Raw genomic sequence first — 72,089 nt, 5'->3', positions numbered from 1 at the left:
TAAAAGCACCTATAGAGCTCTAACAATTATAGAGATGGCTTCTTAATATCTAGAAGTTGCAGATAAAGTTCCAAAGTCAACACCTCACTCAACTTCTAAGCTAGGCTCGTTACGGTTTTCTATAAATTGGATAGAAAATGAATATGGTGTCGAATATTGACCGATTAATAACAGTGTGGATGAAGTGCTTCACCTTGTAATTGAAGGGCTCGCACCATGCATAGACCACCGGTGAGTTCATCCCCTGTGTTCGATGTCTTTTGATTTCCAAGATGTAGGCAATGTTCACTAGGCATGCAGATGTGTAGCTATTTGTGACCATCTTTTGTTGTGATAAGAAATGATATTATTGGTGATATTTTAAATGTAAATAATTCTTATCTTCGTATTTCCAAATATGTTTGAAACTAGGCATATATGCGTAAGTGTGGAAGAAATATGTTCTGCAAAAGGAAGCTTTGAATGTGCATATCACCCATCTTAGCACAAAAATCTTATATTTCTAATGGTTGAGTATTAAATAATGAATATTTGCTCAATAATATTTTCTATGCTTAGATCATTGATAATATTTTACTTGAAAATAATGAATACTATTGTTATTCAATTGATTATATATATTAGTATTAAAAATGCATACTTTATGCTTATACTATTAATAATTTGTGTGGAACCTATCTCATTTTGTAGAACTATTTATTTTATTTTATTATTAGAAACTAAATACGCCTTTACCATTATTATTAGAAGATTAATACATCATTACCAAGAAAACAACTAATAAATTTTGTGTGATACTTAACCCATTGTGTGAAACCAAGAAACTTAATCTATTATGTGGAACTTAGCTCATTGTGTGGAGCTTATAGCTTATTGTGTGGAACTTGGCTCATTACGCATAGCTTATATCATATTTTCCAGAACTTAGATCACTCTGCAGAGCCACTTATTTTATTTTATTATTGGAAAACAAACACATCATTAAAGGGAAAGCTTTCAATGTGTAGTTTGCCGCAGTTGGCACTAAAGGCTTTTATTGCTAATAATTTGGTATTAAACAATGCATATTTTATGTTTACAATAGCACCAAAACAAACGGTGGACTTATACTATAATGTTGCTAATATTTTAGTAAAGGATTTTATTGCTAAAATTTTAGTACTAAATAATGCATATTTGTTGTTTGCACTAGCATCAGAGTAAATGCTATACTAATACAATATTTTGCTAATATTTTAATGGAATCTATATTTTGTCCACTTTTCTTCCACACACGCTATATCTGGACACGCTTGGCCAACTTCTTTCCCACACATAGTTCATACTCATAGTAAAATCTCTCCACAATGAAACAACATCATATTCTTCATTCTCCAGCACATACCTCATCCTTTGTAAACATTTATATGATATATGATATAGGAATTGAAAAATTGTATTTACACAACGAAATATTAAGTAAAGATTTGTTCAGTAAATCAACAAACATATTCCAGGTTCTTCACAGTCAAAGCTCTGCACAATGAGACATAATGATAATACTAAAATAACATTAATAGTTTATCATTAAATTCCCTATCCATCCATCATTTAAAATCCACATTGATGTGTATGATATTATTAGTGATATTCACATTTATGAATATCATTTTTAATTTATTCAGAGAGGTCCATATTTCATCCACACAATGATTCATCCACACAATAATGACTACACAACTTTTTCCGCATGCCCTATATCTAGACGCGTAACTCTATTGTGCAGAGATGTTCACATTTCATCTACTAAAGGATTTTATTTTAGTAAGAAATTGATGTATATGATATTATTGGTGATATTCGTATTTCTAAATATCTTTTTGTATTTGTGTGGAGAGGATTGTATTTCGTCCACATTGCTTGTTTCACACGGTTTTCTCCGCACAACAATGACTACAAAATTTTTTCCATATGTGCTATATTTGGATACATAATTGTGTTTCGCAGAGAGGTCCACATTTCGTCCACTAAAGGATTTTATTGCTAATATTTTACCAAGCAATTTATGTATATGATAATATTGGTGATATTTGTATTTTCGAATATGTTTTTGTATTTGTGCAGAGAGGTTTGTATTTCAACAACATTTGTGTCTCAACCCATGATTGGTCAGCACAATGTCGACTACACAACTTATTTTGTACACATTATATCTGGATACATAAGTCTATTGTGTGGAGAGGTTCATATTTCTTTCACATTTCTGTCTCATCTATTTCATCCACTAAAGGTCCTTATTGCTATATTTTAGTAAGTAATTAACATAGATGATATTATTGGTGATATTCATATTTCCAAATATATTTTTCTATTTTTGCAGAGAGGTATGTATTTCATCCACATTGCCTGTTACTTTGCACAATGACAATTGCATAGCTTCTCCTGTACGTGTTATATCTAGACACATAACTCTTTTGTACCGAGAGGTCTGCATTTCGTTCACTAACATGAAACTTATCTCCCACACATACTACGTACTTCACACAATAAAATATCTACCTAACTAAACATTATAATATTCTCTGTTCTCCTACACATATATGGTTGTCTGTAAACATTTATACGACATATGATCTGGAAATTTATAAAAGCATTTCCACATTTGTTCTCTACATAGGTTGTGCATGTGCACAACCACCTCTACATAATTACTTTTTTACTCAATAAGGACATTCGATGTGTAATTTATATTTGAAACCGTTATTAATTAATATATTTTTCCTAACTACACACACTTTATTGATCACTTAGTAGGAATGTATGTATTGCTACATTTCTACTTCCTTACATCCATCCCCGCCACAAGTTTCATACATTTTCTATTCGCACAAGAATTTATGTGTAAACTTCTTTTTTCTCTTCAACAAACTTGATAATTATGATAAAGGTACTAAAATTTTGTTTTTTAATTATGAAATTAGCAATGGCATTCACACTGTCAACAAGGTTTCATTGGAAATTCGATTCAGTATATATGAATTATCACTTCGCAATGTTATCTGAATTTACATTAATTCAAATCATTTAAATATTAAACATAAAATCATGATTTTGAAAGCATTGAAATATTAAAATTAATGTGTATTCTCAAAATTAATACAAAATATAAAGCTTTGAAGATTTGGTTATGATTTTGAAAGCATTAAAATATTAACCTTAACATATAAATTGTTACTAGTTGAGTTATCAAACAAAATGAGAAGGTCTATTTATCATTAATAAGAAACACATATGATTCCAATATAACCCAATTATCCTGTCAGTGTAGAAAATTCCCACCAAATTAACATCAATAGTTTAAAATTTTCCTATGCACCACCCCACACAATGGAAATTGACAATATTAATCATTTTGCAAAGATTCATAGCTAGAATATCAAAATCTCCACGCAACTGCTCTACCATACATATATACAATTTGTAAATTTGTAAAAGTATCTCTACTCAATGTAACATCAATAGCTAAACAATTCCATATGCACATACTTTGTACTCCTTATTAATAGTCTAATGTTCACATTTGTTTTCCAATAGTCTAATGTCAATACGATTCCTATGGATCTTAATAAGTGAAGCTTGTAAGTGGTGGTTGTGCAGAAGAAGGATGTGGTTGTTTGAAGGTGGTTCTACGAAGGAAGCATGTACATAAGAAGTGCTTGTGGAGGAAGTTGTGCAGAGACTGGGGTTAATCAATTAATTCAGTATTGTAAATGTATTTTATGAAAAAATATGAAGTCTTTCGTTATTCCATAGAACAACCTCTGAGCATAAGCACAAATTTCACTAAAAACATTTTGCAGACCAACTACGGTTTCCACACTTCAACAAAATCAATTTATTTTGCAAAAAAAACTTTGCTAATGAAATAATTAAAGGTTATGCTCTTGAAAGAGTTGAAGCCTTGTTTATAGTTATCTTTGCATAAATAGAAATGTAGGTCAAATTGTGGATTAAGTACCCTTTGCGGAGGAATATTTGAATCTTTCATTGTTAGAATCTCTGTACTCTACACAAAAAGTTGTTTGTAAAAAGATTTTCCCCTACTCCGAACAAGTTTAAAAATGTAATGACATTGAACATTATTTATGTTTCATAGAAAAACAAACTATTTTCATGTTTCATATTATTAGCATAGATGTATCAATATCATGATACAAATGCTTAAATAATAAGTCTGTAACATTAAGGAATACAATCATAGTAACAATAACAATATCAATTTTCAAATTTCAATAATCATAACTATAATTTAAATAAATAAACATAATACAAATGCATAGAACATCAAATTCTAGGCATTAAGAACTTTGATTCTTAGTGTGAATTGCTTGTATCATTAATGAAAATTCTCAATGGATCTGTTCATTAGCTCATTCACTACACTACTGTGACATATTCTCTTTAAGTAGTTAGTTCTACATCTGCTAAAAGTAAATACATGAATTGAAATATGGAAAAGGAGAGTTGCACAAGAAAGCAAGCAACTCATTCAACAAATAGACTATGTGACATTAGAAAAATTAACAAATCAAAATGATTGAATACTATTAAACAAAAAACAAATATGCAAATATTTAAGGACACTTAAAATTTGTGAAAGCATATAGGCTAATTGTTTGACTATTAGCTACCTTTTGAATGCATGGCCTCTGGAACCAATGTCTTCAACTTATACTAAATAAATTCTTTCATTGGTACCATTTTAATCTCTAGCCTCACATGTTGATAATTTTTTTTTTTTTTTTTTTCCAATTTCCATTGCCTCCTCTTGTAACTGAGCAGTTAACATAGGTTTCTTGTCATTAATACTAACAAATTCAACTACCCATTTATCAATTTATTCTACAGTAAAATCATTTATAACTTCAAACTTATTTTCCATAACTATTTTCTCTTGTCTAGTTCAAATGTTGGCATATGTTTTGTAATCAAATTATAATTTGTATAATGCATACACCATCTAGATATTTAATAATTTGCATGGCCTTTAGAAACACATCACTTATTCTATTTTTTATTCTCTTACATTCAGAAATAATATTTTCTAATGTATTGATTCTTTTGGACCATCCAAATTTTATTTTCCTCATTCGATTAATGTTTTTCAATTCTTTGTTTTTCTTGTCCAAACCAGATAGCAATTAAAACTTTTGACCAAAATAAAGCCAGTCATTGTTAACGAAATGCTTGTCTTTAGTAACATTATTTGTGAGACAATAGACAAATGAGTTGATTTGTTGTGCTAATTGCAGCAAAACAAAAGTCATCTTCCATACATTCTCAATGATTTTTAATCTCTCACATATATTACTGACTATATGACATTTGATTGCATTAACCAGTTGCAGTGCTCCAATAGATCCATGAGATGTGCTAGTGGTGGGAATGCTAGACTGTTGAGTTTGTATTCCAATTGGATTCATTAATGAGGTACCATGATTAAAATAATTTTGCAACATCTCTACTGTTTCTTTCAGTACCAGGTTATCTACATTTTGATTCTCAATAGTCACTGCAAGCACATTCTCGGTAGCTTCATGCAATGTGAAAACATCTATGACTGCAATTCTAAACACACACACACACATGCGCGCGCACACACACACACACACACACACACATATTCATATCAATAACATTTTTACCATTCATCCTTACCTTTTCAATTTTAAATATTTTACTCTCTCTGTTATAGTTTTCATCTTGAAAAGCGATAAACTAGTCATCGAAAATAGAAAATTCCTTGGAAATTTTCTTCCTTATTTTCTGCCTTTCGTTCAAAGAACTATTGACCCAATCAGGCAGTGGATTTTCAATCTCCTTGTTGATAGCTTCTTGACTTCTTCTTGTTTGAGAGGACTTTTTCATTTTTCTAATTTAGTCTTCTTGTCATCTCTACGAGCTGATAGCTAACCATGAATCAGCTGTACAACTACAATATATTTTCATTTTCTTCCTCTTGAAGAAAAATACAAAGTTGTTTCGAGTATACAAAAATAATATTTCACACCATTTCCACTTCTTTTTTAACACCTTGTTTCACTAGCAATACTTTCTTCTTCATTGATTTCTCTAATAGTCATTGTGTCTTCATTATTTCTTGCAATATTGTGATTCCTTTTTCTTTCACTTGCAACTTTTTTCAACAAGCTCTTGCATTTGATCATACCTAGATGTCCAACAAATAGACAATCTAGATCAACGTCTCACGAGCCTTCAACTTTTTAAAAATTAAAACAAAGAAAAGACCTCGCAAACTTTGCAAGCTAACTTCCATTCCTCATGGTTACTTGGCCAATGGTAAATGGCAAAGAAATAATTGTTCCTTTTTTTTTGTTCAAATTTAACTTACCAATTGTAATATTGTTTGCAGACTTTGGCAACAAAATACTCATCCATAACAATTTTTGGAATAAATAGTGGTTTACTTTGAAATCCATAAAATCGAATAACCATGTTATTTTCTCTTTCTTCATGTATTCCTTTCTTGCAGAGGAAAACTTATGCTTCTCCAGATCTTCATGATGATTAGACATAAATTAAGGCCCATGCCTCTAAATTAAACATAAATTAAGGTCTATGACCATCCTTCAGCACATTAAACCTCTCTTTTTGCATTAGATAATGTATTTTTAACCTTAATATATTCATTAGGAAGGTTTATGAATAATTTCATATCTGTGCCTAACATTATTTATGTTTGTGGAATATTATGAGAATATCGCGTAGATTATGAAGATTTGGACGAGCAGATAATTTAGGGAATTGTTCCCTACTACAAGAGGATCAATAATAAATAATAAATCAACAAGGTATTATGAAATTATGGCACAGATTGTGGAACTCCAATGATTGAGAAAAATCTAGGAATGTGTTCCCTGCTATTTAATCCAGATTCCTAGTATTGGGGACCAGTTCCACTAATCAAGGGATTTTGGTGGGGAAGTTTCCTCCTTTCATTGGGAATGATTCCTAATCATTTTGTATAAGTAGCAAGTCTAAATGTCCTGTAGAGACAAATTTTCATTAGTGTTATTGTGGAGAGAACTTGTATTTTTGCAACTCCATTGTATTTTCTTGTAGGGATGTAATTGTATTGATGAAAATAATGAAGATTGGTGTCATGTTTAGCTTCTAAATCTTGTTCTCCTCCATAGGTCTTTGAGTTTCCTTGGGCTTGGCCATCCCAAGAGCCTCAGAGCCCTTTTGTATCATTTTTTTCATTCTTTTCACTTCTTATTCACATGCATCTCTTGTTTTTATTTCTTTCTATTTATGTGTTTAATATTAATGATTTCTTGTTGTAGGATTCAGTTAAATGGTTGATGTAAGTTCTTTTGCATGATCATAAGAATTATTTCATCCTTGGAAAAGATTTGGAAGTTCATAGTAATAATTGAGATTCTTGGATTAGTCTTCGTATTCACAAATCTAGATTTTTGGATCTCTTTTGTGGCAAAGAACAGTAAATTTCTGCTATTTTTTTGGAGCATGCTAATGAGCTTCAATCGAGTTGGTTCCACTTGCATTAGATCAAAAAAACATACTATTTCATAAAAAAAATTATTCCATTGCGTTTTCACTTGATTAGGTTAGGTATTTGTTAGATTTACTAGCCCACTAGTTCTCGAATTTCTAGATTTTCAACCAGTAATGTTTTTTCTATTTTTTAGCATGGGTTAACTGAGGTCTTTTTGATTGATTCCACTTGGAATGGGGACCTAATACTTTCTATAGTAAATCAGGGGATCTTGTAGGGAATCATTGTAGCATCGTGTAAGAAATCACTGTAGAATCTGTAGGAAAGCCTGTTTTGGGCCCAAATTGAGAAAATCATCATTGAAGCTAGGACTAAGCCTCTACTTGACCTCCATGCCATCAAGACCATTTTAACCCTCTTTCTCCACACTTGTCTACCCTGCTAAAGATCAAGGAATGATTAGCATTTCCATTTATAAAGAAAAAAGATTTAAAAGATGAGTTCTTTTATATTTACACATGCACACAATAGTTAGTACTCTCTAGATCAGATTTCATGCTCACTTAGTTTAAATCATCACATGTGATAAATAGGGTTAAACTAGGTTTCTTTTACATTTAGTTCATGATCTTTATGCAATTAGAATAGGTTTCTTTCCTTGTACTTTCTTTCTTGCAATAGGTTCAAGTTCCATTTTGAACATTTCATTTTTTGTAGTTAGTTTAGGATTTGACTTTAGTACATGCACTCCATTACATCATGACAACAAAGGAAGGACAAATTCTGTGATCAACATATAGTGTTGATACCTCTTAAGTTTGTACAAACCCCAGATTGATAATTAAAGTTGGTAGCCTTAGGAGTTGCAGCATTCTTTTTGCAATACTGAGGCTTATCACTTTTTGGCATCATTGCCGAGGAGGTTTCAAAGTATGCATTGTTTTCTTCCCTAGTTGATTCACTTCTTTTCACTTTTTTCAAAAAAAAATACTTGCATTAGGCATATTTAATTTCAAAAGTAGAAAACTGCATTGCATTATAGTTTTCATTCAATAATAAAAACAAAAATGTCTCAAACACCAACCCACCCCCCCATTTGATCACATGGTGCAATAAGAGCCACATCACCATTCACTTTTGCAGGTACAAGAAGAACATGGAAAATAATGTAGAAGAAATGGATGGAGATGATGACAATGAGGAAGATCCTCTTGGATTTCCAATTCAGGATATTGATATCAATGTGCACATGAAGAACATCCCTCCATATTTTCTTCCAAAATTTCATTGTCTAAGGTCATAGGATCTAGAAACATTTCTCTTTGAATTTGAGATTGTTTGTAGATCTTATGGTTACTTATTAAAAAATCAAAAACTGAGATTGTTTCTGGTAACATTGAAGGATAGAGCTCTTAAATGGTTCATGAGTTTAGGGACTAATTTAATAAGATCACGGAATGATATGCAAAATATATTTCTAGAAAAATATAAAGATCATGATCTTAAGGAAGAAATATCTATAATGAATCAAAGAGAAGATGAGACCTTGAGGATCTAATAGAGAGGTTCATGTATAATGTCAAGAGGGGAAAACTACATCATTTAGGATCTGACACACTAAAAACCCTCTTACTTCGAACAATTAGGGATGAGTGGATTTATATTCTTGATCTCATGAGTAGAGGTGATGTATATCAATTATCATTTGAAGAAATTTGTGAAACATGAAAACAAATATCAAGAGGAAAGGCAAGAGTAAGTTAATCAGCATCAAGATCGGTAAGTCAAGCTAAACTTGGAAATTTTTTTGATGAATTTAAATAAAAAAATTCTTAGCAATATAACCAAACAAGTAGAAATGTTAAGAATACAAAATGAGAAAAAAGAAGATGTTTGTGTTGTCCATGCAGAACCACATGATGTTAAATGTTGCTCCTCATTACCAAGGTTGAAGTAATTTTACCAAGAGGAAAATGGAGCAAGTCAATTGTCAATGCATATATATTATGTAGCTCCAAGAGGACCATGGAAACTTAGTCAACCTAGTATGGTACAAGAGCCTAATTCACAGTTTCAAGGTTATGCATATCCACCTCAAAGTAATTGGAACACACCCTTTCCTTAGCAACATTGGCCATCTCAACCCCAAAACCAATCTTGGCAACAAGGTTGGAAAGGAGCTTATGGGAGCCATCCACAATATCCTTAGTATTTTCCTCAATACCCTCCATACCCAACTCCATGTTATCCCTACCATTCACCTCCACCACAACCACAACCCCATCCACATCCATCTCAAATATACACTCCCACTCAACTACTTGTACCACCATTTCCAAACCCACACATTGAAGTAGCTCAACCCACTTACAATGTTGAGGTAAAATACTTCCAAACATCTCCTCTTAAGCTCAATGGTATTCACCATAGCTCAGGAAGAGTATTGCAAAATAGAGATTCTCTTGATATCATTGAAGGATTATATCCAGAAGAAGAAGATTCAAAAGAAAAGATCAAAGAATCATGGGTTGCACTTGATGAAGGGCAGACATCAAAATCAGAGATTGAGAAAGCTCACCCATGGTTACCATCTAATCCTCTATATATTCAAGAGATCAACCAACAAAAAGAGGAAGACTTGAAGGTCATGATAGAAGAAGACATCCAAGATGGTCCAAATCAACAAGTGGACCAGAGGCATCACAACTATATTGAAATATGGTTCTAGACAGTCACTAAGTTGCAACAATACTCTCTTATTAAATTATGCTTGATGTTATCAAGGTCAAATCATTTGGTCTCTGAAATCCAGGTACATGTGAAAGCGTACATTTCAAGCCTACACATCATTTTTTTTGTCATCTTGATGTGCACATGGCTCCATTGGAAGTATTCTTATACTTGAAAGTGATTTTATTTTTCAAGTAGAGTAGGGTAGAATTAAAAAAAATAATTGAAAATAAGAGAAAAAAATATCTCAAGTGAAAACCTCCTTTGAGGCACCTCAGATTGGCTTATTGATTGAAAACCTCCATGAGGTGGTCAATGGGTTGGGAAAAAGGAAAAAAGAGGAGAAAAGAAAAGATCCTAGGTGAAAACCTTCTTTGATGCACCTAGGCAAACCTACTAGTTGAAAACCTCCTTGAGGCAGCTAGTAGGCCTCGAAGAAAGAAAGGGAAAAAAATAAAATAATATTTTCTTCATGTATCTCTCTAATGAATGCGTGTACTCTCCAACATTTGTGAGCAACAAAAACAAGTTGGTACCAAAAGAAAAATTGGTCAAGCTTAGTCAAAAGAAATCAAATTTGGACTTTCTCCTCCTTTTCTCAAATGCTCCAAGAAGGCCAAGGCCATGCTAATCCATCACCCTCATCTATTTCCACCATCCACCCATCATTCTCAATATTCTACCATTTAGTTTTCTTGCTGCCCTAAAAAACTATAGGATGCTCTATTTTACTACACAAAACAAAATTACATAGAGTAGAAATTTATCTTTTCCATAACTTGAAAACCATGCATCCATTTGCCAAGTTGTTTCAGGGGGAGATGCATATGGATGATGGTAACATGCTCAAGAAATTTCAACAAATTCTAGTGCACAGTTTTCAAGAAATGAGCCTCCATCACCTACAACCATTTTTGCATTTTCTCAATATCCATGCATCCCTTTAAAAATTTGTTTCATGGGGAGATGAATATGGATGATGGTAACATGTCCAAGAAATTTCAGAAAGTTCTAATGCACGGTTTCCAAGAAAGAAACCTCCATCACCGCTAGTAATTTTTAGTTTTTCTTGAGATCCATGCATCGATTGACCAAATTTGTTTTATGGGGAGGTGCATAATGATGATGGAAATATGCTCATAAGGTTTCAGGTCAATCCATTCTACCGTTTGGTAGATATGGACAAAACAAGTCTGCTACAAGAGGTTATCCTGAATTTTGAAAATATTGTTTGTAGGACACCAGGAGGAGGATGAGAGTAACAAGAGAGGATCAAAGGGGACCTATACCATTCATGTTTTCATTTCTCCATTCCACCTCCTTCATCATTCCATCATTCCCTCCATTTTTCTTCTCATTTAGCTCAGTTTGCAAGGGTTTTGTGTTTTCTACAAGATTCCCTGTAAGCCCACAGGATTCCATGAAGACCTACAAGATCTTACAGGATACATAACAACACCTACACGATTGGCAGTGAGTAGTTTTAAGGGGAAAACCATGAGGTTGGCTTCATCAGACAGTGATAAGGAGACATATACAACCCTCCACATCCATCAGAGAAACATGACAGGGGTATTTAACAAGAGGGAACCCACTAGCATAGTGAGGATTCATCAGCATCAACATCTAGTACCTGCACATCAAGGAACAACATCAGAGAAAAAAATAGAAAAACAAATGCAGCAAATACAAGCAAGGATTTCACTCTCCAGCAAGCAACATCTATAGGAAGGCCATCAAGTAGGTATAGGTATGCAATATTCTTGACCTCTTCTCTTGAGCATATTATAGTTAGAAATTTGTTGTCAATGCATAAGAGATGAGGTTTTTTAAGCTAAGGATGCGTCAGAAGTCTCAGCCACCTTCAACTAGTTAATTGCAACTCACTCCTTCACTCATGCAATGTTGAAAAGTCAAATTATGAAGGGTGATGATTTCAAGGAATGGGGACAACAATTAAAAGAACAAATTTTTGCAAAGGCCAAGTCACCACAACACTCCAAGCCCTCCATACATTTCATATTCACTATCTATTCATCATTCATCCATCCCATTTCATTCTTAAAAGAAACAAACAAACAAAGTGTCCTCCCTATTTTCACAAACCTACACTACTCCATTTTATTCCTAGCATCATCATCCAATCCCTCTTCATCATTTCTCATCACTCCCATACAGTTAGAAGACACCAAAAGACGAGGATTGACTACTACAGGAAGGTAGAATGTTGCTACAAGAAGGAAGAAATGAACAAATTATGCTAAACCCCAATATGGCAAAGCTTAAGAGAGACCTAATCAAAACAGAGAAATCCAAGGCCATTAGATAGTCATCTAGGCCACAAGAGAGAAGAATAAGGCAACAAAAGGAAATGAGGCATTCACCATCAAAACAAAACTCAAACTGCAATGATGAAAAGATGTTTTCAAAGAGGTCTCCAATCTCTTTCTAGCTTGTGTCCAAGGCCTGAAAATGGGAAAAATGCATGGGAGTCAAGTTGAGGGTCTATCCTAGGCTTAGAATATCATTTATGCTCAAAAAGTGTTTCCTGTGGTTTTAACAAGGTTTCTTGTAGGTTTGACAGGAATTAATATAGGATGTCCTCATTCTCATCTAAAGGCAGTTTGAAGGTGTTAGAGGTGTCCAAATTGTAGAACACGGTAGAAAAAGGTTGATAAGGATATGGAAGACCTTGCCAAACTAAAAAATATTCAAGAACCCATCTTTAATAAGGGTAAGAAAGCAAGCTAGTGGTCTCAAGAAACAATGATTTTTCTTTGCACAAATATGTTTTTGGGCTTATCCTTGTAGAACTTACAACCAATATTCTTAATGCACAAGAGACAGGCCACCAGGGCCATGGATAAGGAACAATGAGGTCTCTAAGTTGCTCAGAGGATGAGCAACACTTTCAGCAGGGGGTTATGATGGGCCTCTAAATTAGACATAAATTTAGGCCCACGCATTTAAACTAAACATAAATTAATTCCTATGACCATCCTTCAGCACATTAAACCTCTCTTTCTACATTAGATAATGCATTTTTAACTTTAATATATTCATTACGAAGGTTTATGAATAATTGCATATTTGTGCTTAATATTATTTATTTTTGTGGAATATTATGAGAATATTGGGTAGATTATGAAGATTTGGAGAAGGAGATAATTTAGGGACTTGTTCCCTACTATAGGAGGATCAATAATGAATAACAAATAACAAGATATTATGGAATTATGGAACAAATTGTGGAACTCCAATGATTGAGAAAATATAGGAATATGTTCCCTGCCATTTAACGTAGATTCCTAGTATTGGGGACCAGATCCACTAATCAAGGGATTTTGGTGGGGAAAGCTTCCTCCTTTCATGGGGAATGATTCCTAATCATTTTTTATAAATACCAAGTCGAATTTACCTCTAGGGACATATTTTCATTAGTATTATTGCAGAGAGAACTTGTATTTTTTTAGCTCCATTGTATTTTCTTGGAGGGGTGTAATTGTATTGATGAAAATAATGAAGATTGGTGTCATGTTAACCTTCTAAATCTTATGCTTCTCCATAGTTCTCTGATTTTCCTTAGGCTTGGCCATCCTAAGAGCCTCAGAGCCCTTTTGTATCATTTTCTTTCCTTCTTTTCACTTCTTATTCACATGCATCTCTTGTTTTTATTTCTTTATATTTCTGCATTTAGTATTAATGATTTCTTGTTATAGGATTGAGTTAAATGGTTGATTTAATTTCTTTTTCAAGATCACAAGCATTATTTCATCCTTGGAAAAGATTTGGAAGTTCATAGTAATTATTGAGCTGCTTGGATTAGTCTTCTTATTCCCAAATCTAGATTTCTGGAACTCCTTTGTGGCAAAGAACAGTAAATTTCTGCTATTTTTTAGAGCATGCTGATGAGCTTTGATCTAGTTGGTTCCACCTGCATTAGATCAAAAAAAAAATTCTAGTTCATAACAAAAATTACCCCATTGAATTTTCACTTGATTAGGGTAGGCAATTTTTAGATTTACTAGCTCACTAGTTCTCAAATTTCTAGATTTTCGACTAGTAATATTTTTCTATTTTTTAGCATGGGTTAACAAATGTATTTTTGAGTGATTCCACTTGGAATGGGAACCTAAGATATCCTAGTTAATAAAAACATTTGTCCCATTCAGTTTTGATTTGATTTTCTTGGTCATTCAATAAATTATAATTTCTCATAGTAAATTTGTAACATCCTGTAGTAAATTAGGGGATCTTGTAGGAAATCATTGTAACATCCTATAGGAAATCACTGTAGCATCATGTATGAAAGCCTATTTTGAGCCCTAACTGAGAAAAATCATCACTGAAGTTGGGATTAGGCCTATACTTTACCTCCATGACATCAATACCATTTTAACCCTCTTGCTCCACACTTGTCTCCCCTGCCAAAGATCAAGGAAAGATTAACATTTGCATTTATAATACAAAAATATTTAAAAATGAGTTCTTTTATATTGACACATGAACACAGCAGTTAGCACTCTCTAGATCAGATTTCATTCTCAGTTAGTTTAAATCATCACATGTGATAAATAGGGTTAAGCTAGGTTTCTTTTACATTTAGTTCATGATTTTTATGCAATTAAAATAGGTTCATTTCCTTGTACTTTCTTTCTTGCAATAGGTTAAAGTTCCATTTCGAAAATTTCATTTTCTACAATCAGTTTAGGATTTGACTTTAGTACGTGCACTCCTTTACATCATGACAACAAAGGAAGGACACATTGTGTGTTGCACATATAGTGTCGATACCTCTTAAGTTTGTATGAACCTCGGGTTGATAATTAAAGTTGGTAGGCTTGGGACTTATAGCATTCGTGTCGCAATAATGAGTCTCATCAATTCGACGGGGCTGTCATCCATTTATTATGAAAATAACATGTTTTACAAAAGTATCTTGAATTAGACAAAAAAATTAAATAGCTTGTTTCTTCCACAATATGGGATAGTATAACTACATCAGTTCTTTGTCAACACTAAAATTAGGATTACGTGACAACTCATCAAAAGTGTGACTGGAAACAAGGGTTTTTATCAGATACACCATCATGAAAAACCTATTTTTTCTTCTGCAAATGTACTAACTGAAAACAAAGTTCATTTGAAATACGATCAGTCAAGTCGAATACACAATTTTTTTAATAGAGCACATAGAGAATGGAACTTGGCACAGTGGCAGTAGTTTCTAGGCCCATTAAATGTGCATACACCAACAAAAAATTTAAATGGTTATCTAAATAAGGTGATATTTAGAGAGGAAATATTAGAAGGAACCTCGAAATCTAGAGAAGCAAACTCCTATAATATTTTCAAGCCATTTTCCTCTAATACTAGAAAACTATTTGCAATTGAAAAATCCAACTGCATATTTGGAACCAATAGCTTCAATATCTACCTATATTTCTTTGAACTTAAAGAAATACCAATATCTTTGGCTAATATTCTAGCCGTTTTTCTTGAAATATCAAACTTATTTGCACATAAATAAACTATGTCACTGAAATCAAATACCTCTTGAATGCATGCAACATTGGCTATTCTAGTAGACCAGATCTTATTATGTGTTCTCTTGCACAAACAAATTCACATATTGCTCATATGTATTTGACCATTGAACGCTTTGATCGATAAATGAAAGTAAGTTAATAGTATCAATGTAAATAAATTCTTTCCTTCCCCTTAAAGGCATTTTTGTAGAAAACTTTGAATTTTTTTTTGTCAATGAGCAACACTTTCAATACACTATAGGTATATATCAATGATATGTTAGGTCCCTATACTACTAGTGTAGCCCCTTATTGTTATTAGTGCAACCGCCTTATTGTATTTTTTTCCCATGTAGTCCCCATATTGTTATTATTGTGCACCATGGAAGGCCACCATTGCTATGGTTGGGCCCTTACAGTATTATTGTTATGTAGGCTTTGATTATATTGTGACCCTTTAGACTCTTATATATAGAAAGGAGGTTTTTTCATTTGAATCATCCAAGAATTGTTCATTTGTATAATTTAAAGGAGTTTTCCCCCTTGAAGAGGCTGATTTTGAAGTTGTTGATCTATCTCTTCTTCTATTTTGTAAGTTGGTTGCATAACATTTGGTATCAGAGCTTTGGATTATAGGGTTTTTCTGCTTCAAATAGGTCATTGTGGAATTTTCACTATAATTTTTTTCTATGAAGCTTCAGAAGCTAAAACTAAAACCCATTTGAGCTGAAATTATGATGAAACTAGTGACTAAATTTTAGATCTTGTCTCACTATATTTTTAGAGATATGAACTGAGGAATTTAGGATTTTTGTAGGCTCTAGAATTCAATATCAAACCAGTGACCTTAGGAAAATCGTTCTTATTTCTCTCTGAGCATCGGGTTCAAATTTCATAAAAAGTGAAAGAAATAGGATGAAATTTAGTTGATTGGGTATATTGTTTAGGGATGAAGGTCAAAACAGTGACATGTGGCATGTCGTACAAATTCGCTCTATTGAACCAATCTATAATTAGGTCATCGTGGGATATTGGGCATAACTATTTCTTGGGGAATCCAATATCGACAATACTTGGGGGTTGGAAAGAGGATGCAGAGGGCTACCATAGGCCAAAATATCAGAACTTGGATATCTAAAATTACATAGTTACAAGTGTTTAAATATCAAGCTCCTTAAAGCAAGAAAAAGAATGACTCAAATCAAGAAAATAGAAACACTTTGTAAGCAAAATTGGATGGATGATTTGAAGAATGAGGTCAAATCTAAGATTAGTAGTTTAATCTATGCCATGGAAGCTAATATAAATGGTATAAAAGTAGAATTGAAAGGCAACATGGAAGTTTTGAAGAAAGACAGGAAGGTTGGACAAAGTTACTACAAGAAAGGCTTCCTAATGACGGAAAGGTAGTAGAGGAAAATCATTATGAGAACAAAAGAAATGTTACTCATAATTTCATAGGATCTAATATTAGATTGAAGACCCATCACATTCCAAAGATAGATATGAGGAAATTTGATGGCAAGGATCCGGTAGCTTAGATACTATAGATGGAGCAATATTTTGATCTACATGATGTGCAACCCTCACAAAAGTTATGCATTGCATCTTTAAATTTAAAACCTAATTAGTTTGTATGATATAAATGGATTTGTTCTCATAAACCACTCGTCACTTGTACAATTTTTACGGAGGAAATGATAGCACATTATGAAGATACAAAGAGAAACAACTTCTTTAACCAATTGATAAATCTCAAACAAAAGGGTTCAATGCTAAAGCACATTGAGGGTTTCCAAAAATTTAATATAAGGCTCAATGATATTCAAGAGGAGAATAGGATTGACGTCTTCATAGGGACTTTAAAGGATAAAATTCAACATGAGGTTCGTCTTTCGGAACTTGATTCATTGGAGAAGGCATTCAAGTTGGCAAGAACAATTGAAAGAAAAATTATGGAAACAAGGAAGTATACCACTCGCAACTATAAAGATTGAAGTGTTTCTTATCTTAGCCTTCCACAACCTACAAGGTTGACACCACAACAGTCATAGGAACAAAGAGAAAAAGGACTTTGTTACAGTTGTGATAGTAAATACACTACAGGTCATAAGTGTGTTGAGAAGAAATTATTTTACATAGATTGTGAAGAGGAGAAAGAAAAGGATCAAGAAACATCAAAAGAAGAGGATATACACTAGGAACCAACCCTAGAGAAATTTAGAAATGAATCTGACCCTATCTTGTAATGCATTGGCACTTTATGGATATCATCCAACATCCATCACATCATATTTAAGAGAATATTATAAGGTTCAAGCACTGGAAGATATCATCAAGCATCAACAACAAGTTCTCCAACTCTTAAAGGATAACCTCACTTTGGTGTAGAATCAAATGAAACAACATGCAGATCAACATCACAGTGAAATAAATTTTGATGTAGGCGATTGGGTATTTTTACGGCTACAACCATACAAAAAAATGTCCCTCAAGAAAGCTAAGAAGGATAATAAATTATCACCAAAATACTATGGTCCTTAAAAGGTGTTGCAAAATATTGATACTATGGCATCTAAATTGGAGCTTCCTGCATCTTCCTGAGTGCACCCAGTTTTCCATGTTCCAATCTTAAAGAATGTTATAGGTAACAAGCTCCCATTTCAAACAATATTTCCAGAACTTGATGAGGAAGGAAAAATCATATTGGAACCTAAAGTAGTCATGGAAATAAGAACCCTATAACTACGAAATCATTCAATTTCAGAGTATCTCATCAAGTGGAAGAACTTAAATGATGAAGATTCTGTTGGGTCCCTATAATACTAGTGATTACCCCATTACTATTGTAGTTATACCCCTTATTTATATTGTTGTGCCCCTATTACCCCCATATTGTTATTTCTGTGCCCCATAGAATCCCTCTATTTTTATTTTTGTGGCTTTATATTATTATTGTTAGGTCGGCTGGATTATATTGTGACTCCTTAGACTCCTATATATAGAAAGGAGGTTTTGTCATTTGTATCATCCAAGAATTGTTCATCTATGTAATGTAAAGGAGGTTGCCCCCTCGAAGAGGCTGAATTCTAAGGCGTTGATCTTTCTTTTCTATCTTTTCTTGAGCTGGTTTCATAACATTTGGTATCAGAGCTTTGGATTCTAGGGTTTCGCTGCTCCAAACAGGTCATTGTGGAATTTTCGCTATAACTTTTTTTATGTGATGTTTCAGAAGTTGCAAAAAACACCCATTTGAGAAGAAGTCGGGCTGAACCTTGGGTCCGAATTTCAGATCTTTTTGCGCGACATTTGCGGAGATATGCTCTGAGGAAGTTGGTCTTTTTGCAGACTCCTGAATTACATTCAAAACAGGTGACCTAGGGAAAATCGTCATAACTTTCTCTCTAGGGATCGGATTGAAATTTTGTAAGAAGGTACAAAAATAGGACGGACTGTAGTTTCTTGTATATCTGTTTCAGAACCAAAGGTTGAAAATTGTACACGTGGCACTTCATACAAGTTCACTATTCTGGAAAGGTCTATAATCAGGTCATCTTGGGAGATTGTGCATAACTCTTTCTTGGAGAATCCAATTTGGATCAGACTGGTGGCATTGGAAAGAGGACACAGAGAGCTACTATAGGTCACAATTTCAGAACTAGATGATTGGAAAGTACAGAGATACATCAGAGGCAATATCAAGCTCCTACAAAGTGAAAAAAGGTGTGTAGATTTTTTTAAATTTTTTTTAAGCTTGGTTTGAAAATTTATTTTGAAGGAATTCAAAGGGCATAGTAGAGCATTATTATCGGTAACTGATGCCCCGAGGAAAGAAAATGAAAACACCTAGTAAGGAACCTGAAAGCTCTAGCATGACTCATGAAGAAGAGGAAGAAATGCAACATGATATATCAAAATTACAAGACCAAGTGCAACAACTGTCCCTTGCACAAAAAGGAACTGAAGCTAAGATGGATGGTTTAAAGAAAGGTGTAGAAGCTAAGATGGACTGTTTAAAGAAAGGCGTAGAAGCTAAGATGGATGGCATGGAAGCTAAGGTGAATGGCATGGACGCTAAAATTGATGGCATGGATGATAAGATGGAAGAATTGAAGATAAATATGAATAAGTTGCTACAAGAAATGGTTACTAAGGGTGAAAGAGTACTAAAGGAAACTCATGATGAGAACAAAAGAAATGTTAATCATGATTCCATAGACTCTAATGTTGGATCGAAGACTCACCATGTTTCAAAAATCGATATGAGGAAGTTTGATGGCAAGGATCCCGCCACATGGATATTACAGATGGAGCAATTCTTCGATCTCAATAATGTGCAAAACACACAAAAGGTACGTATGGCAACTTTATATTTGGAACCAAATCAGTTTGTATGGTATCAATGGCTTTGTTCTCGTAAACAATTTATCACTTGGGCAATTTTTACGGAAGAATTGATAGCACATTATGAGGATACAAAAAGCAACACTTTTTTTAGCCAATTGATAAGTCTCAAACAAAAGGGTTCAATAATGGAGCACATTGAGGAGTTCCAAAAATTGAACATAAGGGTAAAATATATTCCAGAGGAGCATAGGATTGATGTGTTCATAGGGTCTTTAAAGGATAATATCCAACATGATGTGCGCCTTTGGGAACCTGATTCATTAGAGAAGGCATTCAGGTTAGCAAGAAAAATGGAAAGCAAAATTATGGCAACTAGGAAGCATACCATTCACAACTATAAAGAAGGAAGTGTTGTTGCCCATAGTCTTCCACAACCTACAAGGTTGACAACACAACAATTGGAAGAAAAAAGAGCAAAAGGGCTTTGTTACAATTGTGATAGCAAATACACAAAAGGTCATAAGTGTGCTGAGAAGAAATTATTCTACATAGATTGTGAAGAGGAAGAAGAAAAGGAGCAAGAAAGGTCAAAAGAAGAGGATATATTCCAGGAACAAAGCCTAGATGAAGAACAAATAAATCCAACCATATCTTGTAATGCATTGGCGGGAATTACCACTCCTCAAACCATCAAGATAGAAGGACAAATCAAGAAGAAAAAGGTAATAGTGTTGATTGATTCAGGAAGCACCCACAATTTTATTCATTGTAGGGTAGCAAAAGAATTGAATTGCTTCCTATATCCAGCACCAGAGTGTCAAGTGATGATTGCAAATGGAGGAACAATAAATTGTTCTGGAAAGTGCCATAATATCAAGCTATCCATGGGAGAATATGTATTGACTAGCCCAATGCTTTCCATTCCAATGGGAGGTGCTGATGTTGTACTAGGAGTCCAATGGCTACAATCCTTGGGTACAATAGCTTTTAATTTTCAAGAACTTTTCATGAAATTTTCTGTGGAAGGAAAGGAAGTTGAATTAAGGGGTATTGCAGGGAAACCAGGAAAGATAATCAGCTCTAATGGCATGACAAAGCTTCTAAAAAAGGAGCAAAGAGGTGTAATTGCACAATTATGTTCGCTAGATGTTTCCACATTGGAATCATCTATTTCTCCAAATCTCCAAAAAGTCTTGGACAATCATTCCAAGGTATTTGAGACTCCCAAAGGTCTCCCACCTATGCGTGATCATGATCATGCTATTCATCTGATTCCAGGAAGTGTTCCTCCAAACATCAGGCCGTACAGATATCCCTATGTCCAAAAAAGTGAAATTGAACGTATGGTTGCAGAAATGCTAGAGGCTGGTATAATTCAACCGAGTCAAAGTTCTTTCTCAGCTCCAGTAGTATTGGTGCACAAGAAGGATGGATCATGGCGCATGTGTCCAGATTATAGGGAGCTCAACAAGCTCACTATTAAAGATAAGTTCCCCATTCCTGTCATTGATGAATTACTGGATGAATTGCATGGATCAATTTACTTCACCAAGTTGGATCTTCGTTCGGGATATCATCAAATCAGAATGAAGATTGAAGACATTCTGAAAACAACATTTAGAACTCATGAGGGTCATTATGAATTTTTGGTCATGCCTTTTGGCCTTACCAATGCACCTTCAACATTTCAAGGTTTGATGAATTCAATTTTCAAACCATTCCTTAGAAAATTTGTGTTAGTATTTTTTGATGATATACTAATCTACAGCAAGTCTTGGAAGGATCATGTTGAACATGTTGACAGGGTGCTACAACTATTGGAGGAGAAACAATTATATGCAAAAAGATCCAAATGTTTCTTTGGAGTCTAGGAGGTGGAATATTTGGGTCATATTGTATCTCATGAAGGAGTTAAGGTAGACCCTAACAAAATTAAAGCCATTAAGGAATGGAAAATCCCCACATCCATAAAGCATTTGCGAGGATTTCTTGGGTTGACAGGGTATTATCGCAAGTTCGTTAAGAATTATGGGAGAATAGCAGCACCTCTAACAACATTATTGAAGAAAGATTCATTTTCATGGACTCCGAAGCAACAAAGGCCTTTAAACATCTTAAAGAGGCAATGTGCCAAGCACCGGTCTTAGCTACACCGGACTTCACAAAAACCTTTATTGTGGAATGTGATGCTTCAGGAAATGGAATTGGTGCTGTTCTAATGCAAGATGAAAGACCCATTGCTTTTGAAAGTCGTCCAATCAAGGGAAAGTTTTTAAGAAAAGCTATTTATGAGAAGGAAATGTTGGCAATACTCCATGCACTTAAGAAATGGCGACCCTACCTAATGGGAAGACACTTCAAGGTAAAAACAGATCATGATAGCCTTAAATACTTTTTAGAACAAAGATTATCCTCTGAAGAGCAACAAAAGTGGGTCACAAAGATGTTGGGTTATGACTTTGAAATCATCTACAAAAAAGGGAAGCAAAATGTGGTGGCAGATGCACTCTCAAGAAAGGATGAGGATATGGAAGCATTGTTGTGTGCCATTTCTATTATCCAACCAGATTGGATAAATGAAGCAAAGGAGGAATGGAAGAATGACGAAGAAGTGTGGGCACTTATTCGAAAGCTACAACAAGATTCCAGTACTTCTGATACATTTAGCTGGAAAAATGATTCGTTATGGTACAAAGATCGCTTATACCTCTGTAAGAATTCCCAGCTAAAACAAAAGATTCTTATGGAATTGCACACTTCTCCCTTAGGAGGGCACTCAGGATTTTTAAAAACTTACCACAGGGTTAAGAAGGAATTTTTTTGGGATGGCCTTAAATCAGATATTCAAAAGTTTGTGGCGGAATGTTTGGTTTGCCAACAAAATAAAGTTGAAACAATTAAGACACCGGGTCTATTACAACCTTTATCCATTCCAAGCCAACGTTGGGAGGAGGTTTCAATGGATTTTATCACAGGTTTACCCAAGTCTGAGGGAAAGAGTGTCATCATGGTGGTAGTTGACAGACTTACCAAGTATGCACACTTTTGTGCATTATCACATCCATTTAAAGCCAGTACAGTTTCTACTGCATTTATGGAAACAGTTCAAAAGCTACATGGAAACCCAAAGATTATTGTAAGTGACAGAGATCCCATTTTCACTGGAAATTTTTGGACAAAATTATTTTCTTGTCTTGGTACTCAATTAGCTCATAGCTCATCTTATCATCCTCAATCTGATGGGAAAAATGAGATAGTAAACAAATGTTTGGAAGGATATCTTCGTTGCTTTGTATCTGATAAACAGACACAATGGGTCAAATGGTTGCCTCTGGCTGAATGGTGGTATAACACTTCCTTCCATACAGCAACAAAAATGACCCCATTTATGGCACTTTATGGGTACCAACCACCATCCATCACATCATATTTAAGAGAAAATTCTAAGGTTCAGGCAGTGGAACATCACATCGAACATCAACAACAAGTCCTCCAACTCTTAAAGGATAACCTCGTGTTGGCACAAAATAGAATGAAACAACAGGCAGATCAACATCGCAGTGAAAGAAGTTTTGATGTAGGTGATTGGGTATTCCTACGGCTACAACCATATAAGCAAATGTCCCTAAAGCAAGCTAAGAAGGATAATAAATTATCACCAAAGTATTATGGTCCGTACAAGGTGTTGCAAAAGATTGGTACTATGGCATACAAATTGGAGCTTCCTGCAGCTTCTCGATTGCACCCAGTTTTCCATGTTTCATGTTTAAAGAAGGTTATAGGCGACAAGCTCCCAGTTCAAACAATATTGCCAGAACTTGACGAGGAAGGAAAAATTATATTGGAACCGGAAGCAGTCACAGAAACAAGAACTCGACAGCTACGAAATCGATCAATTTCAGAGTATCTTATCAAGTGGAAGAACTTATCCGCTGAAGATTCCACATGGGAGGATGAGAATTTTATGCAGAAGTATCCAGAACTACTCAAGCGTTGAGGACAACACTTTTTTGAAGGAGAGGGGCATGTTGGGTCCCTATAATACTAGTGATTACCCCATTACTATTATAGTTATACCCCTTATTTATATTGTTGTGCCCCTATTACTCCCATATTGTTATTTCTGTGCCCCATAGAATCCCTCTATTGTTATTTTTGTGGCTTTATATTATTATTGTTAGGTCGGCTGGATTATATTGTGACTCCTTAGAATCCTATATATAGAAAGGAGGTTTTGTCATTTGTATCATCCAAGAATTGTTCATTTATGTAATGTAAAGGAGGTTGCCCCCTCGAAGAGGCTGAATTCTAAGGCGTTGATCTTTCTTTTCTATCTTTTCTTGAGCTGGTTTCATAACAGATTCTGCATGGGAGGATGAGAATTTTATACATAAGAATCTAGAACTACTCAAGCATTGAGGGAAACAATTTTTTTAAGGAGAGGGCATGTTAGGTCCCTATACTACTAGTGTAGCCCCTTATTGTTATTAGTGCAACCCCCTTATTGTATTGTTGTTATCATGTAGTCCATATATTGTAATTATTGTGCCCCATAGAAGCCCACTATTGTTATTGTTGTGCCCTTACAATATTATTGTTATGTAGGCTCTGATTATATTGTGACTCGTTAGACTCCTTTATATAGAAAGGAGGTTTTTTCATTTCAATCATCCAAGAATTGCTCATTTGTGTAATGTAAAGAGGTTGCCCCCTCAAAGAGGATGATTTTGAAGTCGTTGATCTGTCTTTTCTTCTATTTTATGAGATGGTTGCATAACAAGATATGTTAAACAAGCACCATCTATTACTAATTTGTTTGTGAAATCCCTTCCATAGCACATTTCTAATATATAACAACTTAGTATAGAAAAATATGCATTTACACAAATAGAAAAACTAAACTGTATAATTAAATCCTCCCTAATTTTGGCCAAATAACAATAGAAATTTCGACACGATTTTTAGAAAATTGGTCACTGTGTTTTTTGGAAATCGGATTATAGTTGTCAAACTGCAGGATTTTTTGTTATCTGAGTAATCGCTAATAGTGCTAGATTCTTTGCCTTTTTCTGTTTCTGATATATGTTATTATTCTACATGTGAAATGTATTTTAGAAAATAAATAGCAAAGAAAATGTTGTCGAGAAATAGCATAAATAGTTAAAAAAAAATCTCAAAATTTAGAAATTAATTACTTCGTGTACAAAACAATTTATACGTGAATCTTTTCTAATAATGATAGCTAGGTTACAAGTTGTCAACAATCGCATCCACTATTATATTTATATCAACGTAAACATAATATGAATTACATTTCTAATTACATATCGATCCATCCATATTTGCGAAAGGACACTGAATCATTAATGTCATTATACCGACTCTGAAAATGGAAAAACTACACTTGGCACAATGAAAGAATTTTTTTATGTGCTTTTTTTCTTCTCCTTTCTTCCACTTCTACATAATGCAATTTTTCAATTCGGCCTCTTTTCCATATGCAGTATATGCCTCTCTCAATGATTACAATTACCAACAAAAAAGCATCTATAACATTATTATTATTTATTATTTTTTTGCAATTGGTAATTTAATTTATTATAAAATAATGTCACTTAATAAATAAAGCTCACAATGAAACAGGTTTTCTATATATAACATGAGTTATATAAATATTTAATCATGCAAATGCATTTGTTCCTTGCAAAGCCTCTGCACATGCACAACCATTTCCGCACAACTAATTCCATATCCAATAACATTTAACAAATAATCATTTATAATTGACTACTATAACTTTTATTACTTGCAACATAAGCTTTAATATGGGTTTCACATAACAAAAAAATTCCCACAATAAAACAGGTTTCTGTGTTTATTAGGTCTTATTTAAAAACTTATTTACTTTAAGAAAACATATTGTATATGTTTATAAGAAAATCACTTACAGGAACTCGTTTACAAGTAACCAATGTAAAATCAAGATCTCGTAGCTCAATGTATAATTATTATTATTATTTAATATTATGATCATATGTTACTGTGTAGAGCTATCACACCAAGCAGTTTGCCCTGCATTATGGAAACTCTTATACTATTTCTGACATAACGAAAACTGTGTACAATGAAACACTAATGTATGAAATTTTCACTTTTCTACATGCATTCATAAATAAAGATGACTGCAACAGAATAATAATGTTTTCTAGTGCAACAACCCTCAATAGTTATCAACATATTGAATTGTATTTAGATTCAAATGTTAGATACAATAGATACATCTTCACATGTAAAGCATAATCTAAGAATTATTGAAATAACTGGTAAAAAGTTTGAGTATTAGATACAAAGTAAACAAAATTTCATTTTAATTATTATTTGTTAGAACATTAGATAATATATAAAATCGCAAAGAAAATATTTGTAAACAATGGTTCAATTATTGTTTTATGTATAGCATTTGAAGAATTAGGTCCATACAACATCTCATGTCAAACACTATCTCACAATTGTTTACATAATAAGCAAAGATAGAAAAAAAAAAAAAAAACAAAATTCAAATAAGTTATGGTCACAAAGCCATGGTCCAGGAAATGGGCTTTGTTGCATAAATAACTTATGAAAATGTCAATAGTTCAACTGCAATGGTGTATCTATGACAACTGTGATTGCAATCCCGTCAACTACAATCTCCAAAAGCCATCCACAATAGATAACAAGGAATTGCATTTAGGAATTAGAATTTCCATCATAACACATACATAAGATCTTAACAAAATTATTTGATAGAAGAAAAAAAATTTATAATCCATTAAAACACTTACAATATGAAAAAGTAGAGTTTGATATTCTTCAGCTCTCATCTGTCTCTCACAATCATGGTTCCTACAACGAATTCCTTCAGTTTAGCTTCGATGGATTCTTTCATCGAAGCAATGGTAATGTCTCGCTTAACACATTCATTGAATATCTCCTCCTTAGTTTATTTTTCTTCTTGTTGTAATTGCAAAACCAAAGAAAAGTACTCTTTTTTAACAACACTAAAATTAATTAGCCATTTTCTAATTTCATCTACACTAAGATTAGTTATACCATTGAAATTTATTACCTACGATTGTTTCAACTTCTCCAAGTCAACAAACATCTTCTCCTTAGTAATTAATCTAGATTAGAATGTCATAAACGTATTGTTTAAAGTCTGAATAGTCACTACTGCATTAACATACACATCCTCTCTTTGATTTTCTATGTTTCCACACTAAAAAATAAGCTCTTCCAATGTTCTGATATTCCCAAACCATGCAACCTTGAACTACCTCATCCGATCAACATCAAGTAGTCCGTGTTTATCTCTCTCTAGTTTAGATAGTGAATCAAGCCTCTAACCAAAATTTAATAGGGCATTGTCCATGAATTCCCTATCTCCCTCTAGCTCACTTTTGACCAGTTTGACAAAATACCTCATTCTTTGCTTTAAATTTACAAGATCAAAAGAAACTTTCTATTCAAATTCAATGATCCACAATATTTCAGATATATTATTAATGATATGGGATTTAACTAGACTTAGAATGTTGACAAATTTCTCAAACCTATTAGATCCACCAAGTATCACCAATGGAGTCTTTAGCAAAGGAGCAACGCTCAAAGAATTTTCTACCTCTTTTATTTTTTCCTTCATCTTTTTATTTTCTCCTTGTCGTCGACCAACAGAATCCGCAAACATTTCACCACCAACTTGATGTTATTTCATCAACCCAGGAATTACAATTGAATACATATCAACATTCAATTCTATCTTATCAACAAACTTTTAGTAAAAAAGCTATATTCTTTCAATCTTCAATATTTTACTGCCCCTATCATAATTTTCATCCTACAATGTGACAAAACACTCATCAAAACCAACATCCTCTTCATTAATTTTCTCCATTATTCTCTTATTTTCTTACAAATAAGCACTAACCCAATCATGTAGTACAACGTTATCAACTTCCATATCCATAGTTTCTTCAATACTCTATGCTTCAGCCACACTCTTGGATCTAAATGATTCAATAGTATATTTTCTTTTTGGAGTTACTCTATGAGGACACTCGTTGTCAACCCTACCACCTGATAGCCTATCGGTAACTAGTTTTTTGCTTTCAATACTTTTTTTTGCTAGTAGTTACAATCGCACCAGTTTTGCGTGTGCAATATTGATATTACTCGCACGGTTTGTGCGTCTTTGATTGGGTATTTCTTACGTTGCGATGGTGTTTTTTCAGTAACTTGTCCAACATTTACTAGCCATCTTTAATCAACATTGTGACTTTTCTCTCCCTACTCTCTACTTATCGAAAACAAGTTTCGATATATCATAGAATCAAGGTGATCCATGAAAATTATTCCTTTATCAAATCCTTTAATAGCTTCATCTTCACTTAAATTGAAAGTATCCAAATAATTTGTGACAACGAGAGCTTGAGCAATATTCTTCATAGACACTTTCCAACAGTAAACATAAAAGAAATAGTTTTTCTCTTATTTTTCTATTCAAATATAGATAGCCAATAGTAATATTGCCTATAGACTTCAACAACAAAATAACTATGCAGAACGAATATTGGCAAAAGTAATGGCCTATCTTAAACACCATAAATTTGTATAACCATATTGCTTTCTCTTTCCTAAAACCCCCCCTTGTTAAGTAAGAATGCCTCATCCTCTGTGGATATTTGAGGAGGCTCTTGTCTAGTTACCATGCTATACACTTCTCTCACAAAAACATCTCAAATCAAGAAAAAATTTAAATAAGCTTCACGCTTTCACAATATAGGACACGAGAACTGCATTAGTTCCTCTATATACTTGAATATAGGATTACGGGGTTACACATCAAACACATGCTTTGACACAAAAAGATTTATGAGTTATGAAATCATGAAGAACCCATTATTCTTAGGTAATCTATTTAACTAAAAAGATAATTCATTCGAAATCACACAAGCCCAATCAAACATACAATTATTTGTGTGTCTCATAAAGCACATAGAAAATGCATTTCAGAATAAGTGATGTACTTTTTATCCCTACTACATGGGAAAAAAAACCAAAATAAATCCATAAATGGTTTCCTAAAAAAAGAAATATCTACAAGAGAAAGATCGAAAGGAACCTCAAAACTTGTATAAATGAATTCCCACACAATGTAATTTTTGTGCCCTTCTATCTCCAGGAAACTTCTCACAATGGATAATTATAAATTCTTGCTCAGTTCCAGTAACTTGAATATCAATATGAATAGATTGGGATTTAAAGAAACTTTTATTGTTCCTAGCTTAACTTCCCTCTTTTTGAAATCAAAACTATCTGCACAGAGATAAACAATTTCTTTGAATTTAAATACCTAGGGAACACACCCAACATTCACCAATCCGATGCTTCAAATATTGTTATCTATTTTTTCTTTCGTTGATAGATTCACATATCGTTCATAAGTTCTCAAGCAGTCAAAGGTATCATCGATATTAGTAAGTGAGTTAATCGTATCATTGAAAACAACCTCTTTCCCTCACCCGCTTCCCGTTATTCTTTTGCAACAAAAGAAACAAAAATATAATATCAATGAATAACATATTCAAATCTTGTTCTTCTATGCAATTCCTTGTTTTCTCCACAAACGCTGATTGTTATTATTAATCACGTACAAAAATATTACAAATGGTGCTCTAAGTAAATAGAAACGAAGTTTTACAGACCATAATAGAGAAAAAAAAATTAAAATTCCAAAAGCATCTTTTCCATTTACTGCATAGTTTTCTCTTGCTTCAATATCATTGATATACATGCCCTAAGAAACAAAAATTTATGATAACCAGTGAGCTTGTCTACACAGCCAAAAATTACTATTTAACCCGATAATTTTTTGAAACAGTGGAAATGGATTCAACACCATTAGAAACCCCATATGCAAATTTTCCAAGAGAACCAAAAATCACTACAAAGCATTTTTTTTAATGTTTTCTTTTCTCTATATTTTTTGTTAACATATCTGATTGACACCCGAGATGATGAAAATTTACAATTGTAATGTCAAATTACAAAAAATTCATCACCGTATTTTTTTAAAATGTGCCCGAACTTCCTCTGTTATGCTGGTCAATTTTTAAAACCCGAAAAGCTATCGATAATGTCGCATTCTAACCGATTTTTGTTTAAGATTTTGGTAACAACTGTTAAGATTCAATATATATATATATATATATATATATATATATATATATAAGACGCAAACGCTTTCAACATTCAGTTTCTTCAAAATGTTCCCACCGAATCCCATAGACAATTTTGTTATCCACATAGAGTAGTCTAAAGAGACCACAAATTTTCCCAGAATATAGTAGAAATTTCGCCGTGATTTTCCTGTAGAAATTTTGGGAAATCTGGGTTACAGCTATTAGGCTTCAATATTTTAGGTGTCTGGGGAGTTTTTGATGGTGTTGAATCAAATCACCAGATTTCGTTGCAAAATAACTCTATTGGAGAATTTGTAACCTATATTCAGTTACTCTTTATGACAAATCAACTTGAAAACTAGTCCCACTACTTTGTAAAACTGAACCAAATTTGATTTATGAATAACCTGTCACATCTATTTCTCACAAAATTTGGCACACATTTACAATGCAGTTCAGACCTTATTCTGTACAATGCATTTAATTTTAAACTCTTTGTTTTCAAAAATTGTGAAAATAATATAATTTCTAAAACTTTAAACTCTTAAAACTATCAATAATACCAAAAAAAATAGAAAAATTACCTTGTACGATGAATCAAATTCACAACTACTCCCCACTAATTTGTAAAACTAAGCAAAATTTGATTTACAAATAATGTGACACACTCATTTCTCACAGTATCGTAAAGATAACCAAAGCTTACAGAGCACTGCAGAATATTATAGAGAAAATATTAACTAACTAAAGAGTCACACTATTCCCAAAAACGAATAGGAAAATCAGTATAGAAGTTTTCAGTATTGTACAACTTTTGTATCCCTACACTGCCGCTATCATCCAAGCTCATATTTATAGATAATGGTTTATATGAGGCAACAAAATTCAGACAATACTCCAAGCTCTTAAATGTAATTTTCAAATATCAAATGCTACATGCCCCATTGTGTTTTCTATCACTACAAAAGTGTTTTTCCCCTTACTATACTAGCTATTTAAAATATTTGCAGTCTCATTTCCCTAGAAATCACCACCTCCCACTATTTTGTGTTTAAAAAACACTACAAAGATAAAACCACCATCCATATTTTTCATCGTCCCAATGTTTGTCCTTCGATTAATAGAAAACAAAGATGTAGATAATTACAATTGTTCTCATAATTCAATTCACCGAGTACACATTTGTTCACGCATTCAGAAAATGACATAAGCATGAAAACATCAGATCTAGAAACATGATTTTCGTACACTTTGAACATAAAAAAAATGGTTATATATGAAAATGAAACATTTCTTGTGTGAATACACAATGTGTAGAACATGTGACAGAGATGGATGTATGGAAGTAGAAATGTAGCAACATGTACCTACCTACTAACCAATCAATAAAGAAAGTATGTAGTTAGGACAGGTTGTGAAATATGCCACCAAATAAGGATTCAAAAATATATTTTTATATTTATTATCTTAACAAAATTTGTAGAAAACATTTGAATAACATCTGCACATGCAAAACAACCTCTGGAAAAATTCGTCCGCACAACTACTTCTACACTCAATAACGCCCTCAATTTACATTTGAAAATCTGCACATGAAACATATGAGAAACTAGCTTCAAAACTGATATTAATTGATGCTTATACGTTGTCAAATACTTCCCTAAATAATAATTAAAATACAATATTTGTATATTTATTATCTTAGTAAACTTTTGAACAAAACTTTAGCATAACATCTGTATATGCATAATAACTTACACACAACTTCATCTGCACAACTACTTTCGCACTCAATAACACCATTAGTTGGCATACAAAACTCCGTACATGATACCTATGAACAGCTAGTTTTGCACAACCACCTTCGTACATCTACTTCCATACTTCTGGAAAACTTTTCTAAATAATAATTAAAAGAGACAAATCCTTCTACACATTCATTTTATAGTACAACATTTTTTCTTCACAAGAATTGAAATTACAGTATTTTAGCACCCTAGTCTATGCAAAAGACCTCAAATCTCCTGCACATACTTTGACCTCCACACATTACATGTTCTCCACAATGACCCCAATTCTCACTATTCAAAGGACTTTACCTCTCTCGCACATACTGTGTACTACAAATAAGAAAACATAATAATATTAGTTCGACATTTGTTCAGCTCTAACCCCTACCAACCTGAGGCGTATGAAAACAACTTGCAACCGCATGAATTCTCACATCATTGAATAAATCATTAACATAGTAGTACCCTGAAACCATATCAATAGCTAACTTCACACAACCACCTATTTAAAAATACAAATCCTCTTGCACATTCGTTATACAGTGCAAAAGACCCCAGTTCTCCCACACATACTCTTTCACACAATGAAACCATACCAATTACAACATTGTTCATCAGTATCACAACACTCACTATGCAAATAACCCCAACTCTCCCACACATAATGATATTAATTCAACATTTGTTCAACCCCTCCCTGCCCCCCTCCCCCAAACCTATGCAAACAAGTTGCAATCACATCAATTCTCGCATCATTGAGAAGAGCACTAACATAATAGTGACAGTGTCAAAGCACTCACCAACTCAATGACCATTAAAAAGATTACTTTTATTTTAATTTTAAAATGAATTGTCAAGCATTGCAAAAAAATCAAAATAAAATGCTCTCCACCAAGGGAACTATGTCTCATAAGGTCTTCCTTATCCAATAAAAAATTAGAAATAACATTTATTGAAAATTCAATAATTATTTTTGAATTTATGCAAAATAGAAATATTAAGCATTTTCCCAAAATTTTCGTTAAAATTACAAAAACATAGTCGAATAATTCATATTCAATGCAACTTGACCGTGAAGCGAATGCTATAGTCCCTGATGAAGCAGGGACTAATAAAGACTAATAATAAAACATACTAAAATAACATATTTTTCTTCATTTTATCTCACAATATATTTTAATAAGGAAACATTATTTTGACAATGTAATATTACATAAAAACAATTGTATCAAAATTGCTTCATTAAATTTAATGATAAAAATAAATAGATAATATTGATATTTATGATGATGAAGATGATGGTTAACTTCCACGAAAATTGAAATGGTCCATTGAACTTTAAGATGATAATAGATTACTTAGAATTCTTCAGTGTTTTATTTCTATGTTCTAACATCATTAAGCGAACATTCCAACATGGTCCTAGTTTTGCAACCTAAAATTTCATGAAGGTTGGTAGTGTGACAAATATTTTGAATTTAGATTTAATATGAGTATAAGTTAGACAATTTAAAAGAAAACAATTTTCATCTTTAACCCCCTCAGTGTCACAAACGTGACAAAGCCCATGGTGTTTGGTAGTCGATCAACTTCTAATTTCACTATGATGTCCATGAGAAGTTTTATTATTTTATTCGTGCTTATTTTCTTCTTCACTCTAGTAAACACACAAATTGGGTTGCTCACCTCTTTATAATATCTTAATTTCTTTTTTCACTAACTCTTTATCACCCTATAATTTCTTCTTAAATTTTGATGCAATAATATTTTTAATGTTATCCTCCTTTATCTTCCAATGGTATAGTCAACACTGGGAAGCCCTCTCGATGCATGATATATCCAGAGTTAGATGGATTTCCGTTGGTTCAAGTTGAAGGTAACAATGACACATTTTTAGATTATCATTATCATGTATATGTTTGAGATAAAATTCATACTTTGAAATTTACATGATGTTTTCATTGTTTGACATGACTATATCATTTTCTTCTCTAATTTTATTTTGTTGCTTGCCTTCAATGGTTTGGTTTGTAAGTCTCTGGTTGGATGCTTTGAGTGGTTTGTGCATTTATGTGTTTGGATTTGGATGGTAATGTTTGTGAATGTTATTGTGTTTTATTTCTATATGTGTATGTAATTATCTATTAGTACTTAGTTGGTGATGAAGAAGGGAGAAAATATTGTCAATAGTTTGCAAGAGGATTGATATCACATATATTTCATTTAATTTTTGGTATCACAACTTTTTACAATTAATAATTCTTATCAGTGTCCCTCTAGGTATTACTAAATATATTTTGAAGAGTAGTTTTAATAATTTACTGCATCAAGATTACTCTTGAAATCATTTGTTTCATTGTTAATGTTTCAAATAATTTGTTTCCTTCAAAATAATTTGATGATTTTTTAATCGATAGTTTGTTTTGTAAAAGTCAAGAAATAATGTAATTTTGATTTTTTTTTAATGAGTGGTCAGATTTACAAAATCATTACATTATTTGTTAGTTTTTCCATATTTTCATGTTGATTATATGAAAAGGATAATTGATATTGTAAACGATTGAATTCTTTAACTAGAACTATTGTAGTAAACATCATACCTTGTCTCTCTTGCTCTCCAATATTAATAGGTTGAATTACTATAACACAAAAATCAATGCAAATTTTCAATCATTTTTTTGTACTTACACTAAAATCAATGCACATTTTTAATCCAATCACTTTAAGTTAATGTACCATCATACATTGAGTTACATCAAATCATAAATCATCATCTACACTGAAATCAATGCATCTAATGCATGCAATTAAATAAGATTAGAAAACATCTACACTGAAATCAATGAATCTAATGCAAACAATCAAATAATATTAGAAATCAACATCTACACTAAAATCAATGCATCTAGTTCAAGAAATGAAATAATATTAGAAATCAACAGCTACACTAAAATCAATTCATCTAGTGCAAGCAATCAAATATGATTAGAAATCAACATCTACACTAAAATCCATGCATCTAGTGCAAGAAATCAAATAGGATTAGAATTACCATCTACACTTAAATCAATGCATCTAGTACAAGCAATAAAATAGGATTAGAAATCGCAATCTACATTGAAATCAATGCATCTAGTGCAAGCAATCAAATAGAATTAGAAATTAACATCTACACTAAAATCAATGCATATAGTAAAAGCAATTGAATAGAATTAGAAATCAACACCTACAATGAAATCAATGTATTTAGTGCAAGCAACCAAACAGAATTAGAAAACATATACACTTAAATCAATGCATCTAGTGCACACAATCAAATAGGATTAGGAATCAACATCTACATTGAAATCAACGCATGTAGTGCAAGCAATCAAATATCATTAGAAATCAACATCTACACTGAAATTAATGCATCTAGTGTAATCAACCAAATAGGATTAGAAATCACCATCTACAATGCATTTAGTGTAGGAAATATTCTTCCCTCTCTCCCCCCTCCATCTATATCTATATCTCCCTCCAGTTCTCCTTCTCTCTCAATCTATCTCACACCCAAACATACACACTCTCTCTCCATCTCTTCCTTTTCACTCCCCCTCCCCTTTCTCTCTCACTCCACTTTTCTATTTGGATGTATTTTTTCTTCCCTCCCTCTCTCCCCTTCCAAATCCATCTCTTTTTCCTCCCTCTCTCCTCCTCTCTCTCCTCCTGTCTCTCAAGTCATCTATTTCGCTTCTCTCTCTCTCTCTCTCTCTCTCTCTCTCTCTCTCTCTCTCTTTGCCCTCCAACCCTATCACTACCTCCCTCCCTCTCTCCTTCTCTGTCCCCCTCTCTCTCCCCCCTCCATATTTGTGTATCCCTCCCTCTCTCTTACCTTTCTCTCCCTCTTCACTCCTCTCTTTCTTCATTCCTCCTCTCCCATATCCTGCAGTTTATCTCCTTTAATGCAATCAATCGAACAGGATTAGAGATCACCATCTGCACTGAAATCAATGCATCTAGTGCAAGAAACCTTCTTCCCTCTCTCCCCCCTCCACCTATATCTATATCTCTGTACATCTCTCCTTCTTTGTCTCTCTATGTCACCCCCATCCCCAAACACACATGATTTCTCCCTCGATATCTATCTATCTCCCTCTATCTCTCTATATCAACCCCAAAATATACAAGCCCTTTCTCCATATGTATCTCTCTCTCCCTCCCTCTTACTCTCCCTCTCTCTCTTTCTTCCACTTGTCTCCCTCTCTCCCCTCTTCTATCTCTCTTCCCTCTTTCTCTCCTCTCTCCCTCTCTCTCCATCTCCCTTATCACTCCCTCTCTCTTACTCCACCTCTCTCTCTCTCTGTATTTCTTCTTACCTTCCTCTTTATCTTGCTTCCTCTCTCCTTCTTTATATCACATCCAATCTCTCTTCCTTCCTCTCTCTCTCTGTTTCTCTCTTGCCTCCCTTTGTCTCTCCCCCTTATCTCTCTATCTTTCTCTCTCTCTCTCTCCACCCTCCAACTCTGTCACTATCTCTCCTTCTCTCCCCCTCTTCTCTCTATCTCTCCTTTATCTCTCTATCTCACCCCCAAACATATACACTCTCTCTCCATCTCTCCCTTGTCACTCTCTCTCTCTCTCTCTCTCTCTCTCTCTCTCTCTCTCTCTCTCTCTCTCTCTCTCTCTCTCTCTCCACTTTTCTCTCTCTATGTGATTATTCTTCCCTCCATCTCTTTCCTTCCAACTCCATTTATATATCCCTCCTTTTCTCCCCCTTCCTCTCAAGTCCTCTCTCATCCTTCCTCTCTCTCCCTTTCTCTCCCTTCCTCTCACTCCCTCTATCTCTCCACCTCTATCACTATGTCTTTGTTCTTCCCTCCCATATATATCTAGAGTTAATATATATCATGATATATTAATATATATTATAATATAGAAAATCTAATATTATATTAAATATAATATTGTATTAATCCGAAGTTATTAAATTTATAATATTAATATTAATATTTGATTTAATGATATTTTTTACATGGAATGATAACAAAATTTTCAAATATTACAACTTTTACATGGAAATATTTATGTCTTTAGAGATTTTAATATATCCATAGGATATGGTTTTACTTTTGAAGATTCATTTTACAAATATTTAATTAAAAGAAATATTGAAATATTTTGGAGCAAGATTTTTATTCTTTGTGTTGAAATAACCTTTTTAAGGTATTTGATAAAATAACTATTAAGCGCATAAGATAATTGCATTACAATATAATTACAACATATATGATAGAATAAATATTAAATGCATAATATGATTGTATTAGAATATAATTATCTTATGTGATTAATAGTTATTTTATCATGTAAGTTGAATTTGAATAACTATATAAAACATTTAAATTAATTTTTTTTATTTTTTTTATTTTTTATTTTGGCCGACCTGAGAAAATTTTTAACTTTGACTACAAACGGATATTCTTACACATCATACTCGGTTGTAGAATGTGCCTCTCGGTGCAATTATCATATGCTATTACAATGGTTATAGAGAGGTTTGATGGTTTCAAGTACTGGGTAAATTTTGATATCTTATGTCAAAGAATTTGTGTGAGTTAAAATCAGTATCACACTTCATTTGAAATTTAAAAGTTAATATATAGGTCAAATCTCACAGTTCTAATCCTTATGGATAACATACACTAGATTATGTTAATGAGTTTACTAAAGATGTTATTTACAAATATGGGGAATCATCCATTGCATTTCATTAGGAAAAAAATACATCTCAAATGAAAACCATGATAAATACAACAAAACATTTTTGGAAACTTTTATAAGCACACAAACAACCCTAAATTTTGCTAGAGCTTTGTTAATGTTGACAAAGTCTTGCAAAAAGTGGCAGGTAAGGCTACAATTAAAACAAGGAGTGTATAACAATGATCATTGCATTATCAAACACTACAAAATAAAAAAATCCATTAATTTGAGGAAGGTTTGTGTTTATAAATGACTAAAGGTAAAGAATAATGACACCTTTGAATGGACTTACTAGACCTTTTATTAGGTGAAAGGTCATGTTATTTATCACCCACCATGAAACATTATTGGCTGATACAAATGAGTTTCTTAATTACTTCATACTTTCTTTATATTTGAAAACTTTTGGTATCAACTAAGAATATGCTTCCATGGAGAGAATTCAACCATATCCATTAGAAGGTTTTCTTATGATGACACTCCCAATTGTGTGTGCATATGGATTGGTTTAATTCAAATATTGACTTAAAAATCCATTTCAAAAAAAATAAAATTAAAAATAAAACTACATCATTAAAAATTAAACAATTCCTTTTACGCCGAGAACTCCAAAATGTGATACATCTCTTAAATGGTCATATGTTTATCAATAACCTTCAGACATGTTAATTAACACTGAGTACCATGTATTCTATCTTATATGGATGACATACTTCATGAGACATGATTAGTATATGGAGCTTTAAATTGCCATAAATTTAAGTAGCCAATATAGATCCATCTTAAGCACAAATCTAGCATGTGTCGAGAGGGATCAAATCTCTTCAAGTACAAACCTTTTCTAGATGCAAATTTTCAAAAAAAATGTATCCCTCTTATCCCTTGATAGATCCCAATAAATATTTTGTGGTTCTCACCCTCTTTCTTTATATATATATATATATATATATATATAAAATGTGTAATATATATATAATTGCATTTGTGAATTCTATATAAAGTTCATAACTTAAACTTGTAAGTCCAAAAAATAAGTCTTGGATTTCATGGAAATTTCACAAAAAAATACCTAAACAAAGACCAAAATGTAAAATAGTGAGACTACTTCAAACATTTGAACCATAAAAACTTATATATTTTCATTGCTTTATATGATATATACATAATTTTTTTAAACAATATATAATATATACATAGTTGACATTAAGATATTTTACATAACACGTACATTGAGATATTTTATCTATGGACTACATTGTCCACATCAAAATGGTTTTTTTGTTATTAATATATTTTTAATTATTCATTTGATACATATTAAATTATTTTATTAATGACTCACATGAATTTTTTTATTATTATAAAGATTTTTAAATGTCACTAACAATTAAATTAATTTCACATTTCTTTCTTACTATTCTTATTAGGAAGTACTTGATATCATTTTTTTTATCTTTTAATTATTTTATGGGTTGGTGTATATGTGTGTGTGTGTGTGTGTGTAGTTCATAGACCTCAAAGATCGGTGACTACTACGTGCACGAAAAAATTGTACCAAGCAAATCCACCTAAAGGAATCAGTTCATGTTGTCTCAACCATAGATTCTAACCTCGAGAATGTCAAGAGAATTAAACATGTGACTTCTCAATAGCAAAGGTGATTTAGTGATGGAGACTCGACCAATTGAGCCAACCCTCAACAAAGTGAGTGGTTAGTCAAAGTATCAAAGGAAAAACTCAAATTTGGTAAGGATCATGGACCCCACAAAATAGTCAGCGTGTAGGTGGTAGCCACATGGCTGGGAAGGTGACACGAATAAAAGTACAGAAGGGATTGTGAACTTGATACATCATCCCAATGGATTCCATGTTAGTTAGAAGTCACAGAGATCTCCACATGAGACAGATCATCATGGCAGATTCTTCCCAGCGGGATCAACGAGAGACTGTGAGTGAAATTCCTAGGGATACGGTCTCGAGGAGGACATGGCCAAGTGACTAGGAAGACAATGTAGTAGTGGAGAGGGTGTGTATTGGTGCATGTAATAGTAATGGAGGACCCCACATATAGCTCACCTTGACAATTCTTCCCCAATGGGATCCAGAGGGATTCAAAGTTTTATTCCTGGGATGACAAAGTGTTGAGAGGACATGGTGAAGCATACAGAAGACAGAGTGAGTAGTGATCGGTGCTTTAAAATGAGTAGGGTGACCCCACCTGATAGATCACCTCAATGGTAATTCAAATCCTAACCCTTTAAAAATTTAATAAAGAAACTTGTTGAAAAACATAGTCTCGAGCCCCCCTTATGTTGCATGATGACATAGCACTTGGCCACATGGAAAAATTGAAGTAAGAAACATGGTGGATTTTGGTTGGCCACATGAAGTGACATGGAGCCATGGTTGCATGATTATGTTAGCATGATGTTAGCGGGGCACCTGGTGCTAATAGGTACGTGACATGTGGCATGTAGATTTGGCATTTTTGGGTGGCCAAGTGGGCCGAAAATGAGTGAACTACGACATCCTTCAACAAGTGGCATCATCATGGTATACACATAATTGCAACTATTTTTCTATTGATTTTCTTATAAAGCCATTGGTACCATAGGGACACATCACCTTGGACACCGGAAGTTCAGGCATCCCAGCAATTTATAGAAGAGTTACAAGGTTTTTCCCTGGGATGATAAAGCACTAGAACACGTTGTTGTGTGAACTAGCACTAACAGGTCAACCTCAGTGGTTTTTTTATTAGTTGGGTGCACAGTCTAGTAGGGACACATCACCCCGGCTGGATGACCCATTTTTCAAGGGTGCATAAGATTTAGATTTTGGGGAGATAGATGCTGGGAGACAAGAATATTCACATTAATTAATGGTCATGGTAAGTAATGGAAGGTGCTCGGGATGTGTTTTAGTGTGACAATTTCATGTGTTAGAGTGTTAGGGCCCTTTATGTGTAAACAATGAATTCTAAGGAGTTTAAAGGGCCACGAGGGCTTAAGCCATGTGGATAATCCCTCAAGCCCATGCCATTCCATACTCATGATTTAAAGTTTTATGCCCAAGGGATAAGCCTTTGGGTGTATAAAACATGAACGGGTTGACAACTATATTTGGTGGTTTTGCGCCATATTTGGAAATTCAATGAAAACTAGCAAAGCACATGAATGAGTTGGTAGCTTGGTTAGCATAATGGAAATACTTGGAGGAGTATTTGGCAATTTCGACAAAAATAGAGATTCACTAAAGTTGCAACTACAGATAGAAGTTCTCCTAAATCTTATAGAATTCTAGAATTGCAAATTGGGACAGTTTAACTCATATTTTCTCACAGAGATAAGACATCAAGGTTTGAAAATGATTAGACCACATCCATAATAATTAAGAAAACTTATAAATAAAGAAGTTAATGAGATCAAAACCTTTGTTAAGCGAAAATTAAGAGCTAAGTTAAACCTAGAAATATCAACTCTCATTCTTTATAAGAATAATTGAATTGTTAAGAAGGTTATTGTTGATAGGTTGATGTTTTTGTTGTTACCTATGTGTATGGTGAATTTATTAGAGATCAAGGAATGCTAAAGGTGATTTTGTGGTGATTGGGGTGTGTGGTTGAGGAGATTTTTTTTTTTTTTTTTATATATATATGTAAGAGAGTGGCCTTCATGATTTTAGTTTTAAAATGGAATGAAAGATGAATAAAGGAGTTCAAGCAAGTGGTAGCTTGCATTCTAGGGGCCACAGTTCCTTCCCGCAATGGTTGGTAAGAAATTATGGGTTGGAGTTCATTTTAGTAGAAGATGATAAATCAGGTGTTATAGCTCCTTTTAGTGGTAGCTGATAAACTAGGGGTAGTTGCTCCTTTCAAAAGTAGCTGATAAATCAGGGAGTAGTAGCTTCCTTATGGTTAGAGCCATAGAACTTTGTAACAATAATTTGAAGCTTACATTTATGAAAGTAATTAAGGAAATGATTGGATAATATATGTGCTTCTTGCATTGATTCTTGTCATGCTTATATGAATTGTTGTTGGAGTGTTTATTGGTTTCCTAGTATTCTTTACTTTGTGAAAGAAAGTTTTAAAATTCTCATAATGCTAATTCACACCCCCAGTCAGTATTTTCCTTGTTTCTGACATGAAACACATTAACTATGTATCTATCTTTGATAAAAATAGAAATTATGGAATATAATTGCCACCCAAAATCCTAATTATGACCTATGTGATGTAACAATTCACTTAATTCCCTTGCATCACACCCACATGTGACGACTCATTATTGAGGAATATTTTTAGCAACATGATAGTTAAATTAATGGTGTGTAAGCCACAACATTGTAAATCTTTATGTATGGAATTTTGATTCATGAATCACTCATTCAAATTATTCTTTCTACTATGCTTGGGTTTATGTAGCATGGTTTGATGCAAGCTAGTAGTTTCAATATCATGAAACAAACAAACTATGCTAGTATGAAGAATATGTTAGTTTTGGGCATAATAAAACATCATAAAAATAGTTATATGTATACTTGGTAACTATATTGTTAGACATAGTAATTCCTAGTTAATTAGTAGTTTCTAGCAGTTTACTTAGAGCCCAAATTTAAGAATACTTAGTCATGCATGTGTGAGTTAAGATTAGCACATATATTATTATCATTTTTGGGTCTATTTAATCATGTATCCTTAGCAATTTAATTCAATGAATTTGAGTTAGAGAGCTACAAATCTATAGTGGTATATTAAGTTATGTGTGATATGAGTTAGTTTGTAAGTTTTTAAGTCTAGTTTCCTCCTTTTCCCTTGGAATTGGTATCAAAGCCCAAAAACACCAAGGATAACATAAGAGAACCAAAGATCGAAGTTGAGTTTATGTGATTTTTTTCAATGAGCCTATAGAGCCACCACCATATTGAGAATATGTCATGAACCACACAGAACCATAACCAAGACGTTTGCAGAGGAGTTGTTTCTGTTGTGAATAACAACCACCATTAGTAGTGAAAACCCCTAGTCACTATCCACTGGATGTTTGGAGTTCCACTACCACAACAAACTATTAGCTATTGCTCGGGAAAGAGCTCCAATTTGTTGGAAAGAGAGGAGTAATTTATGTATTAGGGATAGAGACCAAATCAAGATTTTGAGGTCAATCCACCATCACAATATATTGAGACTGCTATAATCTCCAAACTATTGCCACCCTAATTTCTAGTTAAAGATGGCATAACAATTGTAGCTTGTGTTCATTGTTTTTCATGGGATTCCATTTCAAAATACCCAAAATATGTGAATAGTATTCACTTTGATCTACAAATCAGCCACCAACCACTGTTAGATCCAGTGAGGTGTCATTTCATGAGTGAAATCTAGTAGAGAGGAGTATGCTCTAGCCATCTATTTTTCTTCCCTAGCCACCTTTCTCTCCTTCAAGTCTGAATAATTTTGAAGGTCTCATACAAATATAAGTGTCATTATATTCACGAATTTTGTGTGGCGTAAATGGTTTTATTAAAGTTATTTGTATCATTAAATTTATCTAAGTTATTTAATTATGTTTGGTGCGAAGGTTTTATTAGCCTCATGTGTGTGCATATAGACATTTATTAGTAGACATTTATTTGAAAATATTTTTGAAAAATAGTTTTTATTTATTAATTGAAAAAAAAGAATGAAAGAATGAAAAGGGTGATTTAGGATTAAAAATGAAAAAGTCAAAGATATAGTTAAGATATTTATAATACAAAGTAACAAATTCTTATATTGAAATTCTTCATTTTTTTGTAAGGAAAAGAATTATTAGTATGGATTCTTTTAGTGGTTCTTATCTTTCATAACCTTTTATTTTTGTTTCTAAAAATTATGATTTTTCGGCCATTGAAATGAGAACCAAACTATGTGCACAAGAGTTATAGATATTATCTTGTATGGATTTGAGGAACCTTCAAGTTAAACATCCTATAAGGTGATGGAATAAAATCAAAAGGCTTAGCTCTTTGTGAAAAAAGAGGGTGATGCGGAAACACTATTTCTCATTCAAAAATGTTTAGATGAAAACATTCTTCCCAACATTATAGCAATGAAGTCCAAGGAAGCTTGAAATATTCTAGAGATGGCATACAGTGAAAGGGGGAGCAACATGGATCAATATCGAGTTGAGTCATAGAGCATTTCAATTGTTAATGGAGGTGTTATTGTAACAGAAGTAGTAGAATATTTTGATATTGCAAAAGTAACATGAGAATCCATGGAAGAGTTTTTTGAAACAAAATAATATAAGCATGATAAGGAGACTACATGTGTCTTAAACAAGACAGAAAATTTTAAAGAAATTACAAAAGAAAAAGACGATTTTGTATGTTATGGCAAACATGAGTAATATGGTGATGAAAGTGAAGCCCACTATGCATATACACATGCAGGTGATGAAATAGAAACCACCTTTGCAATAATAGCAATAGGTGTGAAGAACTTAGAAATGAAAGTTGAATTAGATTATGTTGTTGAATTAGTATTTCTTGGAGAGTGGCTTGTGAATCCCAAGTATGATGCAGAGGAAAGTGAGTATGGAAATTTTTTCATGCTTTAAAAAGAATAAGGAACAAAAGAAAAGAATGAAACCATCAGAGTTGTTGAAGACTCTATGATAGTAGAAGATGATATGAAAAAAATCAAAAATATTATTTTTGACCTTATAGAGGTAGACAAAGAAATTCAAGTAATAGAAATTGATGTACAAGTCGATACAAAACAAGAATCAAATGAAGAATACAAAGAAGAAAAAGAAATAATGAAGAATAAGATTAGAGTAAAGCTAACATGAAAGCAAAATAAAAAGTAAACAAAATATAACGTTTGGATCAAAAGGAAGAAAAAACTTGTACAACATAAAGTTGAGGAAAATCTACACCAATGTGAAAAAGTAAAATAAGTTTTTGACTTGATCTCAATTGTTGTAAGCCTAGCTGTGAGTTAGATGAACAGGAATTAGTGGTCATAATTAAGGGGGAGTCCTAGACATAATTACTCCTAATTACTTCTAGCTAGTTGGTAGTTTCCAGTAGTTTGCATAGAGTTTAAATTTAGAAACACTTAGTCATGCATGTGTGAGATAAGATTAGCATATCTATTATTAGCTTTTTTGGGTCTATTTAATCAGGTATCATCAAGAAATTTAGTTCAATCAATTTGAGTTAGAGAGAAACAACTCTATTATATTTTATTGTCTGTTATTATATGAAAATATTGTAAGTATTTAACTGCCCTTTTCCTCATTATAAGAATAATTTGGTGTATCACGGGTAGCTATATTTTGGGTAATTTTGAACATTAACCATAAGCTTGATTGGAAAATCCTTCTCATGGATTTTTGAAAGGTGTTAAGAATTAACATGGGCAAGCAAAGTGACCAAATTAATAGAAAAGGATTAATGTCTATCTGTTGTATTGTATCGATATGAAAATCTAAATTTATAATACATCATTGGAGCTTTTAGATATTTTAGATCTATATATGGATCACATTGACAACTCATCAGTGGATTGTCATGACACCTCATAAAGGTAATAATGGAAATTGTATTATCAAACTTTGTGATTGTCTAGGGACTCATAGTCTAACAAATGGACAACTTAAAATTTATCTATAGTTAATTGATTCAAAGAGTGATGAACAATTTATCTAAATAGGAAACATTTTATTTCTAATTTTTTTCCTGGATATGTTATTTGGATTCATTTTTCTTGCAACAATGTAAATATTATGTGTTTTGAATATTTTTAAGGATATCATTTGGATTCTTTTTGGTTTTACTAAAAAATTAAAAGAAATGTAGAAATTATATATATTAGTTATTGATATTACATATTTTATGTGTAATTGGGGTTTTTCAACAAAATTCATTAATATATTCAAATATGCAATTTCAGCTCTGAAGTTACACACTTTACATTACATCAAATAACGATTACATAGACCAATATTATTTGTTGTTGGTTTTCTCCAAGGGAATCCAAACCAATAACATATGTTCAAAGTTTTGAGGTTACTAAGACCTCGCCTAACTAGAGAATATTGTAAACGAAAACCCATATAAATAGGATCATTGTGCCATAAATTTACATGTTCCAACATGGAAAAACAAAAAAGATCGCTAGAGATGTAAATAGAAAAACATTAAATCATAACAACTAATGTTTAGAGCCTTTAGGCATATGTGGCAACTAGTCACTATCCTCATCCAAGGAAAATGAGATGTTAGTTGATCTCTTATCCAAAATGGTAATTTTCAATCTATAATGTTGATTTTTTCCTCCATCTCTATCATTCAAATTGAATTCTCTTGTATATTATTTGAATGGTTATTAATTACTTTCTCCATAGCAATTTTGGTGTGCCAACAAACATTGACTTCCATATACCATGAAAATCATGACCAAGTAGAAGTCCTTGTATCAAGGATCCATTCATGAGTAGCAACATCAACATGGGGGTCTAGAATGAAGCATTGATCATGGCGAAATTTAAAATCCACTCATTCAATTTCTTACTCGATTAGTTCTAGAATAAATTTGTGATATCGAGCCATGGAGTTGCAAGATTTAGCTTAAGCTTAGAGTTTGGAGGTGGAGGCAACATGGTGATCCATATGGGCAGATATACAAGGTTTCCCCCACCTACCCCCTTTATGTCTAGTAGCTAGTTTTTTGTGATACACAACTACATGAAAGAGAAGGGTAAAGGAAAAGGGATATGGCAATACAACGTAGGAATTAGAGATGGTGTGGAGGGATGACTAGGATGGAGAGAAGTTGAGGTACGGTTGGCATAAACTAGAATAAGTAGATGAAGAGACTGGAGAATGGTGATGTGGAGACGATGAAAGGGGATAATAGTAGGTATCTTTTCCATATTGGAAAGGGAAGACCCAAAAAAAGATCCATCTAAATTCTGAGAAAGAAGAAATTTTAGGTGGAAAGGGATATACATATAATCAAAAGTAAAGAAAACAGGACATGAGAGGAGAATATGCATCAAAAGAGGGTTAAAATCAATAGAATAATATAAGGCACCAAATATGGATCCTTGGCATAAAACCTAGGAAATATATATGAACCCAAAAACTAATGATCCCATAATTCAATAGACCTCTAGGAAAAGGAATAGAGAAGAAATAGATTTGAAAAAAGAAAACTATTACTTGATGCACAAAGACATCCAAGGAGTGGCCAAGTTTGAGTGTTGTGATAGAGTCTAGTGAGGAGAAGCTTGCGTATAAGCTCAAATCCAACAATTTGTGAAATGATCATCTTTGAGAACAATGCATGCTTTAGATTGTGGAATATTTCCAATGCCAAGAAACTAAGCACCAATAGGTCGATAATTCAAAGGAAGAAAGCAATAAGTACATTTGTTTGAGAGAAGTTGAGATGGGAATTGGATCCTAGAATTCCAAAATTGTTAAATTATTTGTGGATTTTCTGAGAAATTTGATTGTTTAATGGAAGTTATCATAGTGGGATTCTTGCATACACAATGATAATGAAAATCTAGAGAAAATAAAATTGTAATTATGATACAATCATGGAGAGGAGCCTCTGTGAATTCCAACTGATATCTCATGAACTCTCTTGTGCCTCCCACAATGCTCAAATGACATCTCTCTTGAAACAAATTTTGTACCATTACCAATGATATGAATTAAGCGCATGCATTACACTAGCTAGGTTGGGAGTTGCATCCCCCTTTCAATTGTGTTGTCATTATTCCAAGGTGGGGAGTAAATTCCCACCCCTGGGTACACTCGTTGGGGAATTAAAGAGTGCAATTTCAATAATATAAGAAATTACAATTTTACCAATAATTTTATTGTTTCTAATAATGAGTAAAAACTAAATAATATATTTAATATGGTAAAATAAAAAAATTTCTTATGTCATTTTATGGGTAGCCATCAAAGATAGATAAACCTTGGAAGTAGGATTAAAAGTTGAACTTATTGTTGCATATGAAGTTGGGTTCTCTAGAAGTGAATAAAATTATTTCCCAAAAATTGAAGGACAAGAAAATTTTTCACAATATATTTTACTTACCATTATTTTTACGGTCTTTATTAGTCACCATTCTATGTTCCATAACAATTAAAACAAATAATGTTAACATTTTTTCCGTTAAAAAAAATAAAAAAAAATAAATAAATAACTTTTATACAATAAAGATCTATTTTCGTGGACCTTATGCATGCATGTATCACCTACTTATTGAAATTATATTTTAGTAGTGGGAATTAAAGATCAAGTTCTTTGATTGTGGTGAATTTTCTTGCTACCTATAGAGAAGTAACAATTCCAATTCGATTCAACCCCCTATTCTCTAAGTGCTTAGGTTTATGAATAACACCTACGAATTTTATATGGCTCTTTTTGCAAATATTTTTTCTACCTACTACACTTGCTTGGTTTTATTTCCAATTCCATTTTCTTATATTTATGAATCAAGTCTTCTTTATAAGTAATTAATATGAAAATACAACACTCTACACCAAGAATCAAAATTGATTCAATATAAGATTGATTCCTTATTATCCATATTTGGACTCTAAACCAATACTATTTAATTTAAACATTCAATTTTATTGATGAAAGATAATGTTATTTCTCTGTCTATTCTCTAAATGGTGTTATATATTCATAATGCACATGTGCACCAATCATCTATCATATAGTTATCTGTTAGCCCAAAGGTCACAATGAGGAGAGGAGGGGGGGTGAATCAACATGCAAGTAATTTTATCATTTCATAACTTTTTATAATCAATCAATAATGTAGCATTGAATCATCACTAGTATGAAATGAGAGATTAGTACCTAAGCAACTAAAAAAGTTAGTCCCCATGATAATTTCCATTGAATTACTACTAAATTTGAGTAATTTTAAGTGACGCAACTAAAAATGACTAACTTAAATAACTAATTTAGTCTAGGATATAATATACGACTAGAGAATAACTCACCAAACTAAAAGCGACTAACTTAAATGAATAATTTAGTCTAGGACTAAAATATATGACTATATAATAAGTGAAAAAAATTAAAGTGATTAACAAAAATGACTACTATAGTTCAAGCTCGTGCCGTAAGGTGTTGGGTTAAGTCCCGCAACGAGCGCAACCCTCGTGTTTAGTTGCCAGCATTTAGTTTGGAACCCTGAACAGACTGCCGGTGATAAGCCAGAGGAAGGTGAGGATGAATAAAAATATGAACCATCTAACAAGTGCAACGTATGAGGTGCACACTAGTTGGTTTGCATGGGGTTTAGTCTTTGCTAGGTCATAGGTTCAAACCTAATGCGGTGGGGCTAAGGAGTGGAAGATACTTTGGGAGGATTAAACTTCCCAAGGGGCGTCCAAGCTTGACCAAAGCCTCACACAATCCTAGTGATAAGCATCCCATTGTGGGTGGCTTTTTTTTCTTCCAACCAATAAGCAGGTTGGCCTTGGCCTAGGCTCTCCCTAGTTACAAAAAAAAAACAATAAAAAAAAATGTTTGATTACTTAATGAACTAAAATATGGTCATGCCCAAAAGCATAAGAGGCCTTTATGAGAAATGTGGGTTGGATACATGGAGGCTTCTTTGTGCTCCCGGATATCAACACATGAATAGAGGACGAGAGGACAATAAGGACCTACTAACAACAGAATTCAAAAATTAATATAGTACTTGAATGCAAATTTTGTTTCTACCAATAAATTACTAGAAACGTTATACATTACCAGTCAATAATTCTAAATTGTTTCCCTGAGAGAGACTCTCTAACCCAGTATGGAAGAGATGATGTAATCTCCTATTAAGTAATTTTTATTTTTCTGTAAACATGTTGACTTGGTCAAAATGCATAAAAAAAAAAAGAAAAAAAGAAAAAAAAAAAAAATTAAGAAAAATAAAATAAAATAAAATAACTAAAATAAAATTGAGGTCAAATAGTTCACAAGTCTTGGATAGACAGTGATCAGGTGCATTGTTAAGGAACTCATAGATGTTAAGTTGATCCGGATTTAAACAGGAATGCAACAAATTACAAAGATAACCATAAATACAGAGATACAGAAGAAATAATATTTCATTTCATTAATGTAAAATAGTGAAATATGCTTACAAACAGAAATGGAAATAAGCTAGCTTGGGTGATGGTAGCTTATCTCTGAAGAGAGGTGTGGCTGCTACATGGATCTGAACTATCTAACAATGAGGCTTGAAGGCCTATTTATTGTTGAGAAACAATGGAAAACCCTAAACATCCAAAACCCTAACCCTAGGAGATGAAGTGCCAAACTATGGGCCCTGTTTTGGGTAAATTGGTACATCAACTTCTTGGGGCGTAACTTTGGCATACAATCTCCGTTTGACATGCACAATACCTTGTTAGAAAGATCTATCTGGGGACTACAACTTTGGGTTGAGAAACATCGGCACATGGACCCATGTTACTCCCATGCTTCCCAAAAAACATTGTTTAGGGCCTCAAAATGTCTCCGGAAGTTCAAGACATGAAAAACTACCAAAAATAGTAAATTGTGCTACAAATAAGGAAACTGAAAAACTAAAAGAAACAATGGTGGGGGTCCAAGTGGAATTGGCATATGGCCACCAATATCCACCTGGATCATTCCTCCCCCCTTAGGAAGTAATGGTCCCCATTGCATTGAGATCCTCCATGAGATGAGGAAACTTCTACTGAACTTGGTCCCTAGTGATCCACTTGCCCTCATGAAGGAGTTGGCCTACTTCGACAACTTGATATAGTTGGATCTTCTATTGGCGAGTGTGATTGATCTGCGTGTCCATGATCCGATCAGTTGCAGTTTGTTCCATGCAATCTAGATTTAACTCTGTTGGTGTGAGTTGTTCTGCAATGTCGAATGTGTCTAGTAATGGTGGAAAGTGGCCAAAAGTGGTCCACATTGAACACTGGGTGCAGGCCAAGGAATGGGGGAATGTTGAGCTCAAATTCATTGTCTCCCACAGCCTTGGTAATGGTGTAAGGACCATATCGGAGTGGTCTGAGTTTCTGATAGGCTCTGGTAAGGCGTTCCTTTTGTAAATGCAACCAAGCTGTGTCACCCACCTAAAACTTGTGTGGCACCCAATGTTGACAATGTCGCTCCTTGTACTTGGCATTTGATTTCTCCAGAATATCATGGACCTACTGGTGGATATGTTGGATGTGCTCAATGAAGTTTTTTTCCTTATCTATTTCATACTAGACAGGAGTCGAATCTGCCTGAGTAGTTGCAAATGGAATGGCCACATCAATGGGACATAATGGCTGGAATCCCAAGCCCACCTGAAAAGGGTTGTGGCCAGTCGAGTTGTGGAGAGGTCAGTTATAACTGTGCTAATCATAGGGGACGCTCTCATCCCATGTGCGTGGATGCTTTGAGTTGTACATGCACAGAATGTGTGTGATCATCTTGTTGACAAACTCTATCTAGCCATCAATTTGGGGATGGAAGGCTATGGACTTAGTGAGTTTGGTGTCTAGCATCGACCAGATACTAGACCAAAATGTACTGAGGAACCTGTTGTCCCAATTAGAGATGATAGATTGTGGGATCCCAAACTGTACCAAGACTCGTTCAAAGAAGAGTTTAGCAGTGGCTTCTACTATGATATTATTCTTGCAGACCGCCATAATGGCCATTTTTGAGAACCTATCGATGACAACAAAAACACAGTCGTTTCCATGCTTAGTAGAAGGAAGGCCAGACATGTAATCCATGGAAATGGATCCCCAAGGTCGACTAGGGGTAGGTAGCGGAGTATAGAATCCTTGCTTCTTGATGGTCAGTTTGGCAATGACGTAGGCAGTGCAAGATCTGATGTACTTCTCGATATCCTATTGATGATTTGGCCAATAGACATACTTTTGTATTACTGCAACCATTTTCTCGACCCCGGAATTCCCAACAGTCTAGCTATAGTGTGCTTTCCAAATCATCTTGGCACGCTCACTTGAAGGAACACAAAGGTAACCTAGGTGGTATAACAGGGCATCCTGGAGGTGAAAATCTGGAACATGCTGACCCTCCAAGAGTGTCTGGTATGTGTGGCCAAATTCTGGGTCGCTTTTGTATAGAAGTGCTGAATCAAAAGCATTGTTCCCACAAGAGTTGAGCACGGTGGTTAACACCGTGATCGGTGGTCGACCGAGGCAATCTACAACATTATTGGTGTTGTGCTTCTTATACTTAATATTCAAATGTAATTTTTGCAGGTATGTGGACCACTTTTGATGGAGATCATTCTTCAACTTCCCTTGTGTCTGTATGAATTGCAGGAGCTGGTGGTCCGTGTGGATGACCATTTCCCTACCCAAAATGTAATGCTTCCATTGTCGAAAGGCTTACACAATGGATTACATCTCTCTATCATAAGTGGGATACTTCTGGATTGTGTCTGAAAGTGTCTCACTATGATATGCCACTAAATGCCCATGTTGAGTAAGGACTGCCCCAATATCATAGTCAAAGCCATCTGTCTCGATCTCAAATGGCTGTTGCAAGTCTGGTAATGTGCGCATTAGTGCCGAGTAGAGGAAATGTTTCAACTTTGTTAATGAATTCTATTGAGATTCGACTGAAAATAATTTTTCTTTTGCTCGTCCCTTGGTGAGTTGACTCAAGGGCCAAGTGATCTGAGAAAATCCCAACACGAACCTATGGTAGAAGTTTGCAAGACCTAGAAAGTTGTGGAGCTCTATTAGGGTGCTTGGAGATGGTCAATCTTGAATGACTTGGATCTTGGTTGGATCCACATGCAACCCCTGTTCATCAATAATGTATCCCAGATACTGAACTTGGGTCATGCCAAAAGTGCATTTATCCAAATTGGCACATAAATTGTGTTGCCACAGTGTTTGGAGAACCTGTCAGAAGTGGTGGAGGTTCTCTTCCCAACTATCTAAAGATTAGGATGTCATCCACGTATACGAATACAAATGAGTTGGGGAATGGCCACAATATGTCATCCATTAGCCTCATGAAGGTTCCAAGAGCATTCGTCAACCCAGAAAGCATAACCAACCATTCGAAATGGCCCTCCTTGGCTTTGAAGGTAGTCTTCCACACATTGGAGGGTTCAATTGGTACCTGGTGATATCCTAGCTTCAAATCGATCTTGCTAAAATATTGTCCCCCCTTCAGTTGGTCTAGAAGGTCATCAATCCAAAGATCAGGTACCTATTCTAGACAATGATCTTGCTTAGTGCCTGATAGTCAATACAGAATCTCAAAGTCCCATCCTTCTTATGTACCAACACGATCAGGCTCCCACAGGGCAATGAACTCGGTTAGATGTGACCTTTTTCCAACAGCTCCTAAATCTACCTCTTGATTTCATCATTCTCTAGAACGGAGTGCCGATAGATTGGTCCATTAGGCAGTGGTGCACCTGGGGTCAGATCGATGGAGTGCTTGACCTGACAATGTAGAGGAACCCCTATGGTGGAGGAGATGACATCCTCATACTCTTCCACGACCATTTCCATCTATAGTTGTCATGTGAAGGGGCCCTACCTGAAGGTCATGGCCCCCCGTCTTCTTCTTTCCTTAAGGGCATATCGTCAAGAAAACAAATTTCCTAGTTTTGGAAATGAGCTTACTGCATTGTTTTGTAGTACCCAAAGAGATGGCGGTAGGCAATGCTACCTCTGATATCCTATACAACTTATTTCCCAAAGTAACAATAACAGCACAAGGCCTTGACTCATATACAACATTTTACGTCCACAAGTATGGTTGGCGTAATAATACATCACAAACATCAAGGGGAGCAACATCACACAATACCTCATCCGTGAAGGGCCTGATGTTGTATGGAAGGTGACATTGTTGGCTCACATGAAGATCTCGTCCTTGGTGAAGCCACCCGATGGTGTACGGTTGTGGATGTGTTAGGGTCGGTAAGCCCATACACTTCACGACCTCTGCTGAAATGAGGTTCTTTTGGCTCCTGTTATCAAAAATGAACTATAGCAGGGAGCCCTTTCCCCACATCTGGCAGTGGAAGAGGCTCTCCGCCTCCTTTGGATCTTCAGGTTCCTCCTTCTAGATCTTCGTGGTGGCATTGGGATCCACATCGATAATCTGCTTCCCTTTGTCATTCCCCTTATTGGGTTCTGACTCAGAGTCTAAACATGCATCTAATTCCGAAGGCTTTAGCTCGGCCACTAGTGACTGCTTGGCCCGACACTCACTGGTGTTGTATGTGGAGCTCTTATGGAATTCACTCCACTTTCCTGTGTCCTTCTCTGGCTTCACAATGTTGTTCTTTGCTTGCAACTTTGGCGGTTTGTGCCAGGCCTCCCGGCCTTGGCTTTTTCCTTTGTTCAATGGTTTTGGGACACCTTTACATTGCTTTAGATTTGTAGATCCAAAGTCTTGCTTCTTCTCTTTAAACTTCTGCTCGATCTTGACAGTGTACCGGTACGTCCTGTCGAGCGAGGGGATGTCTAGGAACTCCATCTCGTCCTAGATGTACTTGTGTACGCATCCACAATATTTGAGTACCCATTGCATCTCAGAATCCTTAATACCCAACTTTGTGTGAAGGGTATGAAAAATATTGGTAAACTCTAGCATGTCTTTGTCCCTTCCCTGCCGCAGCGTGTTCCACTTTATGTATTTATCCTCATAGCTTTTGACAAGTTAGTACTGCTCCTTAATGGAATTCTGGAATGAAATCCAATAGGGTGCAGCTGAAAAAAGTGAGGTTGTACTTTCATAATTCTGCTCGTAGTAGGTTTCACACCAGTCCTTGACATGGGGCACGGCTTTGAGAAGAGCGAAAGTAATCTTTTTCTGGCTGGAAAAATCATGAACAAAAAAATACCCTTCTAGCATATTTAACCATTTATTTATAGTGTTTGCATCTATCTGACCCTCAAGTATGGGAATGTCAAAGTTAACTTGTACCTTAAAGTGTGTGGTGCTTCCAGAGTAGCTGCTGGAAGTAGATGTGTTGCCCCTGGGTAGTCGCTAAAGGATCTGGGCAAAGTTGTCCATCCTCAGATTCCTTTGTCACTCAAGGGCCTCTTCGAGCAAGATTTTGATAGGATCTCCTGACCCCTCATCTTTCTTTTCATCTGCCGTGGAAGGCCTTCATGATTTGCAAGGCTAGTTTTGCAAGGGTTCAACCAGTTCAAGCCCTAACTCGTTATATCCCGACTTCGTTGGGGACATGCAAAGAAAACCATAGAAAGAGAAGATCGCTCTGATACCACTGATCCGAATTTAAACAGGAACACAAAAAATTACAGAGATAAACATAAATATAGTGATACAGTAGAAATAATATTTCATTTCATTAATGAAAAATACTAAAATATGCTTACAAACAGAAATGGAAATAAACTAGCTCGGGCGATGGTAGCTTATCTCTGAGGCGAAATGTGGTGGCTACATGCCTCTAAACTATCTTACAATGAGGCTCGAAGACCTATTTATTGTTGATAAATAAAGGAAAGCCCTAAATATCAAGTACCGTAACCCTAGGAGATGAAGTGCCAAACTATGGGCCTCGTTTTGCATAAATCGGTACATAAACTTCCTAGGGTCATAACTTTGGCATACAATCTTTGTTTTATGCATACAATACCTCGTTAGAAATATCTATCCGAGGAATAGAACTTTGGGATGAGAAACATCAGCCTGTGGACACATGTTGCTCCCAATTTTCCCAAAAAACATCGTTTAGGGCCTTAAAACGGCTCTGAAAGTTCAGCACCCGAAAAACTGCCAAAAATAGTAAATTGTGTTACAAATACAGAAACTGCAAAAATGAAAGAAACAATGGTGGGGGTCTAATTGGAATTGGCAGGTGGCCACCAATATCCACCTAGATCATAAGTCACTAGATCAATTTCCTTCCCTATTCAGGTGTTATTCTTGGCCATGACCATGATGAAGCCCCACCATTGTCGAACTTACAAAAAAAAATTGAGGTAAAATAATCAATTTATCATTGGGCTCCACGTTTTGACACACACACACATGCACACATGTATTAAAGTACTCTATATCCATCTTAACTTTGGATTTACCAAGCTTCTAGAGGGATGAAATCTCTTTTCACTTTAAAATGAATTTGCACCTCAAGAAATTTGTCTTAGTAATTGATAGATCCCAAGTTAAAATGGATCTAGGCTAGTATAGAAAAAAATTATTCCAAAAATTAACTTTATATATTCCCAATATTAACTTTTATAAAGTGTTTGAGATCCAAACTCTCCAACTTTATGACTCTATATTTTTTAATATACATATGAAATATTGCTATATAAATCAGATTTTCAATTATATATACATATATTTCATTGATTTAACATTTTAAAATATTATTTTAAAATAATTTTTAAAACATAAAATATTTTCATATTTACGCACCATGTCATTAAAATGTTAAACTAAGTCAATGCATAAAGAAAGAAAAAGAGTGTTAACTCTACCACTAACTATGATAGCTTCTCCGTAAGTAGAAGTGGGCTTTGGTACGACAAACAGTGAAGTATAATTGATGAGTTTCGGGTTTAATTTGAAAATTTTCAGTAGAAATGCATCCCATTTAAACCCATCCACATGAGCAAGGTGATGCAGGTGGATCAACGCTTGGACACATTTTGTTCGTAGGTAGATCATGTTTAGTTACTATGAAAAATCAAATTGTGTCTACGTCATTTGTTTTATTGCGCTAAGAATGAATGATATGGTCAAGGGATTCTATGTCAGAGCTTCAGTGTCATGATCTGCCTTGTAACTAAAGTTGATATAGCCATTTCTAGTGCTTTATAATCATGTCTTTTACAAGGTGAAAATGGAAGAGAAGTAAGGTGAGCATTGATCTGTGATTTTCAACAATGTGCATGGATGAATGTAAATTCCATATTAGTAAAACAATTAAAACAAAGACATATCCTTAAGGATTCAATGATAAACATAATTTTGATTATAGGGTTCATGAAAATGAGAATGATTTCACTCACGAAGATTGGGTTTTAGTCACCATGCAGGAAATGCATGGAAATTTAATTGACAGGGGGACAAATCCACTTGAAGTAAGTAGAATCAACAAGTGTGTTGATTTTATCAAGATTGAGGAGTGTGACATTAATCTAGAAATGGGGTTGTTAGAAGCCCAAAGTAATTCTGTTTCATGTAGGAAGCTCCAAATCTAGAAAGATTTTCAATATGGAAGGGGGTTAATTGATATTAAAGATGGATCCAATAAATTGAATGTGGAGATTTTGAAATTTGAGGAACAATCTGAAACAAGAACGCTTCATCCAGAAATAAGGACACCAGATATGCATTTAGATAAATTTTCAAAATTAGGGATGATCTTGGAGACTTTAAATACCAGCATAACTGAATATAGGGACAATGAATTGCATGATATGATTTCAACAACCTCACATGTCGATCCTACTGGAATATTTGGACAACAAGAATTAGGGAAAAGGAAAGCAAAGAAAAAAGGGAGATTCAAAGGGAAATCAAAGTGTCCAGATGATCTAGATGTTGCAAAAGTTACAGTAGGAAGTGGAAATATGCTTTAGGATGAAATTGCTATGAAAAAATGAGGAAAAGTAAATGGAAGAAATAAAAGAAGAGTACCTATATGAAATAGAGGAAATCAAATTTACACACTTAATGAAATATTTTAGATGTAGATGGCAGTGGACAATTATTTGTTAGCAAGGTTTTTCTCTCAAGCCAAAGAAAGAGAAAGGCTAGTCTTGAGCCAAACGAATTTGAGGGAAAAGATACAACAATATTTGTTGAAGAGAAGATTGTTCAACATGTATCATTTGAAACAGAGGGATTGGAAAGTATGCTTCTATATGGTAAAAACCAAGCAAGGAAAATGTCAAGAATATCATGGGAGGAAACCAAAAAACTGAATTGATGAGAAATATACATGAGAGGAAGAGGAAAATTGTTCAACAAAAGAAAAATATCGTTGATAAAAATTTATCATATGTTAAAAGTGAGTGTGTGCAAAAAGGTTTGGAGAATTATTTAAGGAATCATAATAAACCAGGTGAAGGTTTATGAGGCTTTTCAAGTAACAACGATACCAACTCTTTTGGAATAGTAGAACAACAAAAAGAAGACATAAGGAGACTTGGATGGAATAAAAGGTCAATCTGTTTCTTCTACTGATCCTGCCTCACCTTTATAGATGGTGCACAACTCCTAAAGTGTGCAAATGAATCGTGAGACAAAACATAAACTTTCAAATTTCAGTCATGACGTCACAAAATCTTTTGTTAGAAAACAAAGCTTTATAGCGACAGAGAGTGGTAGGTTACAACAATGATATAATCAGAGAGGACATTCCAAGTGGTGTCAATGAGGAAGGGGAAAACATGATTATGAGTGCAGTTAAGAATTGTGATCAGAACATAGAGGGATAGTGTGAACAACCAAAAGTGAGATGGGAATTGTGTGATGAATGCCAAAAGCAGTGATGCATACCTTGGGAGCTTGCAGATGATATCGATGAAATTGACTATAAATGGTAATTTTCATTTTTTTTTCTTGATATTATTGTAGTTATTTTAAAGATATTTGTACAATGTGTATGTGCTTTCATGATTGTATGTGTATGTGACAGAGGGAGAGGGAGGTGAGTAGGAGGAAGAGAGGGAGAGGGAGTTAGAGGGTCACTTTTTTTTTCTTTCTATTTTGAAACCAGGTTTTGTCTTGTTCATCATTATCTTCAGTTGTGATTGAGTACCTCCTTAATTTATCTAATTTGTGTGTGCACTCCTTTTTGAAGATGCCCCTTCTATGATGTCAAGAAGTCACCTCTGCACATGTTCAATGTGTGCATTATAACAAGCTGCTACTATATTGAGCTACTCCATGGTCTAAATAATGTGCAATTTGGGAAAGTATTTGAGGTTCTAGATTGTGTGCCAAACAGGGGTTTTGGGTTAGTAAGAAAAGAGTATATAATTTCTTGGAGGTCACAAATCTGGGATATGACACCATGATGGGGATTAAAAGAAAATATAGACCACTTTCTTCAATAGATCCAAGATAAAATCCTAGCAAAATGCAGCCTCTCCATAGAAGGTAAAGGGGACTTTTGTTCTATGTGTTGTATTGTAGCACTAAGACAATTTGACAAGATACCTAGCAGATCTTAGAATCTTCCTATCTTTCTATTTGACCTCCCTGGCCCGTTTCTCCAATTCACTGATATGATGTGTTGAGATTTCAAGTTCTAGTAGATACTTCAATTCTTTCTCATGCTTTTATTCATTCTCTTCTATATGCACCCCAATTTTGCCAAAAGTTTATTGATTTCTTTCTTTAACTTATCTGCAATGACAAAAATATTTAGTCCTAGTGCAGAATGAATAGGGCACTAGATATTTGTTCCTTTACTTTACTCACCTGTTACCCTACCTACTTCGAAAAGTAGACTATACCATTAGTTGTCCTCAAAATCGACACTTGATGCTTGTAATTCCCTACTGTCGGATATCCTCCAAAGTTGATTGTCCTTTGGTGCTGTCATTGCTTTGGTCCTTATGTAGCCATGATCTCTAATTTATTTGTGTACTTCCTCTATTCTTTTTGGCATGATTTTCCTCTTGAATAACAATCTGGCTGAAAAGTTTCTTCGGCTCTAACCTCATTTACTCCCATTACCTTACTTTCACCACTTCCTCCTTGAATCAAAAAAATCTTAGCTTGGAAGAACCATGTTTGCCTTGGTTGATATAACATTTGTAATCTAGAAGGGGAGTACACTTGTGGAATCAACATAGCTACATAACAAATTATAGAAATTACTTAATCATACATAGTCTTATGAATATGGCATGACTCATAAAGTTAACATGAATACAATAAACATAACAAAAACATTTGTATCATATATTGAACAAGAACTCACCATTGTAGCCAACATAATAAAATGTATAACAAGAATTTGAACAACACGAAGCTTAGAAAATCCATGTAAACAAATAATACAGCAGTCAACCCCTTAGCAATGTCGTGAAGTATAAATAGTTTTAGCTAAGGGAAGAAATAACACCAAGTCTCTTGTTTATTGATGTTTTGTATAATACAATAAAATGAAAATTTAGGAAGAGGATGAAATAGAGTTGTAGAAAATGATCCATCATGACTATTGGAATTGTGTGAGCAAAATAATGTGTTTTCTGACTATGCTAGTTCATTGTTTCTTGTGGTGGATATTTGTGACAAGTTTGACATGCAAGGTTGTGTAACTAAATAATAGTGTGATAAAATTTCTGTTAGTGCGACTAAGTTGCAATGTTGGACTATGTGATAAGAATTTTATATCAGAGTGACACAACGTTGTTTGTCCCTCTGATATGTGAAAGTTTTGATCACTGTGATATGCATAAATTTTGTTATGCTATTTTTCACCTCCAATACAATGACTGATTTTTCACACCCATATTTTGATAAATTTTGGGTGAAATCCTCCATTCAACCCTAGCTGTCCTGGACTTAGTTGATCTTCAAACTCTTTGGAGATCATTTTGCTTGGGAGATCCACTACTTCCAGGAGGTAGTTATTGCCCCTACTAGTTTCAATAATCCTTTGAGGAAGTTCATCAACTCAAACTACTGTTTGTTGCTTAGGACCAGAAATGGAATATACTTGTGCAATGTTTGATTCCTTGGCTATGATGTGATAGAGATGGGGTAATCACACATAAACTTTGCCACCATTTGTGCCATTCTTGACTAGTAGAAATACCTCCGCAAATTTGTAGTTGTTTTTTTTTCTTCAATGTGTCTTGCTATCTTAGAATTGTGTGCTTTATGCAAAAAATGCATCCTATGACCTCTCCAATGAACCCAGCCAATGCTAAAGTTCTACAAAAAAAAAATTGTTAGTAGCTAGTTGTGGTGCTCCTCATCTAGTTTCGTTGTAGTGCTATTCATTTTCTATCTTTATAGATCTTCTCATTTGATACCATCATGGAGTTATACGAGATAATGTGAATCTACACAAAGTGAATACGCTGTTCCGGAGCTTTCTTGAAGATTTTGATTCCCAGGTGACGAAATTGTACAAGCATTGTCAATCTGACAGTTGGTGGTCCTGATAGGAAGTCCACAATCTTGTAGGTAATTTCATTTTCGTACTACTACAAATATGTAATCTATTTCATATGACGTGCATCTTTTATCTTGCTTGTGTGGGGAGAAATTAGAGATATTTATGGTTATTGTTCATTTTCATATCTTTATGGAGAAATTTGTGTCTAACCAATGCATAACAACTTGCACTAGGGTGTGCATCTCTCAATTATAGGTTTCATAGTTCAAAATTGCAACTGAAAATGTCTTGGAGTGGTGTGTGATAGGTCTTATATGCTACATTAAAATTGTGCCCAAGTCATGTCTAGAAGCATACACTTTGATCTCAGACTTGTTGAATATTGAGCAGAGTAAATAATAGTTGTAATCAGTACTTGATATTTTTGAAATTTTCTTGTTGTGCAACTCAACAACTGAAGTGGATGTGGTCAGATCTCAGATACTTTGAGGGGTGTATGAAGTGTAAAAAGTGAGCTATGAACTTTCATAAACTAGTTACTATTCCCATTTGACATTGCAGGACACTGATTTTCTTCATTGACATCTTTTTGAATTTGCTTGAGACCTTTGTCCAATCATTGCTTGGTCCATATAAGTTCATATGGAATCCCATATAAACAAGTTTTTACTACTTGAATGTACAATGATTGAGATTGACTAATAAATTTTCTTTTCGGAATGTTGCAAATACTTGGTCAAATTTCCATGCCCTTTATTTAATGCATGATTTCACTAAATCCACCTAGGAAATTTGACTTCCATCTCCTTTCCTTGAAGAAAAGATCAGATTTGCCTTGGAAAGTGCATCGTTTCAATGAATGTACCCTACTAGGGATTTATTTGATCTGCAGATTAAAAAAGATAGTCTTCCTTAGTTGTTTCAAACTAATAACTATCTCCTTTATTTGGTTCTTCTTGCTTTGAAATTCAAGACAAATTGTTATTTCAATTTTTATTGTTTTACATTTACATGTATTATTTTTTTGTATTATAAAATCCTAGGTCCCATGGCCCATATTTTTATAATAAAAACATGCCCTTCCCTTTTTCTCGTTTTCTCCTAATCCCATTTTTTTCTTGTTTTGTTTTTAGCTCTGTTAAATAAATTTTTTTCTTCAGCATCTTCATTGTCAATCTCACATTTGTCCTCAAGCATAAGAGATGCAGTTGGGGTTTCTAGAAACTATGATGGAATATTAATGAGTTTGAATATAATATTGTTGTATCTTGGGGGTTGGCATATCTATTAAAATTTAAAACTACTTTGTCATTTCCTTCTTCTACTGTTAACCCACTTTTGCTTCTTGTTTTTTCTTTTACATGTAACAAGGCACCCCACCCCTCGACGTGTAAATAATAGTGATATCTTCCACATGGTTCATGAAGATCCTCAATGAATAATTGGCTCACTAAGAGCAAACATGTCACAAGTGGTATTTGAACTTGGTTGGAAAGGACAACAATTTTTCTTCTCAAGCGCCTAAGCTAAACCTATTTGATAGAATTTTTCTTCTTGTTTCATTAATGAGTTTAATGCATCAACATGAGCATAGATATAATCCTTTTCTCTCATCTTAATTTTTTTCGTAAATTAAAGATTTTCTTGATACATCATCAGGAAAAAAAAAAATCCATCTTGGTTTTCTATGGTCTTCATTTCAACTCACCCAAATTTGTTATCGACATGAGGGGCAACAAATCTATATTTTTTAACTTCTCAAACCCCATTGGGACTGATTTCCTCGAGGAACCATTCTAGGTGATAAATATATGGTGCCATTTCTTGGAAGTTGGGAGTGAAGCTTTGTTCCTAAAGTGTAATTAGTTGTATGAAAAGATACATTATGAAACACAAGGCATATATATGGAGAATATTCTAAGTCTCTTATTGCAACTCCAATTTGAGGGATCTTATCACATAGCCCAATGAAAAAATAAAATAGGTTGTCTGTGAGTTATTCTTCATTGAAATTCACTAGAATACCAAGGTTTCCTTGTCCACTCCCGAGTGGAAACTAGTGGTATCCTAGGTTTCAAGCTTTGATCATGTTTTAGTTAAGCAACAACTTAGGGATTTTGACTAATTTTTTAATTGTTTTGATGTTGAACATGATGTATTGATGAAGTTTTTCATGATGTCCCTACATTGTGATACTAGGAATCGTCATAGGAATTATCCTCTAGTTAGTTGTTTATATCTAAATAAGGTCTTTCCTTGATTTGAAAAATAGAATCAATTGAAGATGTTGGGAATGACAGAGTTCATGACGATTCAAAAATTTGGGAATATATGTCTCCTTCCTTTGATTTTATATATGATGAATAAAATAGTTTTAGGGCCTACAATACTCACTTTCCTTAACCAATGTTTTGGATTTGAATCTAAAACACCTATACTAAGTGAAGAAGTGCCTTGGTTCAGGATTAGCATGACTTTTCTCACAGTGAGGAGGTGATAGTGTTGGTTTACAGGTTGCTCCATATTGTTCTCCATTCCTTGAAGCATGTTGTCTAGTGATTTCTTAGCTAATTTGTTTATCTGGTAGATGGTGCATTATTGTGAGAAGAGATTTATGGGTTCAAGAATATGACACACTTGGAGTGAGAGGGAGTTCCATGTATCATGCATCATGATGAACATATTTGGTAGTTGCATATTCAACAACAACATACTTAGTGAAGCATACATGCATTAGTATAGTTAGATGCTTTTCCATATAGAGAAAGGTGAATGGATTAGGGAGAATTTCCATAATTAGATAGGGTGTTGTTTCCAAAGATAGAAGAAGCATGCACACATGCATTTACACTTCACTAGGGATGTTATTATAGTCAAGTTTCCCATGCAAGTTTGGTGAACTATTCTAGGTATGGGTTGGGTTTAATACAATCAAACTAGAAACCTCAATTTAGCAGTATACATGCGTTGAAAACTGTAATCTCTCATATTCTATAAAGGAGAGATAGGGGAAAATCATTGAGATATGTCTTAGACAAACCACATTTACACAAGCAGTTGGTAGTGCATTTAGTGTTCGTACAAGGCCACTAGATAATGAAATAGGATAGTAGAGTATTCATGCCAAGATTGTTTGTGATACCAAGTTGTGCAATTTCTCTTTATGTTATGGAGAGCTTTTATGTTATGCAGAGCTTTTATGTTACATTTAGCTCTAAATAAATTTGAGTGTTTACACCATTTTCCACTATGATCTTGGCTTGGACACTCATACCTCCATATTGTCTAACTTAAATGAAGGAAATGCAAGAACCGTAGGGGCGTACATTATGTGAAAACACTAGATCCTAGATAAACATGCATCTTGTCAAGGAAATACAAATCCAGGCCCATCCATATGAACCAGCAATGTAGGCCTTACCCCAGATTACTAACACTTATTGGTAAGTCTATCTCAATTTGAATCCAAATGATTTGCAATACGAATGTGCATGTCCATTCAAATCCCTAGACTACTAGGTGCCTAGACTTCCAGTCAGGACACATGTTATATTTATTTGTCTTACCTAACAAGAGCACACCCATATTCCTAATTGGTAGGCCTAGGTTTTGCAAAGAGTTCCTACCTTTGAAGGAATACATCCAAACTTCAAATAAAACTTCAAATGTGAATCATTCACAAAGAATATACTCCAAAGTCCAACCCATGAGATATCTTATGATGTGTCAATCTTGTGGCAGTACCAATGTTGAGATCAAGCAGGGAGGCTCTATATATTAATAAAGATAGGAAAAATTATCATCAAAATAAACTATGTCCTAGACAACAGGTACTAGTACAATGGGTGCTACATTATCAGTAAGTAATCAAGCATGATAACATGCAAAAATTATGACACTTCTTACCTTTATAATTCAAATACTCTACAGCACTACTTTTGCAGGTTTTTAACAAGTCTTAAATTTATGAGAAACAGATTATAATATAGATTAGGTTGAACTTGTGGACTCAAACACTTCTCAAGAAAAACATACTAAAAGGTAAGAAATTTTCTTTAAATCTAAAGCAATTAAAGTTTTCTAGATAATTCATTATAATTGATTTGATTTGTCTATTTTTTGCATTCTTTCCCTTTGCTTGACATGAAAAGAAAAAATATGTCATTTACTCACCTATAGATAATACCTCTTTTTTCCTCGAGTAAGGCTCTGTTAGGATGCTCATATCAATGCCATAAAAGTCATTGGTATCCTCAATGAAGTTATTCCAATCAGCCATAACATTTTCGTAGTCTAGCAACTTTTGCTCCCCCTGAATAAACCTGATTGGCGCTAGCCACATTCGTGCATGACTTGGATACCTACAACATGCAAACGTTTTATGCTACTAGACTTGAAAAACATTCTCGTTTTCTCAAAATTTTCCTCCCAAGGGCAGAGTATCTCAGGGAATAAGAAAATAAATAATTTAAAAAGTGGCCACTTTTGCAACCCATAGGAATTACTTCAGAGTAAAGAGACAGCAACATAGAAGATAGATATCAAGAATGAAAATGTTCATGCAATAATCGAGGTGCCTACTTTATATGGGTTGCAAGGAATTGAAGAATATAAAATATACAAATGAAGACAAGCTCCAAGAAAAGTATAATTTCAACAAATAGATAGTAACAGGAAAGAAAGAATAATCCCTTTTTGAAATGGTTGAACACTACACCAAGAAAATTAGGATGAAGAACAGGAAATCAATACTCTGGGGCAAACCACCTACAGCTTATTGTAGGCACATAAAAACTGTAGATGTAAACCAATCATCGGTTTAGACCATGTAAACCTACTAATTGATTTTAGCAGGGTCCATTTGTTAAATATAATACATCATTTAACACATCAAATTGGGGCAATCATAACAATGTGCAAATGATTGTAAAGGAAAAACCATAAGTAAGGCTGAATGTGATTTGGATGTATTCTGCATGGTTAGGGACAGATGTTTTTCCTACCTATATGTAGAAGTAAATGGATTATGGAGAGTTGAGAACTTAGATTGGGAGGTTTTAAAATATTGTGAGTCTTGAGATGCCACAGATGTTAGTGGGTGAGATAGATTTCATATATGTCTATTAGATTAATATCACATGTTATAAGGTGAAAAAGAGCACATCCTTATCAGCATCTAATATTATAGATCCTAATATATGGAGTTGTGTACTTGACAATTGAGAGGGACTTTCAACTTTCTTATGACCTCCTTTGAGGCTATGGCCTTGACTACACCTATTCGGTAGGATCATAATTTTTGGATGATGCAACAGAATCACCTATGTTGACAAAGAAACATTTGTTTCTTATCAAACCACATCACTAAATGAAAGCAACAAATATAAAAATCACAAATTACATGTTGAAAGGGAAAATGAAATTTTCCTAAACCTGCTGACCCTAGTGTGTTTAATTGTATATACTATGAGTTGTTGTCAATTGAACCTCATGGTTAGTTGGGATAGAAGGACTTCACTGGGAAGGCCAAAAACACAAATTTTGGTTGTATGAAATCTAGTCAACTCTATAAAAAAAATAAAAATAAATAAATAAATAAATAAATAAAATAAAATAAAATTTAGCAGCATTATGGACAAAAAGGAAAGGATTCTTATATTTTATAGAAACAAGGTCAGCTTTCTCACTCAAAAATGGACATCAAACCATCCAACAAATCCACTGAATCTCCCCTATTCAATTATAATGGGAGTTGTAAAGTTTGAATGTACACTAGAAATTTCATCCAGAGTGGCTGTGAGGCAATCCATTTCTTTGACGATAAAAGGAGTTCCAAGTATTTGATGTGGATGAAGATTGTTCCAAAGAGATGTCTACAAAAAAAAATTATTGTCCCTCAAATCCAAGATATGCTTCAAGATATTTAAGCCAAATCAAAAGCATAGATAAAAAGATACTAAAATGATATATAAAAAGATACTAAAATATCTACTGCAGAAAAAGGTACCAAACTTTCAGGAGTCCAGACAATGTCTAGGCAAGCAAGGCAAGTAGAGACAAAATACAACACTCTAAAATTAATAGAAGTTCCATTGTCGAAATATCTAAACACTATATAGAGTCAGAACCTTATCAAATGAAGTTCCAAAATATAAAACAATTTAGTGCAGTGAAAGAATCCTACTTATACTTGTCAAAATTGGTTTAAAGTATTTATCAAAGAACTTTTCAATAAATATCTAGTGGTCTTACACTTCCTTAATCTTTGCCCTAAAATGCTCCAATGCACAAGCCAAGCCCCTTTCAAGGAAATCATTTAGACAAAAATGTGTAAAGAGTGCCTAACTTTGAAAAACTACATCCAAACTTAAAAGAAAACTTCAAATGTGATTGATTTGTTGTTTTGTTGTTTGCTTGTTTCAGGTATTCGAAGGAAGGAAACAGAAGACAGCTGGAGTGAGGAAGCAGGACCATCACCAAGCAGAATATCATTTTAAGAGGTAGGCCCTCTTAATTGATTCTAGCTTAAGGAGATTTTTCATAGATTGTTTGTTTGTCACTAGACCTGCTCTCTTGGGCTAGAGGAATTGTTTGTGTCCGCACTTAGAATTTACCTGCACCACAACTGGTATAATGGGTTCTATATTAGCAACAAGTAATCAAGCATGGTAACATGCAAGAATTAAGACATTTCTGACATTTCTAATTCAGATAGTCTATAGCTTTACTTTTACAAATTTTTAACAGGTCTTTGATTTTTGAGAAACAAATTATAACATAAATTAGGCAGAACTTGTGGACTCGAACACTTCTCAAGAGGAACATACCCAAAGGTAAGAAATTTTCCTTGAATCCAAAGAAAATAAATTTTTCTAGAGCATTCATTATAATTGATTTTATTTTTCTATTTTTTGCATTCTTTCCCTATGCTTGACATGAAAAGAAAAATATGTCATTTACTCACCTATAGATAATAATTCTTTTTTTCTCTAGAGTATGACTCTATTAGGATGCTCATATCAACACCATAAAAGTCATTGGTATCCTCAATGAACTTATGCTAGACAGTCATAACATTTTCATATTCTAGCAAGTTTTGCTCCCCCTGACCAGAATTGATTGGCACCGACCACATTCATGGATGACCCAGATACTTGTAGCATGTAAATGTTTTAGACTAATAGACTTGAAAAACATTCTCATTTTCTCAAAATTGTCCTCCCAAGGGGAGAGTATCTAAGTGAACAATAAAATAAACAATTTAAAAAGTGGCCCCTTTTGCAACCCATAAAAATTACTTGAGAGTAAAGTGACAACAACATAGAAGGTAGATATCAAGAATGAAAATGTTTATGCAATAATGAAGGTGGCTACTTTATATGGGTTGCAAGAAACTGAAGAATATAAAAGATACAGATGAAGACAAGCTCCAAGAAAAGCATCATTTCAACAAATAGATAGTAACAAGAAAGAAAACATAATCCCTTTTTGAAATGGTAGAACACTACACCAAGAAAATTAGGATGAAGAACATGAAATCAATACTCTGGGGAAAACCACCTACAACTTATTGTAGGAATATGAAAACTACAGAGGTAAATCAATCATCAATTCAGATCATGTAAGCCCTACTAATTGATATCAATAGCATCAATTTGTTTAATATAGTACATCATTTAACACATCAACTTGGCGCAATCATAACAATGTGCAAATGGTTGTAAAGGCAAAACCACTGGGAAGGTTGAATGTGATTTAGATGTATTCTACATGGTTAGGGATAATTGTTTTTCCTATTGATATGCACAAGTAAAGGGAGTATGGATAGTTGAGAACTACGATTGGGAGGTCTCAAAATATTCTAAGTTCTGAGATGCCACTAATGTTAGTGGGTGAGATAGACTGCATCTATGTATGTTAGATCAATATTGCATGCTATAAGGTGAAAAATAGCACATGCTTATCAATATATAATATTATAGATCCTAATATATGGAGTTATGGACTTGACAGTTGAGAGGGACTTTCATATTTCCTATGACCTCCTTTTAGGCTGTGGTCTTGACTACACCTATTGGGTAGGACCACAATTTTTGGTTTTCAAAGGTCTCATGTCTTTCTATGGTCATTTGGTCGGTGGATTGCCTCCCTCTTTTCAGGAATACTTTGGATATTCTCATAATTCTTTTGTTGAGTAAACATGTTATGAACACATTCATCATAGATGACATATATAATTAATATATATAGGTATCTTGGCTTGAACCACTTGGATGATTGAAGCCTAAGAAGAACTTCTATGCATTTCTTAGGGAAATGTCCTCTTTGTTCGTTCACCTTGTTGTGACACTAGATGCATGCACTCTAAGATATCTCTAGGCTAGTTATGAGTGGGGTTATATAGGCTTTGGTGGAGGCTAGATAATATATTACTCAAAAGAATAGGAATTTCTAATTGTCATTTAGATGAGATTGGGATGGAGAATTTTTTTTGTTTTTGTCCTATATACTACAAGATATAGGGATGGTTATGTCACCTTTTTAGTGAATATCAAAACCCTCTCTCCATGTTTTTTTGGTACCTGGATCAATAATGCTTAGCATTTTTCATGAGAAAGGCATTGATCGTCCAATCTTCCATAGGCCACTGCTTTATCGAGTATTATGTGGATAATTGCATCCTTTTAGTCGGTGTTCTTAGTAGAAAAAAGGCCTTGAGCAGAGCTACAGTACCCACTAGCGAGTGTAGAAAATTCTTGTGTGTCGTGTGGCCCCACCTAGTTTTAGTTTGTTTTACACATCATGTTTAATTCCCACATCTCATGGTTAATTTCTAATATAACATGAATATAAAATTCAAAAGAAACACTTTTAGGCTACCATTACTCTTTTACTTATATACACAAATTTTTGGACTCTAGTTTTTGGTCAATGTGAGACCTTGGAAAAATCCTAAAGGGGAAGCTAGTTTGAAGGAGGATTTTATTTTTATTTTCTTAGAGAATTAATTACATGACATTGAGTACTTATCTCTACCTGTTGCTGTCTAGGAAATTGTGCCATTGTCCTTGGAACTCGTTCACTATCCAACAATCACTACTTTGGAATGTATGCCATTGACAAACTTTCTCTGCTCAGAAAATCATCGCTATCCTTGAAACCAACAACATGAATTTCATGCCATTGATAGACCATTTTCCCTTGATATTCATGCCAATTCTCAAAATTTCCTTCCTTGAAGTCTATGCCACTGACCTGCAAATTTCTCTTTGAAATTCAAATTGATCACATAATTGCTTTTGATCCTTAAAAAATGGGTTATCAAACCAGGATTAAATGGCTAGAAATGTGTGCAACCAGACCACCTTTTGAACCTAGAAATCTATTTTGGAAACCTCTGAAAGTCCATCCTCATAATTCATGCTTCTCTCCCAGCCTATAACTCAGCCTGCTGATGGTAAGTGCCTCCTCAGTTTCGTGTTATGGAATCTCTCCAAGTTGTTATAGGACTTTCCTTGAGCAAAATGCTTCTACCTCAGCCTCTTCTCCTATAAAGTGGCACTTATGGCATCATAACTAAATCTTTCAATCAATAGTCAATGGAGAAGGCTCCATTTGGAAATTCCCAAGGTCAAAGTATAATCTAAAAAGGAGAAAATGAAGTAAAATTATCAATAAGTGGTCATCCTCATCATAATAGCTTGGAAATGTGTGCAAGGTGACTTCCTCTCATATAAGGTGTCCTCTCCGTTGACTAAAAAACTCCTCAAAGGGGTAATGATCCTCAAAATATTTGTTAAAATTGCAAGTGCCTTATAATCATATGTTTGACTAGCATATCAATTGTTTTGCTTGATGAACAGATCTTAAAAAGGCATTTGAATTCCCGTTGGAGATGTAAGTGAGAGTTGAACATTGAAATAGATCGGATAGAAAGTAATATATTCTTCCCATACATAGAAAAATTGATCACTCAACACTCAAAATTCATGTATGATTGATACTATATTTCATGTTACCATATTTTTCCTAAATACGGAGTATAGTTTGTTGGAAATTATTAAATATTCACTAGTGGCTTGGCCTCTTCAAGTGTGTAAAAACACATCAAACTGTCCTCAAATATTTGCTACAAGTTGTATAAATTTGTTTATTTGTAAGTAGTGATTTGTTGAGACAGAAACAAACCCCCTACACTGTTTTAATTTTCATATCTGATGAAGTCAAATTAGTATTTTGCTTCTTCATTTTGTTTTGGATTTCTTAGCCTACATGAGTTTTCTCTTGCTTTTATTTTTTTCACTTCGAAATTTTCATGAAATTTTCTTTAGTTATTTTTTTCGAAACTCATTAGGCTCTAGAAGATGTGCATCAATCTTGTTCTACCATGATTGAGAGTTAGTTTTGTCTATATAAAATTTTCAAAATTTTTCCAAATTCTCTTTTTTCACACCGTGTGGAAACTTACTTATCTTGTCCATTCAAGCCAATGATGTACTTATCTAGTCCATTCTACGTTCTGGGTGAAGGAGTCACACTTCTCAATTTTGAGAGAGATTCATTTTACGCCTAGGGAACTAGACGTGCTTCCTTAACAACCAAGTTGGTCATGGATCCCTATTCTAGAAAATCGACTTGATGTAATTATCCTATGGCATACCTATTATATGTTGCATCATTTCACGCAATTGAATCCAACTTCACAGTTTCTACTGCTTTTTCTATAACATTCTTTTGCATGTCCTTTACTGAATTTTATATCTGTAGTTGTCCAACAATTTTCTATGACCTCCCTACTTACTCCAAGTCGCGAGACAATGTGGGTATTCTAATTTATGTCACAGGATAGGCACACTAGCAACCATTTTCCTCTTAGATGTTGAAATTGTTGAATATATTCCTTGTCAAAACAAAGCTTCAAGTAGAAGGCCTTATTAGCTCATCATTCATGTTTTCATCCCTTAGTTTACTTGCTTAAGGAGATGGTACATTACAAAGGCCTTGTTTGACTTCACATTTAGCATAATCATCACTGGGCATAGACATAATTCCTATCAAGAAGCTTATGGGAGGAAACATCCTCTTTC

The sequence above is a fragment of the Pinus tabuliformis genome, chromosome X (assembly GCF_031772625.1).
Source record: "Pinus tabuliformis cultivar Carrire ecotype Pingquan chromosome X, CPIR1, whole genome shotgun sequence".
Lineage (NCBI taxonomy): Eukaryota > Viridiplantae > Streptophyta > Pinopsida > Pinales > Pinaceae > Pinus > Pinus tabuliformis.
This window is presented reverse-complemented; position numbering follows the sequence as displayed.